Source organism: Chrysemys picta, chromosome 4, assembly GCF_011386835.1.
Source record: "Chrysemys picta bellii isolate R12L10 chromosome 4, ASM1138683v2, whole genome shotgun sequence".
Classification (NCBI taxonomy): Eukaryota; Metazoa; Chordata; order Testudines; family Emydidae; genus Chrysemys; species Chrysemys picta.
In genome coordinates, this window is record NC_088794.1 from 3,461,755 (window position 1) to 3,531,607 (window position 69,853).

The window sequence follows — 69,853 nt, forward strand, 5'->3', positions numbered from 1 at the left end:
GTAAGGGGGAAAGGATTACAAGCTGGGAAGAAATGTGTGATTTGCTTACTCAGGAACAATTCCTGAATTTGTGCAGTGATGATGTAAAACAGTATTTGTGGGACAAAAACGTGGATGCATTGCGTGGATTGGCTGAGTTCCTCTTTTGAGCAGTCACAAACTGCAATTAAACATAAACCACTGGCAGAGGGGTACAGGGTTGGTGGAAAGCAGAATCACCGTTTTACCCCTGGGAAAAAGGAGGCTGAGCATTTACTTCCCCATTCCCCTGTTACTCATCCCAAATCTCCTGCACAAGCAGGGGGAGCGCAAGAGGTGCCATCATTGTAAATCCACTGAGCAGCTGAGGAATAGATGTCCTTGGCTGAGTGGAAACAGGCAGCAAGTAACACATGAAGCTGCTATTTTTCAGAGCACGGGCGTAGCCCAGGCTGCGGTCTCTTTCCACACAGGATTTGTAAAGGTTGCTTCTTCCCCACCAAGCAGTGAGCATGTGCATGTGGTTAAACTTACTGGTAAATTACTCGTTGGATTGAGAGATACGGGTGCCGAGATTTCTGTGGTCAGGAGGGACCTGATCCAGGAGAAGGATTTGTTGCAGGGAAAATGGCAGATAGAACTGGTGGGAGGTTACAAAGCCCTTGCACCTTTAGCTAAGGTACACCTGGAAACGGGTGAGTTGCAGGCTGAGCTGACTGTTGCAACAGTGGCACACAATTTTGCACTGTTTCTACTGGGGAATGATTTTTTTGATGTGGCAGAATCTGTCCCAGGATTGGTTAGCAGCAAGAAGGAATCTTGCCCTGGAAGCTCCAGAGGGAGGGTGAAGTCACATGTTCTGCTGGGGAAATAAGAGAATGTCTCTTTAATTCCTCTGTAACAGTGGAAAATGCAGCTTTGGGGGAAGGGGCGGTTGAAAGCGGTTCCTGTAGCCCCGGGGCTCAAGGCAAGTCCCTGATGGAGGGGCTGGATAGAGTCAGCTCCTGTCCTGTTATCTTCTCCCCGGGGGAGGGGGATGTACCACCTTGTAGCAAGGAGGCCATCCCAGCTGCTTACTGCCAGGAAGTTACAGGTCAGCAGGGGACAGGTCCTGTCCTGGGGGGCACAGAGACATGTATCCCGGAGATGGAAGTTGGGGTCCTAGTGACAGCTGCACTGGGAACAGGCCCCATGGACTCTGTAGCTGGAAGCAAGCCCAACCTGAGGGAAAGGGGGCGGGATTTTGCGGGCCAGTGAGGGGTCTGTCATAGCTGGTAGCTGTGAGCCCACAGCTGGACTAGGGTCATCTTCCCTTTTGGGGGACACGGGAGTGTCTGACCCAGATGGGAGCCCAGAGAGGGAAGTCCCGATGGAAAGTGAAGTAGGACAGGGAGATCTGCCCACCTTTTGTAAGGAGGGTGAAAAATCTGTATCTAAAATGCCAGATCCCTCTCCTGTGGATCAGGTGTTAAGGGAAGACTGGAGGGGAGAGCCGACCCAGCTGATCTGTTGGGGGCAGAGAGTCGGGTAACCGAGGGAATCTTACCAATTCAAAGCACTCCATTAAAGAATGTTATTCCGCCTTCCCTGTCTTTTCAAGGCTGGGGGAAGAAAAACTTTGCATTTGGGAAGCTTCACAAGGGGGTGGGGTCCAACCCAAAGAAATTCCAGAGGGAGGGGCCGAGGGCAGGCATGGTTGCAGTGCACCCGTTCCTTAACAAAGCCTCAGCACAGGCCTGAATGGAAAGCCTTCTCCAAAGAGGCAGAAGAATCTGTATCAAAGCACCTACCATGGTACACAAAGGAATTGGGAAATGCAGTAGACACCAAACAAGCTAAATTGTGTGACCAAAGCCTGTCCGCCGTCCATTTCCTCTTAATCTTGTGTCTTTTGCTACTTCATCTATGGGTCAAGACAAAGGAGTTAATCCTAGTGGTTAACACTTTAAAAACGTGGGACATACCTGCTTTGTGAAAAAAACTTTTGTAAAGACTTGGATCTGTGTTTGCAGCAGGCTGGCGTGTCTGGCTCAAACAAGGCAGGGTACTGAAGTCCCAAGCTGGCAGGGAAAATGGGCTCAGAGGTAGTCTAGGCACTTCAGATAGTTGAAAGCAGCTATCAAATCCCCCCTCACTCTTCTCTTCTGCAGACTAAATAACCCCAGTGACCTCAGCCTCTCCTCGTAAGTCATGTGCCCCAGCCCCCTGCTCATTTTCGTTGCCCTCTGCTGGACTCTCTCCAATTTGTCCACATCCTTCTTGTAGTGGGGGAACCAAAACTGGACGCAATACTCCAGATGTGACCTCACCAGTGCCGAATAGAGGGGAATAATCACTTCCCTCGATCTGCTGGCAATGCCCCTACTTATACAGCCCAATATGCCGTCGCCCTTCTTGGCAACAAGGGCACACTGCTGACTCATATCCAGCTTCTCGTCCACTGTAATCCCCCAGTCCTTTTCTTCAGAACTGTCACTTAGCCAGTCGGTCCCCAGCCTGTAGCAGTGCATGGGATTCTTCCATCCTAAGTGCAGAACTCTGCACTTGTCCTTGTTGAACCTCATCTGATTTCTTTTGGCCCAATTTTTCAATTTGTCTAGGTCACTCTGGACCCTATCCCTACCCTCCAGCTGCAGGAGGCAGCGAGTCTGTGCACATTGCAGCTGTCTCGATAATGAAAGATGGGGCACTCGCGTGCCGCAGAGAGGGGTATGTAAGTTGCTCACTGGCAGAGGAAAGTGCAGGGGTTGGGGAGCTCAGAGCGGCGTGTCAATGCTGTCAGTATCCGGCAGTTGAGGGTGAATTTCCCCCAACTGACCACAGGCACGTCTCTCCCACACTGTGAGCAGGTGATAGTGGTTCACCCTGGACACCTTGGGTAAACCCGCAATGTCACAGGCAGATTCCACCTCGCCGAGTGATGGGCTCAGGCTCTCTGCAGACTCAGGCAGTGACGCTGTGTCAGTTACACTTGGTGCAGTTCACACCTCTCCGAGCTGCGGTTTCAGGCTCTCTGCAGACGCAGGCAGACATTGCTGCTCTGATTGCCCTAAAAGGGGAAGAAGGAGCAGGATACTGGTCAAGCAACCAGGGAACTGGAGCAGTTTCTTACCCAATGGCAGTGAAAAGCTCGAAAAAGGAGATGCTCCTGGAGCCCTCTACAGCTGTCAGCTTAGGATGACCAGAGAGCAAATGTGAAAAATCAGGCCAGGGGGTGGGGGGTAATATATAGGATTTTAAGAAAAAAAAACCCAAAATCAGGACTGTCCCTATAAAATCAGGACATCTGGTCACCCTATGTCAGCTTCAGAACAACCTCTAGTGACAGCAAGGTCCTCACTGAGAAAACTGCAGTGTGACTCTGCAGCTGTCACCCAGCCACCCCACCCCAGCATCAGCTGCAGCTCCGTGCTGGTTGTACGTCCCCTGAGAAGCATTGCAATGATGCAGGGCTTTCGAGGGGTTTGTTTGCTATCTGGTTTTGCAGCCAGTATGAATTCTGCTAACCCTCTTGTTTCTCTGAAAGAGCAGTTCCCACACTGCTTTCGCTTTCCACCTGCGAGAGACAGGAAACAAACCTAAGGAAGGGTGGAGGGTGTTATGGCCAACTACTGATATACATCAATGCAACCTGACAGCTCTCACCGATGTCTCTGCAGCTCGTAATAATGTGATCGCTGGCCTCTGGCCTCAAAGCCTGGGATCCACAGTGAAGCCATTGGGATGTGGAGAAGTGAGTCGCCCTTAGCAGGGATCAGAGTTAGCACCACATTGAGGTGTATTGGGGCCAGCTTGCACCCCTCTCACAGCCGTTGTGTCAGGCTCTCTGCAGAGGTTAAGGAGTGGTTCACCCCATCTTTAAAGAACCAGAAACTGGGAAATACCAGACAGGAGACCATCAAACAGGAGGTGTCATAACTATAAAGGGAAGGGTAACAGCCCTCCTGTGTACAATACTATAATCCCTCCTGGCCAGAGACACCAAAATCCTTTTCCCTGTAAAGGGTTAAGAAGCTCAGGTAACCTGGCTGGCATCTGACCCAAAGGACCAATAAGGGGACGAGATACTTTCAAATCTGAGGGGGGGGGGGCAGACTTTTGTTTGTGGGGTTGCTCACTCTTGGGACTGAGAGGGACCAGACATCAATCCAGGCTCTCCAAATCTTTCTGAACAAGTCTCTCATATTTCAAACTTGTAAGTAATCAGCCAGGTAAGGCGTGTTAGGTTTATCTTTGTTTTCTCAACTTGTAAATGTTCCTTCTCCTGAGAGGATTTTACCTCTGGTTGCTGTAACTTTGAACCTAAGGCTAGAGGGGGTTCCTCTGGGCTCTTTAAATTGGATTACCCTGTAAAGTTATTTTCCATCCTGATTTTACAGAGATGATTTTTACCATTCTTTCTTTAATTAAAGTCTTCTTTTTAAGAACCTGATTGATTTTTCCTTGTTTTAAGATCCAAGGGGATTGATCTGGACTCACCAGGAACTGGTGGGGGGAAAAGGAAAGGGAGGGAATGATTAAGTTTTGGAGCAGTGTTCACCAGGGAATTGGTGAAGAGTTTCTCAAGGCTACCCAGGGAAGGGAGTTAGCACATTGAGAGTGGTGGAAGCAAAAGCAGATCTAAGCTGGTAGAGAAGCTTAGAGGTTTTCATGCAGGTCCCTACATCTGTACCCTAAAGTTCAGAGTGGGGAAGGAACCTTGGCAGGAGGGTTCATACCCAATGGCAGTAAAAAGCCCGAGCAAAGAGATGCAGCCTACAGAACACTCTGAACAGAGCGGGGCTCATATGGCAGAGAGTTCCAAACATAAAAGATCCATTCATAAATATATGAAGAACCCACCCCAGAGGTGGCTGCATCTCAGCATCAGGCGAGGCAACCCTAGGCAGCATTATAAGCAATTGTTCCCCAGCTGCCCCACCCCAGAGGTGGCTGCATTGCTGTGGTAGGAGGTTTTTTTTTTTTTAAGATCTAAGAAACACCTCGTTCCTTTGAAGAGGCACCTGCCAGATTATCAAAACAAGAAATAGACCAGATTTGTTTTGTATTCATTTGCTTCCCCCCTCCCTGCCTCCCTCCCTGAAATCAATGGCCTGCTAAACCCAGGGTTTGACTTCAGTGCTTGAGGGGGCCATTCTGTGTGACAGTTGTTCGTGTTTCTCCTTGATGCAAAGCCACCCCCTTTGTTGATTTTAATTTCCTGTAAGCCATGTCATCAGTTGCCCTTCCCTCCGTCACAGCAACCAACAGCAGACAATCGTTTCGCGCCTTTTTCCAGCCCAGACGCCATAGCACCGGGATCATGGAGCCCACTCAGATCACCGCAGCAATTATGAGCACTATAAGCACCACGTGCATTATCCTGGAATATATGCAGAACGAGAACCTGCCAAAGCAAAACCAGGCGAGGAGGCAACTGCAGCGCGGTGACGAGAGTGATGAGGACATAGACATAGACATAGACTTCTCACAAAGTACGGGCCCCAGCAATGTGCACATCATGTTGTTGATGGGGCAGGTTCTACCCATGGAACGCCGATTCTGGGCCCGGGAAACAAGCACAGACTGGTGGGACCGCATAATTTTGCAGGTCTGGGATGATTCCCAGTGGCTGCGGAACTTTCGCATGCGTAAGGGCACTTTCATGGAACTTTGTGAGTTGCTTTCCCCTGCCCTGAAGCACCAGAATACCAAAATGAGAGCAGCCCTCACAGTGAAGAAGTGTGTGGCGATAGCCCTGTGGAAGCTTGCAATGCCAGACAGCTACCGGTCAGTCAGGCATCAATTTGGAGTGGGCAAATCTACTGTGGGGGCTGCTGTGATGCAAGTAGCCAACGCAATCAAAGAGCTGCTGATATCAAAGGTAGTGACTCTGGGAAATGTGCAGGTCATAGTGGATGACTTTGCTGCAATGGGATTCCCTAACTGTGGTGGGGCGATAGACGGAACCCATATCCCTATCTTGGCACCGGATCACCAGGGTACCCAGTACATAAACCGCAAGGGGTACTTTTCAATGCTGCTGCAAGCACTGGTGGATCACAAGGGATGTTTCACCAACATTAACGTGGGATGTCCGGGAAAGGTGCATGACGCTCGAGTCTTCAGGAACTCTGGTCTGTTTCAAAAGCTGCAGTAAGGGACTTTCTTCCCAGACCAGAAAATAACCGTTGGGGATGTTGAAATGCCTATAGTTATCCTTGGGGACCCAGCCTACCCCTTAATGCCATGGCTCATGAAGCCATACACAGGCAGCCTGGACAGTAGTCAGGACCTGTCAACTATAGGCTGGGCAAGTGCCGAATGGTGGTGGAATGTGCATTTGGATGTTTAAAAGCGCGCTGGCGCAGTTTACTGACTCGGTTAGACCTCAGCGAAACCAATATTCCCATTGTTATTACCACTTGCTGTGCGCTCCACAATATCTGTGAGAGTAAGGGGGAGATATTTATGGCGGGGTGGGAGGTTGAGGCACATTGCCTGGCTGCTGATTATGCACAGCCAGAGATCAGGGCAGTTAGAAGAGTACAGGAGGGCGCGCTGAGCATCGGAGAAGCTTTGAAAACCAGTTTCATGACTGGCCAGGCTACGGTGTGAAAGTTCTGTTTGTTTCTCCTTTATGACCCCCCCGCCTTGGTTCACTCTACTTCCCTGTAAGCTAACCACCCTCCCCTCCCCGCTTCGATCAACGCTTGCAGAGGCAATAAAGTCATTGTTACTTCACATTCATGCATTCTTTATTAATTCATCACACAAACAGGGGGATAACTGCCAAGGTAGCCCAGAAGGGGTGGGGGAGGAGGGAAGGTCAAGGACACAGTGCACTTTAAAATTTTTAAAACTTATTGAAGGCCAGCCTTCTGTTGCTTGGGCAATCCTCTGGGGTGGAGTGACTGGGTGGCCGGAGGCCCCCCCCCTGCGGTCTTGGGCATCTGGTGGGTGAGGCTATGGGACTTGGGGAGGAGGGCTGTTGGCTACACAGGGGCTGTAGCGGCGGTCTCTGCTCCTGCTGCCTTTCCTGCAGCTCAACCATACGCTGGAGCATATCAGTTTGATGCTCCAGCAGGCAGAGCATCGACTCTTGCCTTCTGTCAGCAAGCTGACGCCACCTATCCTCTTCAGCCTGCCACTTGCTCTGTTCAGTCTGCGATTCAGCCCGCCACCTCTTCTCTCATTCATATTGTGCTTTTCTGCACTCTGACATTGACTGCCTCCATGCATTCTGCTATGCTCTGTCAGCGTGGGAGGACAGCAGAAAGTCTGAGAACATTTCATCCCGAGTCCTCTTTTTTCACCTTCTAATCTTCGCCAGCCTCTGCGAAGGAGAAACATTTGCAGCTAGTGGGGGAAAAGGGAGATTGGTAGTTTAAAAGACACATTTTAGAGAACAATAGGATCACTCTTTCCCGTTAAACCTTGCTGTTCACAAGGTTGCATTTTTCCTCTTACATTGAAGATCTGCCGGTTTGGTGTGAGAGATCACTCACGCAGGGCCAGGCAACAGAATTCGGCTTGCAGGCAGCCATGGTAAGCCACAGTCTTTTGACTTCTTTAACCTTCATAACATGTGGGAATGGTTTCAAACAGCAGCGCCCTCATGTCCCATACCAAGCGGATGCTGGGTTGGCCATTTAAAATGGGTTGGCAATTTAAAAGGAGGGGCTGGGGTTTGCAGGGTACCATGCAGCACAAACCCAAATAACCCCCCAACACACACACACACACACACACACACACACACACACACACACACACACACACACACACACACACACACACAATTCTCTGGGATGATCACTTCACCCCTCCCCCCACCGCGTGGCTAACAGCAGGGAACATTTCTGTTCAGCCACACAGCCAAACAGCCGAGCAGGAACGGGCACCTCTGAATGTCCCATCAATAAAAGCACCCTATTTCAACCAGGTGACCATGAATGATACCACTCTCCTGAGGATAACACAGAGAGATAAGGAATGGATGTTGTTTGAATGCCAGCAAACACCAGGACCATACGCTGCCATGCTTTGTTATGCAATGATTTCAGACTACGTGCTACTGGCCTGGCGGGGTAAAGTGTCCTACCATGGTGGATGGGATAAGGCAGCCCTCCCCAGAAACCTTCTGCAAAGGCTTTGGGAGTACATCCAGGAGAGCTTTATGGCGATGTCCCTGGAGGATTTCCGCTCCATCCCCATACACGTTAACAGACTTTTCCAGTAGCTGTATTGGCAGTGAATGCCAGGGCAAATTAATCATTAAACATGCTTGCTGTTAAACCATGTGTAATATTAACAAAGGTACACTCACCAGAGGTCCCTTGTACGCCCTCAGGGTCTGGGAGCACGCCTTGGGTGGGTTTGGGGGTTACTAGCTCCAGGTCCAGGGTGAAAAACGTATCTTAGCTGTTGGGGAAATAGGTTTCTTCGCTTCCTTGCTGTGAGCTATCTTCATGCTCTTCATCATCATCTTCCTCACCCCCAAAACCTGATTCCCTGTTGCGTGATTCTCCATTGATGGAGTCAAAGCACACGGTTGGGGTAGTGGTGGGTGCACCCCCTAGCATGGCATGCAGCTCCGCGTAGAAGCAGCATGTCTGTGGCTCTGCCCCGGACCTTCCGTTTGCCTCTTTGGTTTTGTGGTAGGCTTGCCTTAACTCCTTAACTTTCACACGGCACTGCTGTGCGTCCCTGTTATGGTCTCTGTTCTTCATGGCCTTTGAGACTTTTTCAAATGTATTGGCATTTTGTTTACCAGAACGGAGTTCAGCTAGCACTGATTCATCTCCTCATAGGGCGAGTAGATCCCGTACCTCCCGTTCAGTCCATGCTGGAGCTCTTTTGCGATCCTGGGACTCCCTCATGGTTGCCTCTGCTGATCAGATCTGCACTCACCTGCACCTTGCCACGCTGGCCAAACAGGATATGAGATTCAAAAGTTCGCGGGTCTTTTCCTGTCTACCTGGCCAGTGCATCTGAGTTGAGAGCGCTGTCCAGAGCGGTCACAATGGAGCACTCTGGGATAGCTCCTGGAGGCCAATACCGTCGAATTCTGTCCACACTACCCCAAATTCGACCCGGCAAGGCCGATTTCAGCGCTAATCCCCTCATCAGAGGTGGAGTAAAGAAATCGATTTTAAGAGCCCTTTATGTCGAATTAAATGGCTTTGTTGTGTGGACGGGTGCAGGGTTAATTCGATTTAATGCTGCTAAATTTGACCTAAACTCATAGTGTAGACCAGGGCTGAGTCTGCCTTTTTCATTGGTTAGGGGCTGGGGCGGGAGTTTGGGCCCAAAAGTTTCAGCAGCTCCAATGTTAGAGGAACAATGCCAGAGTTATTAGCTTTGGTTCTGGTTCTGGTTCTGGTTCTGGTCTCCCTCCAGCCTACAAAACTGGGAATGGCCAATGCCTGTGAATTCAGGCGAAAAAAGGACCCTAGAGGAGTTAAATGTGGCCACACTTTTGGTGGAGGAGCAATGTGCCGGACCTACCTGGGCTAATATCAGTGGATGGTAGGATTCTAGGTAGACAGACATGCATATAGGCTGTTGTTTTAACAACTTTTTCTCTAATGCTACGTTCCTGCTGCTAAATAAACAGTGCTTTGATTGTTTGGTCACTGGATACCACTCATAAGGGCAGGACAGCGCGTTTTGGCCTTGTCGGTCCTGCTAGGACACAAACAATGGATCCATGAGGGGCTTGGTCTGAGAGCAGGCCAAAGGTACGACTCCACCACAGGAGAGGGAATAGGGATGATCTCTGCATGGATGCACTGAGGCACAGCTAGCCCTGTACCCCACATATCCAGGCGGGGAACCCCATGGGGGAATCCCTCTTTTGCCTTCTCCTAACGGTTGCCCACCATGTCCCCTGCCTAATCTCCAGCAGCTCCCCTCACTCCATAAAGGGCTTTGGGATCTTCCTGGAGAAAAGGTCACAGAACGACCTTTGAATAGTCAGGTTCCCAGGGATGTGATGCTGGACATGTCAGCCAGGATGCTGTGGGGCAGGGTCCTGGGGAGGTGAATGACCAGGCCTTGTGAGATCGGCTGGGATCCACCTCTGCAAAAAGCTAGTGCAAAGTGCCAGGCCCCTCTGGTGAGTGGAAACCCAGAGCTGTCCCTCCCAGCCAGTGAAAGGAAGGGCAGGCTGTGTGTCTGTCTGTGCTAATAATGGCCCATGACATGGTGCACCCAAAGGCAGTGTCAGAGGAGCAGCGAGAGCCCTGTAGCCATGAAAAATGGAAAAACAATGTATTTTCCCCTCCTAGCCTCATTCTCAGCTACCACTGACCCATTTTAGGGAAACTTTCCCCAAAACTTCAGCTGGCGGTGGAAGGCGTTAAACTGTAAATATACGTCCCCAGTTCAACCCGGCCTTTCCCTTTTCTTTCCTGCTGCCAGCAAAGTTTATTCCTTCAAACCTCGGCGCTGGCAAGTGGGTACAGACTTGCCTGGCAAAGGCGCCCAGCGTGGTTACAGGTTCCCAGACAACTGGGGGGCTAGAGCCAAAAGTTAAGAAATTGTAGAGAATCCCCTAAAATAAGGACCTGGCCCTTGTTGATGGTAAAAAGGGGAGCACGTACGCAGCAAAAGTGTAACATGCTTCCTAGAGTGCAAACGTAAGAGGGTAAAGTAGTTTACCTCCCCTAAACCAAGCTCCTTGCATCTCGGACCAATCCCCGGGCCCCCCTCTTGCCAAATTGCTGTCCTTTTGCTTCGGTGGTGAAGAATACAGGGGCTTCCTTTTACCTTCTCCTTCTATCCAGCCTCCCAAAGTCTGTTTGGCCCCAAAGTCAGGAGGATGTTCTCCCCCCCCATGGTTTATTTTCCAGTGTGGTGACCCCACATCTTCGTGTTATCTTTGTATGTAAGTGGGGCATCCATGGGGCTGGCTTACAATGATTAATTTACACGTCCCCAAAGGCAGATGGGCGAATGTACGTCCTTTGTCTGGCAGAAACTTGTCTGTTGATCCTGCCTTTATTCAGACTTGAAAACAAGTTTTTCACATGTACATATTCGTGTAACCCCTCCCTGCCTGACACTTACACATTTCACATGGATATTAATGCCCAGTGCGCTCCCAGTTTGCGTTTGATACATGACAAGACACTGTTTATGGCTAAATACCAGCGGTGTGTTAGGTGCAGCGAGTTTGTCAGGCCTATTAGGTATTGCTGACACAGGGCACTGAACCCTCTGCCAGCTGGTATTGATGAACCTGGGTCTCACACAGTTATTGGAGGTTTTCAAGAGCGGGTTGGACCAATGTCCCTACTTAGAATCTGTGAGAGACGACTGCCCCATTCTGCCATGGGGGGTGGGTGGGTGGCGTGTCTGGGCCATGCTGCAGCCCCGTCACCTTAGTCGTCACCAGGGCCGGCTCCAGGCACCAGCCCAGCAAGCAGGTGCTTGGGGTGGCCAAGGGGAAGGGGCGGCATGTCGGGCTGTTGGGCGGCAATTCGGGGGCAGGTCCCTCTCGGAGGGAAGCACCTGCCGCCGAATTCCCGCAGAAGAAGAAAGCGGCGCGGTGGAGCTGCCGCCGGAGTGCCGCCGATCGCAATTGTGATCGCAGCTTTTTTTTTTTTCCCCCCTGCCGCTTGGGGCGGCAAAAACCCTGGAGCCGGTCCTGGTCATCACCCCAGACTGGGGTGGAGGGGAGGCACCAATCAGATCAGGGGAGCCTCATCAGACTGCTCCTCAGTGTCATCCCCCTGCTCCCTTTGGCCGGTGGTGGCCTCAGCCCTCGTTGTATCCCTCTGAGCGATATTCCCACCGACTCCCCCACCCACGCCCACGCCTACACACATCCCAGCCACAGCGCCCACTCCAGCACCAATGGCTGCCGCCTTAGCCATACCAAGGGCAGCAGCGGCGATCCCAACTCCAACAGCTCCGCTCACCGGTGCCAGGACCACCACCCCCGCGCCAACGCCCGCCAAAATGGCAAATTTCTTGAAGTGCTTCCCGTAGGTCTCCAGGAAGGTCTCAGCCTCCTGTGTCAGCTCCTCCTCCAGCTCTGTCAGCCGGGCCTCTTTCTCCAGCGCCGGCTGCTGCATGTCCGTCCGGCACCGCCGCAGCAACTGCTTGCGCCGCTCCGCGAACTGCTCCACCATCTTGCTGGGCTGCACCTTCAGGCAGTCGATCATATTCTTGGAGTTGTCGTCCTGCGCCCGCCGGGAGAGGAGATGGCCAAGAGCGTTAGCTGTGGGAAGGGCTGTACAGACCTGACCTGAGATTGGGGCTCACATCACACTGGGCGCTGCACAGACCCGGCCTGAGTCTGGGATCATGTCACAGCGGGCGCTGCACAGACCCTCACCAAGTGAGATCAGGGCTCCCATCGTGCTGGGCACAGCACAGATTCCCTGACTGAAATTGGGCCCCAGTCATGCGAAGTGCTGCACAGTCCATCCCCCCGCCCCCGACTGACACGGGGGCCCCCATTATGCTGGGTGCTGCACATGCCTCCTGATCGAGATCGGGCTGCGATGGCGCTGGGTGCTGCGCAGACCCTCCGACTGAGATTGGGCTCTCCCTTGTGTGAGGGTTGGAGTCTCCCATCTCTGCAGCCACCCTGGGAGCTGGCGATATGAACTCCCATCTCCTGCTCCAAAGCCCAGAGCCCGTGGGGCTGGCCAGGAAGTTTCCCTGGGGTTCCCCTGGCTGGGGACACAGCTGCCCCCTTGGACTCACTTTCTCCTTCAGAAACACAGCGTGGTCTGAGCGGGCTCTGTCCAGGACATTCTGGTTGTGGAAGGTGATGGCCATCTGTGCAGGGAGGACAAGGCCGGGGTGAGCTGCAGTTTATGGGGACCTGTTTCCACCTAGTGGCTGCAGCTTCTACCGCAGCAGCCTCACGTAACAGAGCAACGCCGCTAGCTGGGGTGGCAGCTGCTTGGGACTTCCGGTGCCGCTGGTCTCCAGTTTGTTCCTCACGGCAACCCAGCCTCAGCTCCCTTCCCCGCCCCGACCTGCACTTTGCACTTGCAGCACAGTCCTGGAGCCGAGGACTCTGCAAACCCCTGTCCCAGCCGGGCTCAGCCTGAGGCTGACCACTGACAGCGCATCAGTGACACCGGCTCTCACGGGTCTGGTGGTATTTGGGTTTTTTTTGGATCTCCAGGAGGCAGGTGGTTTGGGTGTGAATCTCAGCCCTTTTTTTGGTGCGGGGGAGGAGTATTGCTCTGGGCTGGGTTAACTCTTGTGGAGGAGCAACTGTTGGCCTGAGACCTGATCAACCTCCCATATTAAACCAGCCTTGGGTGAAACTCAGGGATATCACCACTAAATCTAAAAAAAAAAAAAAAGAAAAAGAATGTTCTGCTGCTGCTAAAGCACCCCCCCCTCAGGAATGTCCCTAACGAGAGTTATAACCACCAAGGTGGTGAAGTAGAGACGCTCAGGCACTGGGAAATTAGGGAGGATACAGAAGGAGACTCAGTAAATAGTAAGATAAGCTCTGACCAGTGTTTTATGCTGACCCTCTGCACAAACAGAGAAGGTCACAACCAAGTTACCATTTGGGGACGAAAGAGAAAATGTAAAGAACTTGGGCAGGGAGAAGGACACCTAGGTGCCAGTGCGGAATTGGTTAAAATGTCTGTCATTTAGGGGTGTGGGATATTGTGATAGGTTCCGTACATGTGAAGGAGGGAGTTTGTTTTACCTATAGAATGTAAATGAAAAACAATGCTCTTTGGGAATCAACTCCGGACTGCAGGGGAACATCAAACTGCAAAACATCCGACCCCCTGCATGACTGTGATGTGTGTGGGTGCTGGGAACCCCCGGATGAGAGGATCCCGACTGGCCATTGGGTGAAATGTGTCTGGATGTTGGGAGCGGTGAGCATAAGGGATTTGCTTGGTATATGTATTCTGTTCGTGTTTCTAATAAACAGATGTTTAGAGCACAACTGTGTAAGTCTCTTTCGCTGGGAAAAGGTTCTGCAGACCCGTACAGCCCCGAGCCCCGAGGGGAAGGGCGGGTACTTAAATTGACCAGGTTTATTCCTGAGCCCCGTGGGTAAGGATAGGTTTACCAGAAGCTGGGAATGGGCGACAGGGGATGGATCACCTCCCTGGTCTGTTCATTCCCTCTCGGACATCTGACACTGGCAACTGTCGGCAGACAGGATACTGGGCTAGATGGACCTTTGGTCTGACCCAATCTGGCCGCTCTTATGCACTTATGTGTCTTGCCCCCCAAGCCCTCAGTCAGGAAAGGGTGAGGGTGCCTTAAATTGACTGGGTCACACCTTGAGCCCTAGGCAGGGTATAGGCTGGGGGCCCTAAATTGACCAGGTAACACAATGACTCTGGGACAGTCTCTGCTGTGGTGCTATTTTGGAGTGGTTATTGCAGAGGAGTTATTCCAGAATAGCTAGGCCGGTCTATTCCCCCCACGTACATAAGATGAGCCTCCCCACAATTCTCCCCTAGAAGAGGGCCTGGGTAGCACCTGTCCCAGCCGATCTGAGGCTGACGCCCAAGAGAACCTTACAGTCCATGCCTCTGGTTATGTCTACACTGCAATGTAAGCCCAGAGTTAGTAGGAATGGAGTTAGCAGCCCCTGGGGTTGCTAACCTAGCGCTGGAGCATCTACACACATTTGTAACCCCAGGTTAGGAAAGGTTGAACCCTGGGTTCCAGCTCAGAGCTCCAGCATCTACACTGCATTATGCAGGCCTGAGTGCAACCGCCTGTATCCCAGACTTCCTAGCGCCTGCCCCAGCTGCGGCTGCCCTTTTCCCCTTCGGTGGTGGTGCAGCCTGGGAAAACTGAACTGTCCAGAAAACTTGACTGGCCAGAGGAGAAAGAAAGTCAGCCCTGTGGGATTGTGGGATACTTTGGGCAGCCTCCAAGAGCACAAGTCCAGCAGGGCTAAGGCTATGCTGCAAAGCGACAGGACTTGAACCCTGGCTCCCAGCTTGACTCAGGCTCGGGCCCTCGATCCCTGGGCGGTCCTGGGACCCTGAATTCAGGATCACAATAGTGGCTTTAAAGCCACATCTTGCCACATGTGCCTCCCATGATGCTCTACAGCCATGATGCCTGGCTTCCCCTCACCAAAATAAGATACTGTGGTGCATTGTGGGAAATGTAGTTTGAGTGCCTCATTCTCCTCTATATGCCCAGCTCCATGGTCGGACTAGAATAGGATTACCATTCGTCCGGATTTACCCGGACATGTCCTCCTTTTTGTACTAAAAATAGCATCCGGGGGGAATTTGTAAAGCACTCACAATGTCCGGGATTTCCCCCCTCCCCCGGCAGAGCAGACCGAGCGGCTGGGAGGGCTGCAGGAAAGTCCCAGGCTGGACTCCGGAGCAGCTGTAGAGGAGCCGGATCCGCCCTGCATTCTGAGCAAGTGTCTCAGCACAAAGTGCAGCCCTCCCCTTTTGCAACTGGGAGCGGTTTCTGCCATGCAGCGTAGCAAAACGGGAGCGAGAGCACTTTGTGCTGATACAAGGGCAGCTCTCCCCTGCAGCCCGGTCCGGGCCTGGGACCGGGTTTTGTTGTGCAGGGCCAGGGACCGGGTTTTGTTGTGCTGGGGAGCGCAGCCACATGTCCGGCTCGGCTCGCACAGAGCCCAACACCCTTTTCTGAGCAGCAGGATAAGGGGGTCAGGGGGCAGGAGAAGGGGCAGGGAGGTTCTGGAGGGGGCAGTCAAGAAACGGGGGGGGGGCTTTTTGGGGGGAGTGGAGAAAGTTTTGGGCAGTCAGGGTACAGGTAGGGGGTAGGGTCCTGGGGGACAGTTGGGGGGGTCTTAGGAGGGGGCAGTTAGGGGACAAGGAACAGGGAGTCTTAGGTAGGGGGTGGGGTTCTGGAGGGCAGTTAGGAGCAGGGGTCCCAGGAGGGGGCAGTCAGGGGACAAGGAGAGGGGTGGGGGGCTGAGAGTTCTGGGGGGGAGCTGTCAGGGGGCAGGAGTGGGGAGAGCGATCGGAGCAGTCAGGGGACAGGGAGCAGAGGGGTTTAGATGGGTTGGGAGTTCTGGGGGGGGGGCTGTCAGGGGGCAGAAGTGCGGAGAGGGATCGGAGCAGTCAGGGGACAGGGAGCAGAGGGGTTTAGATGGGTTGGGAGTTCTGGGGGGGCTGTCAGGGGGTGGGGAGTGGTTGGATGGGGCGTGGGAGTCCCAGGGGTCTGTCTGGGGGTGGGGGTGTGGATAAGGGTTGGGGCAGTCAGGGGACAAGAGGCAGGGAGGCTTAGATAGGGAGTGGAGTCCTGGGGGGCAGTTAGGGGCAGGGGTCCCAGGAGGGGGCAGTCAGGGGACAAGGAACGGGGGGAGGGTTGGGGATTCTGGGGGGGCGGGAAGTGGGAGGGGCAGGGGCGGGGCTAGGGCGGGGCTCCTCCCGTCCTCGTTTTTGCTTGCTGAAATATGGTAACCCTAGACTAGAATTCCCATGGTGCACTGGGGCCATGATGCCTGGCTTCCCCTCACCAAGCAAGGAGATGCTGGTGCACCATGGGATATGAAATCTAATTGCCCCATTGTCCTCTGAGGCCAGGTTCATGGGAGGTGCCGTCCAACCAGGATGCTCAACGGTGATGGGGTGAACCAGGCCCTTTAGGGCCCCCTGCTGGAGGTCCTGCCGTCCTAGCACACCCCATCCCAGGAAAAGGAGCAATGAGGGTGGGTCCTCCAGGCCTGCCTAGAAAGGCTGCAGGGGAGCAGCCAATCAGGGTGCAGCAGGCTCAGTTAAAAGGAGCTACAGGGGCTGAGCAGGGCAGTCACTGCCTGGGACCAGAAGGGTTAAAAAGGACTAAAGGGCTGTGAGACTCCACAGGGAAAGAGACTGGGGAGAAGCTCTGCTCACACAGGGACAGGACTGGGATGCTGTCCAGGCACAGAGGTCTGAGAAAAAACCCTGAGAAATGAGGACAGAGACAGAGAAACTCTCAGGCAAGGAGGCCTGGGGGAGACCCTGCTCAGACAGGGACCAGACAGAGAACCCAAGAAGGTGGTGGGACAGAATGAGAAGAACCCCAGAAAATGCAGCAGTAGCAACTAGGAAAGAAAGCAGCAGGTGACTGCTTCTTGCAGGGTCCCTGGGTTGGGACCCAGAGTACTGAGTGAGCCCAGGTCCCCACTGGCGCAGTGGCCAAAGCCCTAAGAAGGGGGCAAGTTTAGTTTTGGAGCCTGAGAAGGGAGCTAGAGTTTAAACAGGCCCAGAGATGAGGCTCCAGAGCCCAGAGAGGCCAACCGTTTGTTGGACTGTGTTACCCGGGAAGGGGTTCCTTCGTGTGTCTTTAGACTGCGTGTGACTTAGCCGGAGGGCTGAGGTACCCCTGACAATGAGAACCGCCAACAGGGGGCACCAGGATGAGAAAAAGGGAAGAGTGCAGGATCACACCCAGCTGACAGGAGCCGCTCATGAGAGGTGAGTGTCCCCCCATCACACCAACCCATAGAGAAGTATGAGGCATGTGAGAAACATGATCTACAGTTCCTAGGAGCCACCTCGGCAGCATTGCCAAATGGGGGGGTTTGTAGGAAACTCAATGGGTTCTGCACAAAAAACCTAAACAAAAATCCCCACTTTTGGGCCAGCTCTGATAAATGTCTGCATTTACATGCCAAAACACATAGGGCAGGTATGTCCCCATGCCCGGGGACAGGCATGTTGTTGTTATGGGCCTCATGAACTGGAGACGCATCCGTACACTGGGCAAACCCTCCAGCATCAGCCACCTTCTAGTCTAGTCAAATTCTTCTACCTTGGAGTCCAAGAACCTGAGACCTTTTCCCAGTCACCTCCAGTAGCATAGCCCCAGTTCCCAGCACCTCACCAGCCCTGGTATGGATGGGAGAGGGGAGACACCCCATGATCAGGTCAGAGACAGAGACAGTACCTGACAGGGTGAGGAGAAGCCGGAGCGATGTTTCTTCATTACATGAGATAAATTCTGCAAAGGAACCAAAAGAAATCATCGTGTCACAGACTCCACAGGGCTTAGAAAGGCTGTGAACATGGGGAGGGCTCGCCTGGCGCTGAGATGCAGCCACCTCTGGGGTGGGGCAGCTGGGAAATTGGGGGTATTGGGGTCATCACTGACTGCAAGGAGAGAGCATCCCCTTCCTGCTCCCTCCAGCACAGCTGGCCGGTCCCCACCTTTATCTTGGTAGCGAGCTGTGTCCCGGTGAGCAGCTTCCCATGCCGGTCCGTCCGGATGTGTTGACCGGCCGAGCTCCCCAGGGTGGTGATGTAGTCCCTCAGGCTCTCCCGGAAATTCTCACCCATGTCTGCAAAGGGGAGAGAGATGGACAATGGTAGGGGATTATAGAGCCCATCGGATCCCCCTTCTCTCTACTGTCCACATGTAGGCATGATCAGCGCCCCAGTCACATTACTCTGCACATGGCCGGGGGCTCAGAGCCGCTGTCCCGCGTCCGTTACCTCTCAGCCTTCCCTCGCTCCCCATCGTGATCCGCTCGCCAGGGAAGGGCATCAGGTAACAGCGGCTGCTGCTTCTGCTCAGCGCTTCCAGGGCCTTGGGGTGTTTGCAAGGGGACGTCGCCGCCAGCTTCTGCCGGAGCCAGGGGGAATCGTTACATTGACACACAAACACCTGTTAACATCAGCCCGACCTGCCGGGCAGTCAGAGAGGGGCTGGAGGGGCCCAGCCTCGTTTGTGGTAGGCATTGGAAGGGATGCAGTGAATGAAGTAGGGGATGGCAGGAAGAGACAGGAGTGAGTCCCAGGTCTCAACCTCCCCCACCCTGTTCCCAGTCTATCCAGATGTCTTGTCCCAGCCTGCTCCTCTCCCTCCCCCTGGTCTGGCTTTTCTCCCCTCCACACTGCAATCAAGCAGCTTCCTTCTCCACCCCACCTGGGCTCATTGAGAGCGTGGGAGAGACAGGAAATCCCCTCTCAGGTCTGGTGCCCGGCCTGGAGCAGCAAGTGCGGGGGAAGTCCAGCTTTGCTACTGCAACCCCCGGCTGGAGCACACTGGGTCGCTCTGTGGGGACGGAGCACGCTCAGTCTGGGCACCATGTGGAGCTGTGAGGGGCTGGAGCATGGTCAGTGTGGACGGACTCTGGCATCTCTCTGACATCTCTCTGACACACTGACCACCCCACCCCCCACCAAATGTACAGTCCTTACTCCAAAGTAGGGAGGGCCGGGGCCCGGGGGGGCTAGAGTTGTTAAAAAAAGGAACATCAGAATTTTCTTTCAATATTGCTAAACAATGTGTATTTCTTTAGCCTCATTCTCAGAAACAGCTGGAGGAAGCACGAATCCAGCAGGAGGCAGAGAACAAGCATGGAAAATTTCAGCCCAAACATTTAAAGTTTGGCAAAGTTATAAGCAACTTTAAAGGGGTCTTATAATGGGGTTTGTCAGGAAACCTTCATAAAGGGTGGGGCTACCAGCCCCCTGGAGTGGAAAGGCCCCGTGTCCCATTCCCCATCCCCTGAGCCAGCCAGTCCCCAACACTGGGTCTGGATCGCAGCTGGTGCCCCCCAGAGGGGACAGACCCTAGGTCCCATTCCCCCCACCCAACCAAGCCCCACAGTCACCTGTCTGACGTATCTCAGATGCTGCTCCCCACCCTGGGCTCCAAGGACCAGGGAGCTGCTCCAATCCCGCACCAGCAGGTCTAGATGCTGCAGGGGAGACAGGCGGGGAGTGGGGGTCACTGAGGGTGGGGGAGGCTGGGACGGGGGGAAGGACAGTGTCTGCTGGGGAAACCTCAACCCCTTGGGAGTGGGGCAAGGGGTGCATGGAGCAGGTGCATGCTGTGGAGTGGGGGAGGGGTGCAATGTGGGGACACATGGGGCAGGGCAGGTGATTGGGGGGGCAGCCATCTCACCTGTATGGGCTCCAGTTCGTATTCCTTTCCAACCACTTTGGCCACCTGCACAAACATCTGTGAAGAGAGAAGAGGGACGGGGCGAGTCTGGGACCTGGGAGGTGTTTGGTCTGGGGGGAAGTGATCCTGCCTGTGGACAGAAAGGGGCCTGATCACTCCCTAATCCCCACATCTGAGCTTCTCCCTCTGCCCAGGGCCGAGAGCGAGGCCCAGCGAGTGCGAAACGAATATTGATATGGACAGAGACAATTTCAGTGGGGCAGAGAGAATAAGGCTGCACCCGGCCATGGGACGGGGAGGGAGGCCGTGGGACACAGGGGTCTGACACCCCTCTTCTGTCTGGTTTCAAGACTTTCTCCTTCTCTCCAGGGCGCTCCAGAGAGGTGTGGGTGGGTCAGTGATCCAAATTTGGGGTCCATTTACCGAGGGGTTCCACTCCACAAACACCCCATTGCCTCAGGCTGATGGATGCTGTCAACTTTCTTTGCACAGCCCCAGGGGTTATATCACGGCTCTGCTCACGCCTGGAACAGTCTCGGCCACGCGGCATTTCCCTGAGCTCTGCGTGAACCATGTTTTTGCCAGTGACATAACCCAGGGCAGCGAGGGCAGATAAAACCCGCCCAAGCTGACCCCTCCCCCGCACAGAGAATCCCCCCAGGGTGCGGTACAGGGGTAGGAGTCCAGGGCACGCCGTATGCCACAGGCGGCAGTGATATCGCTAAGGGCACGACTGCCAGAGGCTCGACTCGGCAGGGCTGGGTAAGACCCTGGAGAGAGGAGCAGAACAGCGCAGGGGGCAGAGCGACTGCCCCAGGTGCTGCCCCAGCAGCTTCCTACCAATGGTGGAGCTGGGCTGGAGGGGAGGGAGGGGTCCTAACTTTGGCCCAGTGGCCCACGCCAGACAGCCAGGCTGGGCCATGCGCAGGGGTGAAAGTAACTTACAGGACTTACTGGTATGGCCGGAGTTCTGAGGGGGGCGTGGCCTCATCTGGAAGAGGCGGGGCCTCTCAAGATTTAAAGGCCCTGGGGCACCGGCTGTGGCCTTTAAATCACCCCGGGGCTCCCAGCTGCAGAGGTGGCAGGAAGAGACAGGAGTGAGTCCCTGGTGCTCAGGGGCGAATTAAAGGGCCCGGGGCTCTGACCACCACGGGGATCCCCGAGCCCTTTAAATCCCCGCCGCGGAAGCCGGTGCAGTCTGGCACGGCGTACTGGCTTACTTTCCCCTCTGGCCGTGCGGTGACAGCGCTGACTCCAGAGGCCCACGTGACTGTGGGAGAGTCATTTTCTCTCTCTGGGCCTCAGTTTCCCTCCAGGAGCTATGGGGAGGGATAATAACCCTGTGCGGCTAACGGGAGAACCTGGCCTGGCCACGTCCTGCATCGCGCTGCCCGGCCTCACCTCCAGGTATTCGAGATCCGTGTCCTTCACTCGACAGCCAATGTTCAGTATCTGCAGATAACCAGGAGACAGACAGAGCTACAGCAACGGGCAGCAATAGCCGGCCCAGGCCACTTCCCAGCCACATCACCTGCCCCGAGCACAGCGCCCCCTAGCGCCACATGGGGCATCGGGGTCAGCCCTGACTGCCAGGGGAGAGCGCCCCCTGCTGAGCCCTGCCCCACTCCCTGCAGCACAGCGCCCCCTAGCTCCGCACTAGGGCATTGGGGCCTGCCCTGAGTGCCAGGGGAGAGTGCCCCGTGCTGAGCTCCCCGACCTGGTAGGAGCTGAGCAGCATGGACATGGCGGAGAGTTTGATGCAGGTCTCCTTGTTCCTTTCAATGTCCATGGAGCCCTCGGTGTCGACCAGCAGCACGGCCACCTGTGGGGGGGCAAGAGTGAGAGCCCCAGGTCAGCTCCCGGCTTTGTCCAGCCACCCACGGCCCCTCTGCCCCCAGAGCCTGCCCCCTGCTCCACCCCCATGGCACCTGGCATCTCATTCTCGCCTTCCCCAGAAGTTCCCCAGTGTTAGCTCCCTACTTCTGTCTCTTCTCCATTCCCCCTTATTCTCTCTCCAGCTGGTTCCCCTGGGGCCTCCTTCCCCATGTCTCTGTCCATCCCTCCCTGTTTCCCCCATTCCCTCTGGTCCCAGCCCTCTACCCTGTTCCCCTTTCCCTTCTCCCACTCCCATGGCCTCCTCCCCCTTCTCTGTGCACCCCCAATGCCTCCACTTACCTTCCCCCCCTCGGCAGGGACCCAGAAGGGCTGACTCCAGGCCCACACCCCCTCGGTGACTCGCTGCTCATCCGCACACCACTCGAAACCCTCCAGGAGTTCATCCTCCCGGCCCATCCATGACCCGTCCCTCGTGTCCTGCCGGGAGGGAACATGCCGGGTGGAGGTCAGTGAAGGGTGGGGGAGGTCAGTACTGGTACCCCCTTTTTACCCCAGGCTGCAAACCCTGAGAGGGGACAGGGGTTAATTGTACTAGTGTGGGGTGGGGAGGATACATGGTGACGGGTGTACTCGTAATCTCATAGACAAACAGACCCACTGCTGTCTAGACACACAGAGAGACACGTTGTGTTCCAGACAGTCAGACAGACATGTTCGTGCCCAGCCATGGCCCGAGCTAACTGGACCTGGTGGGGGTCGGGCTGCTCACAGACACATTTGCAGCTCTGAACCTGCCAGCAGGGAGTAGGATTGAGTCGTTCACACCCCAGCTCACTCCTGCTCCCGTTCACACTCACCGGGCTCCGGAGCCGGCGCAGCAGGTAGTTCAGCAGGAAGGATTTGCCCCAGCGCTGCTCCCCGATGATGGACACCAGGCAGACGGGGGCGTCCCCCACCCCACCCTGCTCCAGGCAGCGGCTCAGGGCCTCCTCCTCCAGGATCGGGTTCTCTTCCTCATCCAGACGCACCAGCTGCACCGGGTGCCCCGGTTCTGGCTGAGCCCCCGGCCCCTGCTGCAGGGAGAGAGCAGGGTCAGATCTTGGACCCCCAAGCCCCAAGTAAGCCTGTCCCATGGCCCCCGATCACAGCCCCTTGCCCCATTCCCAACCCCCAACGCAGCCAGTGCCTGAGATCAGAGCCCTGGGCCCCATTCCCACCCTCCTCAGGCAGCTAGTCCCCCTGCCGTGGGGCTGGATCAGAGGCAGCACTCCCTGGAGGGGAAAGCCCCTAGATTCTTGCTGGAATACATCAAGGGAGACTGCGCCAGGCTGGGGAATAGGGTGACCAGATGTCCTGATTTTATAGGGATAGTCCTGATTTTTGAGTCTTTTTCTTATATAGGCTCTTATTACCCCTTCACCCCCGTCCCGATTTTTCACACTTGCTGTCTGGTCACCCTACTGGGGAAGATCCTAAAAGAAATGGAGGCTCAGGGAATCTTCAGTGGGAGGAGGAGAGTGAAGGGGAGACAAGATGCTGATGATCACCAGGTGGCTCAGGCAGTGGGGCTAAGGAGGCTTTGGGGATGTTCGACCACCGGGAGGCGCTCACGGACAGCTGACTGGTCTCATGGGACGGAAGCCACCTGAACAGGGTGCGGGATAGACTTCCAGGATGGAGGTTGGCACAGCTGATGAAAAGGGCTTTAAACTAGGAACCCTGGGAGATGCTCTTGGAATCTCCAGGCCCGATTCTCACACTGAGCGGGAGGAAAATCAAGTAGGACAGGGCCCAGCAGTGGAGAAAGGAAGGACAGAGGGCGGGAGAATGGACGACAAGAGGAACAATAGTGCCAAGAGCACTGACACCAGTCAGGTGGCCGATACTGGCAGTAAAACGACTGAACCTACCCGGGTGAGAAATCTGAGCAAAGCCAAGCGGAAGCAGTGACTTGTCTGCTCAGCAACTCCAGGAGCCGGGTGACAAAATGGAGGAAGTAGGACTACGGGTGCAAGATGGGGAACCAGAGATTATCGGGAGAACAGAACCATGGGGCAGTAGCAGCCATGGCTGGATTACAGGAAAGAAAGGAAAAAGGCAGAGGTTGTGGAGTAGCATTGTGTGTTCATGACGAGGTGCAGTTGTAAGAAATGAGAAGGGCTGGAATGGGTAAAACAGAATCTGTTTGGGTCATAATCACTGTGGGGAAGAAAGTTACCAGAGGCTCCCCTGGGATAGTTCTTGTGGTCTGCTAGAGACCCAAGGGTCCAGTTTGGGTGTGGATAGAGACCCCCTTTCATAGTGTCAGTGAAATAAATATCACTGGGAATTGTGTGATCATGGGAGACTTTAATTTTCCAGACAGAGATTGGGGGAGAAGTGCTACTAATAATGGTAGGGCCCGGATATTCCTGGATGTGACAGCCAACAGATTTCTTCAGCAAATAGTCACTGAACCAACAAGAGGTGATGCCAGTTTAGATTTGGTATTGATAAGTAGCGAGGACCTCACTGAAGATCTGGCTGTAGAGGACAGCCTTGGTTCGAGTTACCAGGAGCTAATTCAGGTTAAATTAAATGGAAGGATAAACCAAAACAGGTCGGCAGCTGGGGGTCCTGGATTTCAAAAGGGCAAACTGTAAAAAATTAGTTAGGTAGGAACTGGATGACCTGCAAATCTCAAAGATCTGGATGTGGAGAAGGCTTGGAATTACTTTAAGTCTAAGTTGCAGAAACTCTTTGGAGTCTGCATCCAGGAAGAAGCCGGTAGGGAAGGGCTGCCGACCAAACTGGATGAACCAGGATCTCAAAGAGGTGATTAAGAGAAAGCAGAAAGCCTACGAGGAATGGAAGATGGGATGGATCAGCAAGGAAAGGTATCTATTGGAGGCCAGAAAGTGGGGGGGGGGAAGTGAGAACTGCCAAAAGCTGAGCAGAGTTGGACCTTGCAAAGGGAATGAAAACCAACACTAAAAGGTTCTTTAGCCTTAAAAATAAAAAGAAAACAAGGAAAGAAGAAGTGGGAGTGCTAAGCACTGAGGGTGGGGTGGAGATGAAAGATATAGGTGTCAGCAGAGTCTGAAGGAGCTCTCCCCCCCGACATCTGGTGGTGAGCTGTGGAAAAGGACTTCAGGAGCTGATCTCGTTTGCATGGGCACACCCACCCTGCCTAGGTGCTCAGCATGATGGGATTGGTTGCCCAAATGGTCACTTGTGCCTGGTGTTGGATCCCCAGTCTACTCGTTATTGGGGCAGGAGTAATAATGGGTTGTTATCTTTGTTGTGTGAACCAAGGGCAGCAGAACTGTACCTGGCATATCCCAATGGAACACACACACACACACACACACACACCCAAGAGACCCAAACACCACTTTCCCCTTCCTCTCTCCACTGTAGAATAACAGAGCTAATTTATACTCAACTGAGAGTCTTGTTACATGCTGCAGAGCTGAAATCATTGATATTAGACCTGTTTTGGGACAGTGTCTCTGATGCAAGAGACTGCCCAGTGTGCACCAGCAGTGAGGCTCCCCCACTAACAGCTGAAATCACTGAGAGCTGTGTGAAGTAGGGGCCCCAGAAGACACCTTGGTATGGCCAGCCAGGCGGCTGGCAGAGACTGTCAGAGCAGAGCCCTGCAGAGAGGGTTGGCGAATGAGTGCTCCAGCAGTGGACGAGTAAAGTGCCTCCGCTCCCCACCCCCATTTTCACCCAGGGTGGGAGGTGAACTCTGCAGATGCACCTCTGAACTCTGGGGCTGCACTGTCCAAGGACAGCAACAGTGAGTGGGGTGCAGAGAAGGGATGGGCACGTTAAACTGACTTTGGGGTTGCTGGACCTAAGAACCTGAGGAGAAAAGGACCCTGTCCAGCCTACCTGGGGGTGTAACTTTTGCTCATGGTTTATGTTTATGAATCCTGCTTCTGGTGTTTTCCCAAATTAACTCCGAGTTACTTACCTCCTTTTATTAAAAGGGTTTTTTCTACACTCAGACTCTGTGCTTGTGAGAGGAGAAGTATTGCCTCTGAGAGGTGCCCAAGGTGTGGTGTGTAAATGTCCCAGGTTAGTGGGTGGGGGCTCAAGCCGGTTCTGTGTTGGATCAATGGAAAAGAACCCCTAGATATTGAAGCTGGCCCCGGTTACGTAGGTACTGCCCAACAACTAAACGAATACCTTGCCTCAGTTTATAATAACCGTAATGAGAAGCTTGTGGAAAGATGGCTAATGAGAACAAGAATATGGAAGTAGAAATTGTCTCTGAATGGGCTGAAATGGAAGCCAAATTCAAACAGCGTAATGGGATCAAACTGGAGGGCCTGGACCATCTCCACTGAAGAATATTAAAGAAACTGGCACATGACATTGCAAGCCCAATAGCAAGGATTTGTTATTAATCTGTAAAAGTCAGGGCTCTTATCCCATGACTGGAGAATGGCTAATATAGGACCTATATTTAAGAAAGGGAAAAAAAATGTGATCCAGGAAACCACAGGTCCATTAGTTTGACCTCAATTGTATGCAGGGTCTTGGGAAAAGCTTTGAAAGAGACAGTAGTTAAGGACATAGAGATAAATTGTAATTGGGATAAAATACAATCTGGCTTTACAAAAGGTAGATCGTGCCAAACCAACCTGATCTCTTCCCTTGAGAAGAAGAACAGGAGTACTTGTGGCACCTTAGAGACTAACAAATTTATTAGAGCATAAGCTTTCGTGGACTACAGCCCACTTCTTCGGATGATTTTCTAGACAAAGGAAATGCAGCTGATCTAATCTGTCTGGATTTCAGTAAGGTATTCATGGGAAATTAAATTGGAGAAGATGGTAATTAATTTGAAAATTGAGAGATGGATATGGAACTGGGTAAAGGGGAGACTACAACAGGTCAAACTGAAAGGGGAACTGTCAGGCTGGAGGGAGGTTACTAGTGGAGTTCCTCGGGGATCGGTCATGGGACCAATCTTATTTAATCTTTTTTTACTGACCTTGGCACAAAAAGTGGGAGTGCGCTAATCAAATTTGCAGATGACACACAGTTGGGAGGTATTGCTAATATGGGGGAGGACTGGAATATCATACAAGAAGATCGGTACAACCTTGAAAACTGGAGTAATAAAAATGGGATGAAACTGAATAGTGAAAAGTGCAAAGTTATGCATATAGGGACTAACAACAAGAATTTGTACTACAAGGTGGGGACATATCAGTTGGAAGTGACAGAGGAGGAGAAAGACCTGGGTTTATTGGCCGATTACTGGATGACTATGAGCCGCCAGTGTGATGTGGCCGTGACAAGGCTGATGCAATTCTAGGCCGTACCCACTGCATTTCCATCAGAGACAGGAAAGTGTTATTGCCATTATACAAGGCGCTGGTGAGATCTCATCTGGAGCAGAGTGTGCAGTTCTGGTCTCCCAAGTTTAAGAAAAATGAATTCAAACTGGAACAGATACAGAGAAGGGCTACTAGGGTGATCAGAGGAATGGAAAACCTGCCTTAGGAGAGGAGACTCAAAGAGCTTGGCTTGTTTAGCCAAATCAAAAGAAAGGTGAGGGGAGCTATGATTTTACTGTAGAAACACAACAGAGGGATAAATACCAGGGAGGGTGAGGAGTTATTTAAGTTAAGCACCAACATTGACACAAGAACAAATGGCTATAAATTGTCCAGCAACAAGTTTAGCCTTGAAATTAGACAACGATTTCCAACCATCGGAGGAATGAAGTTCTGGAACAGCCTCCCACGGGGAACAAAAAACCTAACTGGATTCAAGACTGAGCGTGACAATTTCATGGAGGGGATGGTATGATAAGGGTGTCTACAGTGGCACATGGCTCATGTGCGAAGGCTCGTACCAAATATCCCCAACGGCCAGTGATGGGACACTAGCTGGGGGGGCTCTGAGTTATTACAGAGAATTCTTTCCCAGGTGTCTGGCTGGTGGGTCTCACCCACATGCTCAGGGTCTGACTGATTGTCATATATGGGATTGGGAAGGAATTTTCCCGCAGATCGGATTGGCAGAGACCTGGGGGGGGTTCACCTTCCTCTGCAGCATGGGGCACGGGTCACTAGCAGGCCTGAACTAGTGTCAATGGTGGAGTCTCTGTAACTTGAAGTCTTTAGATCATGATTTGAGGACATCAGTAACTCAGCCAGAGGTTCTGGGTCTATTACAGGAGCGGGTGAGTGAGGTTCTGTGGCCCACAATGTGGAGAAGGTCAAACTAGAAGATCATGATGGTCCCTGCTGGACTTCAAGTCTGTGAGTCTGTGTGTCCCATTCCCCACCTCTCTGAGCCAGCCAGTCCCCACTCTGGGGCCAGATCAGGGCTGGCGCCCTCTAAAGGGGACAGGCCCCATGTCCCATTCCCTGCCCCCCTGAGCCAGCCAGTCCCTGGCCAGGGGCTGGGTTGGGCCGAGTATCCCTGACAGGAGAAAGCTCGTTTCCCCCTTACCCGGCCTGTCTGGTCTCACCGGCTCTGGCTCTTCCTGCAGGTGCTCGGTGATTTTCTCCACTAGGTTTTTGACGCGTGTGTCTGGGATCATCCTGTCCCCGGAGCAGGGAGCCCGGCACTCCGGGCAGCGGCACCCTTGGGCTGAGACCTCGCTCCAGTGAATGGAGAGGCAGCCCCGGCAGAAGTTGTGGCCGCACTCGATGGAGACGGGGTCATCCAAAATGTCCAGGCAGATGGAGCAGGTGACGTCCTCCCGGAGTTGTTCCATCCCTCTGACCCTGCAGGCCTGGGGAGATCGACTGGGTCAGGAGCTGGCACATGGGAACACCAGGGCTGACATGCTAGAGCAGGGGGGCTGGGAGCCAGGACTCCTGGGCTCCATTGTTAGTTTTCACCACTTTGCTTGTAAGTTTCCGTTCACTGCTGTGAGCTGGCCACTCCCACTTTTGGGCAGGGCTGGCAAGTGTCTCTCTGCTCGTGGGGTTTTGGGTTGCCTGGGGGTCTGGGAGCACAGCGCCCTGAACTCCGATGGGGATGACACAGCCATTGCTGCCCCCTAAGCTCATCACACTGGAAACGCCCAACCCGCCAGGACATGGGCTTGGCCGTGGGGTGAGACTCTCAGAGCCCCCCGGGCGCCTGCCAGCCCAGCTGGTGAAGGGGTCTTGGGGCTGCCATCACTCCTGTTATTATTGCATGGGGGCTGCCTTGGGCATCCTGAATCCCGGCTCCAGCTCACAGGGCCCTGGGGCTCCTGGACAAAGCACAATCAGCCATAGCAAACCACCCCGCCCCCAGGTGCTAGCTACAGGCAGGGAGAGGGGATTGAAGAAAGGTCACTGGAGAGGATCTGGGCACCGAGCCCGGCAGCCCTGATGGCTGGAGCCAGCCCTGCTCTGCCTCCTGGCAGATTTCGGACTGTCCTGCTCTGAGATACCCTCAGCCATGGATCTTAGATCTGCCGGTGCCCCTCAGTCCCGATCCCAGCCCTGAGCCTCACCCCCCGAGCACTGCCAGTGCCCCTCAATTCCAATCCACAGCCCTCTGCTAGCATAGCCTGTAGCTCACCCTGGTGAACAGACTCGAGTGCAGATCTTGAGGTTAATTTTCCATTTGTCTCTGATTTTTTTCCCTCTGCCTCCTTTGCTCTCTGCGTGTCTCTCTGCACAGAGTGACGGGCTGGCCGCTCCCCACTCAGCTTGTCTTTTAGCTTCTGGGTTTGGTCACTGGATGCCGTGGGTGTGGCTGAGGGCTCTTGGCTCCTTTCCCTAGAGCCCTTTGCAGAGAGGGCGCTTGTGTAAGCGGGAGATGGTCCTGCGATTGTGGGGAACTTTCCTGGTTTCTGCATGGCCCCGGTGAATCATTTAACCAAAGGCGCCGAGTCCTCGCTCCAACTCCCTTTACCCAGAAGCCTGCACCTCGACAACTCCCCTTCCCCTCTCCGACAAGGCTGGGCTCAGGGCTCCTGTGGTGCTCGACCCCCCAGTCATGTTGTGATTGCTCAGGACAGGGACCCGGCCAGGTGTCCCCACTCCAGGGTGCTCTGTCCACACTGGACGCTTCCCTGATCCACTGATCGCTGCAATCAGTTAAAACCTAATACAATTATTAAACAGCAACTTTAAGAAAACTCAGGGAAAACTGGGAAAGGTTAAAGGAAACAATGAGCCCCATTGTGTGGGCATGGGGACACCACACACAGCCGTCTCTGGGGTGTCAGGAAAGGTCACAGTGTGTTCCTCACCCGTCCCAGGCCTCCCGCCCAGGCCCTGGCTGGGCTGCGGTGACACCGTGGGTCAGACACTTGCTTTGGCGGTGGCCACATGTCCTCAGGCACTAGGAGGCAGGACCCTTCTTCCCAGTGCCTCCTTCAAGGCCTCTTGTCTGGCAACATCTCCCTGCACTGGGTCCTCTGCCAGGACCCCCTTGCTCTCCTCGGCTGCTCTCTGCTCCCCTTAGCTCTGCCCAGCTCACATAGAGGAGGGCCACCCCGGCTCCTGACTGCCTCATTGGCCTGCCTTCCCTGTCAATCAGGCTGACTTGGAGCACTGGCCTCTCTGCATTGGCCCTGGGGCCTGTCCGTCTCAGGATCCTGCTTTTCCTTTGGTCCATCCTCTTTCTTTTGCTGTTGGGACAGGGCCAGCCAAAAACCCCAGCAGGTTTCAGTGAGGGGCCCTGTTGTGCCGGGTGCTGCACAGACCCCAATTGAGATCGGGGAGCCATTGTGCCAGGCAATAAACAACTGCCAACTGAGATCCCCATTGGGACGGGCACAGCAAAGATCCCAAATGAGCTCTTGCAATCTAAGCAGAGAAAGAACTTTTTTTGCTGAATCTGCAAGTGGCTTACATTCAACTGACCAGCACTGCCTGTTTGGACGTTTGTCTCTTCATCTGTAACATGGTAGCTTTTGAATGCTGCATCCAATCTATCCCCAGCTCTGCGGCATGACCCTGTTCAAACCCAGAGCACTCTCCCCAGCAGTGAGGAACCTGAGCTAGGGAGATGTGTGGTAAAATAAGGCCTTGAACCATAAACCCTTGCATCAGAGGCCTGGTATGAGGCCTAAGGCCTGAGCTAAAGTAATGGTCAAGTCCTTGCTAACATAAAGCAAAGTTAAGCGGTGAGCCAGAGGCAGGCCCTGCTCACAGAATCTGGCATGAAGAGGGCTGATGCTGCAAAAATACACACACCTAAAAGGTACTGGGAACAAGTTATGTAAACATGTAACAGGATGGTACCAGAGCACTCCAGTACTAGCACATTCCCCACAGAGAACAGGAACAAGCTGACCCATCCTAAAGGCAGGGTGTGACGTTCTGAGTATAATATAATATTTCATTGGAAGGTGACAGGGCCAGAAAGACTCAGACTGACCTGACCCATGGGTAAACCTAGACTGGTTAGGAAGGTATGTAAATTTGAAATGTAAGTCTGCATTGTTAGAAGTAAAAGGGGAGATTTTGCTCAGGGCTTGTGATGTAAGCAAACCATTCTTGTGTATTGCTATAGTTTTAAATTCAAAGATCAAAAAAGAAATATTAACATTTATAATGATACTTGAGTGAAATAGTATTATTGTCTCTATGTCTCTTTGAAGGTTGTGGTAACCTGTATCTGAATTGTTTAATGGATAAATTATCCTGTGCTAATTGCCAGGATATTTGGGAGAAGGAGAGTTAGGCCTATTGTTTTCTCAGGCCGAAAGGCTGCTGGAAATGTATAAGACCCTGGGACATGATCCTTCTTCAACTCAGATCTGCTTTGGGTTTCAAGGGGGGGAAACCTTAAGCCACAAGGATTGAGATCCCCAGTCACTGACTGGAGCCACCTTGAATATGGACATTGGACTATAACCTCTGGACTATTTCTAAAAGGACTTTTGGCAACGACAAGCTCATCTCTGCTGTGTCTGAACCTCAAGAATTGAATTCAAGTCTGTCTGTATATTGATCTTTTAACCAACACTCTCTCCCTTTTCTTTTTAATACATTTTAGCTTAGTTAATAAGAATTGACTATAGGGTGTATTTTGGGTAAGATCTAAGTTATAATTGAACCTGGGTGTGTGGCTGACCCTTTGGGGTTGGAAGAACCTTGTCTTTTATATGATGAGATAAGATTGTCAGTAATCATCATCATATCTGACAGGTGTGTCTGGACGGAGGCCGGACGCTGGGCACTTTAAGGGAACTGCGTTGGTTGGACTCTGAGTAACCAGTGAGGTAATACAGAAGCTGTTTTGGGCTGGTCGGTAAATCTAAGTATTGGAAGATCCACCAGCTTTTGGGGTTTGTCTGCCCCGTTCTGTTTGCAGTTCACCCTGATTGAGTGACCTCAGCCAGCTCCCACAGGCAGCACCGTCACACAGGGGCAAAAGGATAATATGATGGATAGAGTTGTTTTGCCCAAACCAACATGTGCAAGGTAATAGGCGGCACCTTGACACGTACAAGGGTCACACCTCAATACGTCAGGAGTGATGTGTAACTTGTTTGTACCTGTGTATAAAGATGTACCTCTGAGGGGCTGTCTTCGTCCAGCCTAGGGGGCAGTGGAGAGTCTCACCACTGACTGAGCCGGTCCATTGTCTGGGAGCACATATGTACTAGCAGAACTGTAGACATCTGATCTGGGGAGCTAGAGACTGTATTTCGTTTGACAATAAACCTGGCCGGGGGCCTTCATACCTTATCGGAGTCTGTGGCCATTGGGGTTCTCTCAGGGTCTGCTGTGCCAGCGATCTGCGCAGAGCTGGGGCAGCACACAGAGGGAACACACGCATGCAGTCGAACAGTTATCAACATTTGACAGAGCAGAGCACCACACCGGTGACATCTGACCACAAGATGCACTTAGGTGTGTTGGCTATTTTGTCTAGAGCTGTGTATTTCTTGTGCTAGTCAGCACAGCTGAGTGACATCTTTTGGAGGAAGAGTTTATTCGCTGAAATATGCAGTTTGGGGTTGACCAAAACAATTGACAAATTCCGACGGAATTCGGCAAATAGTTTCGGGTGAAATATAAATTAAGAAAAGTGGAACCGTTTCTTTGACATATTCCAAACAAAACATTTGGACTTTGAAACAATGCTTTATTCTGAAATGTAGCTAGATTTAATTTTTTTTTAAAATCATAATAAAAAAGGTGATTGAGAAAGAAAGAAAGAAAGAAAGAAAGAAAGAAAGAAAGAAAGAAAGAAAGAAAATGAAAACTGCAATACCAACCCCCAAGACACCATATGATAACCTCCACCCCAACCCCCATGATTCCCTTAGCCTGATCTCCATAACCTTAACCCCAGTCCCCATGGTGTCCTTAACCCCATTGTACCCATAACCACCTGATAATTACACCCCTGACCTGGATACTATCTTTGACTTTCTCTTCTTGGCACATTGAGTTGGCAATAAAACGGGGAAGTGAAAATCACCATAGGCCTGGACTCAATGACCTGGATCATGGCTTGTTTTCATTTGGTTTTCAATGAAGCCTGTACTGGGGTGACACCAGGCAGAGCAAAACGAAAGTGGTCACACCCTCTTCAGCACTTTGAATTTAGCAGCACTTATTTCCTTGATTGGGTTACCAGGAAATCAGTCCCCATTATTAGAGAATAAAAGATCCAGGGAGGGGCAGACAGGTGCCCATGAAAACCTCCCACTTTTATTGTCCAGCCGAGTTTTGATTGGAGCAATGGGGCAGCCTCATCTGGCCAAGACAGGCCTGGGGAAGGCTGAACCATGGGGTGTCTCTGCTCCCCACTGGCCCTAGCACTGCTGGCGATGACCCTGCTGCAGGGTGAGAGTGGTGGGCAGGGGGGATGTAGGGACCAGCCTGTACTTCCCAGGGGGAGGGGAATGATATACGGGTTGCGGGGGAAGGAATAGGGCTAGTGAATAACAGGGGGATCGAACCCTTTGGCCCTTCATAAATCCCCCTAGCCTTCCAGAATGAATATTTCCATTCAATCCTGAGTTGCTCCATTCAGATCAATGGGGGATGTTGATTCTTGAACCTACTGGTGGTAAATCAAATAGAAACACTGCTAAGAGTTTTCACTAGCACTGAGGATGGCAGGGCTGTTCTGGGGCAATGGGTGGAGCTTGGGAATTGTGGGTGGAGCTACTGGCACTCATTCAGATGTGTTCTCAGGTCCCAACAATGCCTGTGGATGCCTCCACCCCCGCAATATACACACATATTGATATCTTTCCCGTCTCTTCCTTCACTCCCTAAGTGCTCAGGGAAGTTGGAACCAGACAGGTAAGACAACCACTGCAAAACTCCAGCCTTACCTGCCCTGGACACCTGCCATGAGAATGAGGCTGGGAGCCAGGACGCCTGGGTTCTATCTCCAGCTCTGGAAGGAGAGTGGGGTCTAGGAGGTTAAAGGGGGTGGGGGTGGGGCTGAAAGTCAGGACTCCTGATTATATGCTCATCCCATGTCAAAGCTGTTCCCCTCCAGCATTCTTGGGGGCAGGGACATCTCTTGGGGCCGGTGGCCGTGGCAGGTCAGCATCCAGTACAATAAACACCACTGTTGTGGCGGGTCCCTCATCTCAGCCCAGTGGGTTGTGTCAGCAGCTCACTGCTTCCAATTGTGAGTAACTGGGGCGGGTAGAGACCAGTGCTGCACAGAGAGACGTCCTGCCTAGATCTAGGCCAGGCAAACCATGCCATGCGGTGTTGCTGTGTGGCTGGTCCCCAGATGCCCCACCCCAGACCCTGCTGCATTTTTGGCCAAGTTTTCAACCCAATTGATCTTCTTTTTTCCCATTTCTAGCTCTCACCTTCTCTCTTCCTATCGTATGAACCTGGGGGAGTACCAGCTCTCCTATCCCTTCCCGTGCCTGTCTGATCCCCTGTGTCAAGGCTGGATTCCCACTTTGAACTTTAGGGTACAAATGTAGGGGCCTGCATGAAAACTTTTAAGCTTAACTACCAGCTTAGCTTTGGTTTGGCTGCCACCATTTTAATGGATTTTATTTTTGGGAAACCTTGAAAAACCTTTACCAAATTTCTGGTAAATACAAACCCAAACCCCTTGGAATTTAAAACAAGGAGAAATTAACCATTCCCCTCCTTCCTCCCACCAACTTTTGGTGACTTAAGATCCAAACCCCTTGGATCTAAAACAAGGAGAAATTAACCATTCCCCTCCTTTTTTCCACCAACTTCTGGTGAATCAAGATCCAAACCCCTTGGATCTTGAACAAGGAAAAATTAATCAGGTTTTTAAAAAGAAGGCTTTTAATTAAAAAAAAGGTAAAAATTATCTTTGTAAAATCAGTATGAAAATTAACCTTACAGGGTAATTAAACTTAAAAAGCTCAGAGGACTCCCCTCTAGTCTCAGGTTTAAAGTACAGCAAACAAAAATAAACACTTTAGTAAAAGGTACATTTACAAGTTAAAAAAACAAAGAAAAACTAACACGCCTTGCCTGGCTATTTACTTACAAGTTTAAAATAAAAAAAACTTGTTTAAAAAAATGTGGAGAACCTGAATTAATGTTTGGTCCCTCTTAGTCCCGAGAACGAACACTCCCAAACAAAAAACACAAACAAAAGCCCCCCCCCCCCAAGATTTAAAAGTATCTTGTCCCCTTATTGGTCCTTTAGGTTAAATGCCAGCCAGGTTACCTGAGCTTTTTAACACTTTACAGGGAAAAGAATTTTGGAGTCTCTGGCCAGAAGGGGTTTTTATAGTACTGTACACAGGACAGCTATTACCCTTTTCTTTATAGTTAGAACACCCCGTGAGCCAGATCTTTGTCCATTCCAACTCCAACAGCATCTGGAGGTTTGCTGGCATTGCCCTAGTTTAGCTGACAGAGCCAGTGCGATACACCGATGAAATCTGCCCTGTCTGCTTGCCAGGCCCCTCCAACTCCTCCTCTGACAACCACAACTGGGTCACCGGTTGGGGGACAATAGACTCTGAGGGTAAGACCATGCCCTACGGGGAGGTGCTATCACTCCACTCCACAAACCCCATGTTCCTGGAGCCCTGAGATTCCTGCAGAATCTTGCAATAATCCCCGCCCAGCTCTCTGCTGCCCCCTGCCAGCTGGGTGCCCCCATTCGGCTGTGTCCTTCACACTCACCTATGAGACTGCTCTGCAGGGCTCAGGTGGGAAGCTTGTGTTTTAGATGCAGATGGTCCCTGATTTGATACCCGCAGAGGAAGCCCCCTCTGGGGCAGCACTGCACAGACTGGGTCTGATAGTTGGGGGTCAGGGAGGGTCTGGTACCCGGGTAGAGGTGGGGAATGGATGCAGGGAGGTGGATATGGGTGGAGGGGATGGGAAGTGGGATCTGGGGAGGGGATTGTGTTTGAGGGATGGTCGGAGGGGAGGAGAGTGGATGGAGGAAGTAGATGGGGACAGGAAATTGTCCGGTACAGCGGTGGGTTGCGGGAGGTGATGGGTCCAGTACCCTGGTTCTCTCTCTCCCACCCCAGTCTCTCTCCTGTCCCCCAAGGCGCTGCAGGAGGTTCAGGTGCAGCTGATGGACACTGCATCACCCTCTACAACCTCAACCTGGACCTGAACATCGGCAGTGTTACCGAAATATCGGGTCCACCTAGCTGAGAGCCAATAACAGCCAGACAGGGATAAGGAAGAGTTGCTTTATTCTGCAGAAGAAAGGAGAGCTTTGCACCTTAGTACAAAAACTCTGTCTCACACACATTTTACAGATCATTTATACACATTCAGACCAAGGTCTTTGCAGTGTTAACACTTGATTGGTGGTGGTCAGCCCCGTGCTTTTGCTATCTGGTCAGTGAAAACCGGCTTGGGACCAGCTCCAACTACCTTAAGGCCTTGAAGGGAAGACAGTTGAAAAGTTCAGGCTACTGTGTCCTTAAAGTGTCTGCTTCCCCCTAATGGCCGCTGGCTGACATAACGGCTACTCTGTTAACGGGGCGGGGGGGTCACTAATAACTTTCACAGTCCCCCCTTCGGGCCTGGCAAATTCAAAAATTGTCAGGCCCGTTACGCAATTTGCGATCAAGCTGGAGGGACAGATATTGGGTTTTCTTATGGACAGCAGAGCTTTTGATCATAGCATTACACAGGCATTTGGCACATTGTATCATTGTCCAAATAACACATAGAAGGAAAAGAAAAAAAAGAATCCATTTAACAATTGTTCGAAAGAGCCCTGTAAACCATGACCCAAGGTCTGGGAGGAGGTCCTCAAAACTAAAAGTGTGATCAAGAGATACAGCATGGAAAACAACAGCAGCATTCTTAATGGCTTGTAAATCCTGCTCAATTAAGCCAGAATGATTAACATAGAAACAACATTTTTCCCCGATGCGAGCACAAGCCCCTCCTAATTCAGCATTCATAGCATCTAACACACGTCTATTTTGCAAAGCTATTTCTGCCACCTCATTAATCTCCTGTTTCAACTTCTGCAAAGCGTCTATTGATGCATTGGCTATTTTTTCTAATTCTGCAGAAATATTTACTACTGCTTTTTCTAGCTCGGCTACCCCCAACCCAGGAATGAGCGCATGAACAAAGGAGTGAAACCCCGTTTGCCTGACTACTAGGGGATTGTTGGCACGTTTCGCTCGAGTCCTTATAAGGGGGGGTGTCAAAAACTTATGGGCATAGCTGCCCAGATTAAGAATCTGGCTGGCATCCAATGTGTCGTTTACTTGGACATCTGGTAACACCCGGGCTACACCGCACCGACCTTGCCAACCTGGAGGAAGAGCTTTATAGACATTGTGGCCACAGATAAAATACAAGCCAGGGGTCTCTAAATAGAGGGTAAGGGTATTACCTGCAACTCGATGGCGCCAGGTCACCCTTCTATCCCAGCTCCCGGAGTTACTCACTAGCCGGTCCTGGCACCTCCAATGGGAAACATTTAAGTTTCCTAGGGCATGGGTAGTGTTTAAAATGGCTCCACAATACGTAACCTTAAATATGTTAGCTGTAAAACTTGCAAGTGATCCCATAGGCTCCGGGCATCCAGACATCCTTTCAAGGGATGTGTGGGGCAACAGAATGCCAGAGTAAATATCTATATAATACATATGTGTCTTATTTATGGGGCCTAACGGGAGGAATGAGGGAAACCACTGCCCTTGATAACAAAAGCCTGTTGGTCTCACAGTAATGGCCATGTGTAGGAGACAATGGGGTTTTTGGGCATTCTCAGGGGTATTTAAAGGGTAAAAGGTTCCATTTCTGACCTCAAACCGAAGGATTTGATCACAGGCCTCCAGGGGAAGGTAGCCCACTTCCCTCCCCCTTCCTTCAGCATTCTCCAAACAAAGGGGCATTTTATACCCGATCCCAAGAACTTCAAAAAGAGGGACCCCCTTAGCTGCCCAATAATAATGCCAAACCTCAGACCTTCTCCCATATTTGTCATATTGATATTCCCCAATCCATGCCCATTCAGTTTTCCGTTCTACCTGTAAGGAGAGTACTTCAGAAAGATTTGCTGGTACAGCCCACAATCCTATTCCTTCCTCAGAGCGGGTTTTGTGACACAGCCAACAATCAGATAAGTGTCCCAATGTGGCTATTTGCTGAAGAGATTTAGCGGCTGGGTGTGGATTAGCTTGTACAAGGGGCAAACCCAAAAGCAATAGCCACTGCAGCACCGTCTGAGAACCCATAGTTATAAAGTCTTAGGATTTTGTTCGCCGGAACAGAAGCTTTAGTCCCTCAAGAGGTTCAGCTTTCCAGGTATCGTCTGCTTCTGGCTCTTCCGGGTCGCGGTGGGAAGAGCTGGCGGTGCTCCCTCGAGGTCCGAAGTCGTCTGCTTCTGGCCCCGTCCTAGGGGCTAGCTTGACTCGGGTGTGGTGTATCCAAGTGTCTCGCTCTCTCACTCGAACAGCAGTGTGAGAGGTAAGAAGGACTTGGAAAGGGCCCGCCCACCGGGGTTGGAGAGGCTCGTGTTTCCACTCTTTCACATAGACCCAGTCTCCTGGAGCGATCCGGTGGGCAGGAACATCAGCGGGTAGGGACTGAAATTGAGCCGCATACCTGTTTGGTCTCTTGAACTTTTTCCCTTGTATGATATACTCGGGTGGCCACGCTTACCAGTTCCTCCAGGGATTTTCCTTCAGCACCCTCAAGCTGCTGCAACCGCTTCTTGATGTCCGGGGCTGACTGGGAAATAAAAATAAGCCTGACCGTGGACTGTGTGTCCATGGCCTTGGGATCTATATTAGTATGGATACAAAATGCTTTACAAAGTCTCTCATAAAAGTCAGAAGGGTGTTCTTCTTTCCCTTGCACAGTATTATGAACTTTTGTCCAATCTAAAGTTCTTTCTCCCGCTTGTTTTATGCCTGTCAAAATATAATCTAGGAATTTCTTCAGATCTGCTTGTTGGGTCAAATCATTCGGGTTCCAATGGGGCGGATTGGCGAGCCTTATAAAATTGCGACCGTCATTGGCAGCCTCTGCAGCCTCCCGGGCCCCCCTCAGTACCCGCTCTTTCTCTTCCGTGCGCAATAAGCAATCTAAAAGTTGGCCCACGTCTTGCCAATCAGGACTATGAGACTGGAAAATGGCACGGAATCGCCTGTGAACGACGTCCGGGTCGTCCCTAAGGCGAGGTGTAGTGGTTTGCCAGTTCATAAGGTCAGCAGTGGTAAAGGGGACATGAACATAACGGTCTACAACATTCCCATCCGTTGTAGGGACTGGGATGGTCCGGAGGGGTGCTTGGACATTAATTACCTCGTCCCCATAAAGTGCCCCCTTCCTTGTATGGGACGGACTAAGGCTGGGAACAGACAGGGAGGTAGTGTACCCACTGCTGGTGGCTCCACTAGCTGATTTGCTTGCCTGCATTGTGGTGTCCTCAGTCTTTATTGGTAATATCTGTCTCGGTAGACCTGCTGTCCTGGTCTCCGTTGAGGAGGGTACCGGGTCCCCCCTAATTGGTAATGCTGCCGCCGGGGATGGGCGTGGTCTAGAGCAATATATGGGGGGGATATCCTCCAAATAATCAGCCTCATGAGGGACAGAAGCTTTCGGGAATAGAGGGGCTTGAACCTGTACCTTCTTCATGCGACGATGGGCCTCATCGTCCCACAAAAACCAATAGTCCATTTGCCCCGGCGCTTGGTTTTCCAATGTCAGGCGTAAGGGGGTTAAATGGGTAGGAATATCAAAGGAGCCATACTCGGGCCACGCAGTCCCCAAGGCTGGCCAGTCCTTGGTGCAAAGTTGTAAAAAACGCTTCCTTGACATCCCTTTTTGAACACCGGGTAAGGGCCATTTGCTTAACATATAATCCAAAGGACTATCCTTAGAGGGTTTTACCAGAGACCCACCCATCTGCCTGCTGACACTCTTAAAATAGAATTACACAGAGAACAGAGGGAATTATGGCCTAAACAGAGACCCACCTATCTGCCTGCTGACACTCTAACAGAGAATTACACAGAGAACAGAGGGAATTATGGTCTAAACAGAGACCCACCTATCTGCCTGCTGACACTCTAACAGAGAATTACACAGAGAACAGAAGGAATTATGGTCTAATAGGATCCTATTACAGGAATTTCTACCAATACACACCTAACACCCAATGTATAAGACAGAAATTCATAAACCGGTTAACCAGACCAGAACCAGATAGTGTCTCCTTATCCTATTAGGACTCACCTTATCGGAGCACGAACCCCGGGGGCCGCGGTGAAGCAGAGAAAAGGGGCGAAACACCCCGTTGGCGCCGTTCCCAGTTCGCCGCAGCCGTCCGGAGTCCAATGTCCGAGCTAGGAGGGTCCCATCTGGGGTCGCCAGAAACTGTTACCGAAATATCGGGTCCACCTAGCTGAGAGCCAATAACAGCCAGACAGGGATAAGGAAGAGTTGCTTTATTCTGCAGAAGAAAGGAGAGCTTTGCACCTTAGTACAAAAACTCTGTCTCACACACATTTTACAGATCATTTATACACATTCAGACCAAGGTCTTTGCAGTGTTAACACTTGATTGGTGGTGGTCAGCCCCGTGCTTTTGCTATCTGGTCAGTGAAAACCGGCTTGGGACCAGCTCCAACTACCTTAAGGCCTTGAAGGGAAGACAGTTGAAAAGTTCAGGCTACTGTGTCCTTAAAGTGTCTGCTTCCCCCTAATGGCCGCTGGCTGACATAACGGCTACTCTGTTAACGGGGCGGGGGGGTCACTAATAACTTTCACAGCAGGGACCCCGTCAAACCCGATATGATCTGTGCCGGCTACGCTGAAGGGCAGAGGGACTCCTGCCTGGTGAGAGAGGGCTCTGGGTCGGCGGGATGCACGTGACACCCAGCGTGGCTCCTGTCGCCATCTAGGGCCTGCAGTGAGTAGAACGGCTGCTGCAGCCACAGAGCTCTGGACCCAGCTTCCTTTGAGCAGGCAGGAGCACCTCTGACTTTTAGAGCCATGTGGTGTCACAGCCCCGTGCCTAAGCCCCAGCTCCTGGAGTCCTGTGATTAGGGCAGAGCCCCAACATCTATTTTTGAAAGTAAAAGCCGAGCCTTTACGCTTGGGTAGAAAATAGGGACAATGTGGCTAGAAGGTAACAGAGGCCTGCCTGAGTCTGCAGAGAGCCTGAGACGGGAAAATACCCAATACCTCTTAACCGAGGGTGTGAACTCCTCGACCCACTACTCTGGGGAGTCCTGCGAGCCCCATCCCAGCAATGCTATCTCTGTAGCACAACAGAGGATGAACCCAGTCACCCTCGCTGCTGTGAATGTACTAGAGAACCCCACCTCTGCCACCAATGCCTCCTCCAGAGAAAGGAGGGGGGCAAGGTGCATCATGCTCCTTTCACTTATAATTTTGTTGTGGCCACAATATGTGGGTGTGGCCATAGGGTGGTCCATGCACCTACAGCTCCAAGGGGATGGATTGTTGATGCCTGGAGTGGGGGGAAGCCCCTCAGTAATCCTAATTTCTCTGCCATTCTAGAGTGACTCTGGGGGGCCGCTGACACCCTAGGGACAGGTGACAAACTGAGCTCAAATCCCTGCTTACCTTCTGCGACCGATGTTGCGGCATCTTGAAGGACTCTTGTTTCAACTTCAGAAAGGGTTCTCCAGCCGTGGGAGCCAGCACGGAAACTCCAAAACTCCTATACTGAGGTGGGCCAGATGATATGAGCCTGTGGAATAGTCACCACCCTCTGCTTCAGTGCGAGTTCTATGCATGTGGGTGTTCCTGGCTCACCTGACCCTGGTTCGTCCTTGACCTCGCTATTCGGTTGCTGTCTGTAACCTAGCGCCCTCCCCCAATCTCCTGGTAACCTGACCCTGCCTGACTGTCAGTCTGCCCTCTGACCTGTCTCGGACACTGACCTCCCAGAAGCTGACCCAGCCTGACTCCTGCTCTGACCACTAGGTCAGACCACCCTCCTCCTGGTCATGACAGAAGGGCTGCACAGTGCGGGATGGACGTGTTAGCATGGCTAGTAGACCCGGATCCAGCAACTGCAAGCCCAGGTTTGCACTGAAGTCCAAGCACTAGCTTGGAAACGCAGAGGTGACAAGCCTGGATCCCACAGATGAGAACTTTCATGGGCAGTGTAGAAATGGAAGGGCCAGAACAGGAGGACTGGGAAACCCTCTACGTGCATGAGACCCTTTCTTTTCTTTGTTACATATTCTCTGTCCTGCTTTTGTCCTTAACTAAGTATCTGCTGGAGAGAAGGGGTTGGTCTTTTTGTCAAGTTTTTCGGGATAAATACTGTGAAAGGCAAAGGGACTGTCATTCATGAGGGACATGGTTTGTTCCTCCCTACACAGCAGCGATGGCTGGAGGCCAGAGACCAAAGAGGGCATTCCTGGAGCAGACCATATTCCGAGCAGACCTTGGAATCCGGATAATGAGAAATTGGGATTTCAAGGTGGAACTGGGATTCTGAAGTAGAACTAGGGTTGGATGGGGAATTAAAATACTGAAGGGAAATTTTCCTGAAAAGCATCTGATTCCTGGGGGAAGGTGGGGGCGGATTCAAGTTTTCGGCCCCAATATTTTTGGATTTAGTTTTTTCAACAAGAAGTCAACATTTTCCATAGGAAAAAGACTCCTACATTTTTATCGGCACCCTTGACTAGTTTTTTGTCTTTTTTGTGTTGGTCTCAACAAATTTTTTCCCACAGAAGGCATCTGTTCAGGGAGACAGATTTTATTTTATTGTATTTAGTTTTTTGGAAAACCCAAAAGCTGAAGAAGTTTTGAGTTCCTGACAAAAATGTTGCTTTTTGTTTTATGAGGAGAAATCCAAATTTTTGATGGAAAAAGACCTCTTTTCAGAAGAGTGGATAGGCTGGATTACATGGGTTTTACAGTATCTGCACACATGGATAACCATTACTGATCAAAGTAGCGGTGCGACATTCCTTATAAGCAGACATTTCATTAATCAAAGGAGCAGTGAAAGAGTAGAAGCAACTGAGATTGGGGTTGGGGGGAGACATCGTGACAGAAGCTGAATAGACCCTGAGTGCGATCGGGGCTGTCATTGTCGTGCCAGGTGCTGCACAGACCACGGCCGAGATCAGGGCTCCCGTCATGCCAGGCAATACACAGACCCCGACTTAAACCAGGTCTGTGATTGTCCAGTTTTCCTTTAGTTTCATTTCCAATTTTCTTTCTTTCTTTCTTTCTTTCTTTCTTTCTTTCTTTCTTTCTTTCTTTCTTTCTTTCTTTCTTTCTTTCTTTCTCAATCCCCTTTTTATTAAGATTTTATTTTTTAAAAATATAAATCCAGATAAATTTCAAAAGAAAGTGTTGCTTCGAAGTGAAATGTGCAAATGGTTTGTTTGGAATATGTCAAAGAAATGGTACCACTTTTCTGAAAAAAAAATTTCATCTGAAACTATTTGGCAAATTCAATCTGATTATGTGACGTTTTGGTCGACCCCAAACTGCATATTTCAGCAAATAAACTATTCCTCAAAAAGATGTCAGTCAGCTGTGATTTTTAGCACAAGAAATGCACAGCTCTAGAAAAAATAACCAGGACACCTACGCACATCTCCCTGGCTCAGGTTCCTCACTGCTGGGCAGAGTGCAGTGCTTTGGCTTTGGACTTTTGCCCCATATCCTTTCCCCAGAGCTCGTGGCTTTTCTTCCAAGTCAAGGTGGTTTTCCCACTCAGCTAGCTTTCTCTGGTCTTGCAGTTAGACAGGAATCCCCTCCTGGCTATCAAAGCATGCCCATCTCCTCTCCATCCTTTCTTTCTTTGCCTTTCTTCTGCCCAAAGTTTCCTTCTTCTGTGAGTCTTCCCTCCCGTTAATGTGTCCCCATCCCAGCACCTGGTGTCTTTGCTCCTCCATGGTTGATTTTTCGCTTCCCCCATGTCATGAATATAGGGGAAGGGTAGCAACCTTTATGTATCCTTTGCAGCTGTACTGGATTGCCTTACCTGTAAAGGGTTCAGCAGTTCAAATAACCTAGTTGGCACCTGACCAGATGGACCAATGAGGAAAGAAGATACTTTCAAATCTGGGGGGAGAAGGATTTGTTTTGTTGTTCTGTGGGTTGTTCCCTCTCCGGACGGAGGGAGAAGCCAAGCAGGTACAACATCTCCTGAAAATATACCTGGAATAATCCATCTAAATCCACAGAAACTGTGAGTAGGGCAAGAAAATGCATTAGGTTATCTTTTGTTTTGGCTTGTGAATTTTCCTATGCTACAGAGATAGTGTCATTCCTGTTTTGTAATTGTGAAGCTGAGCCCAGAGGGGAATCCTCTGTGTTTTAAATATTTTTATTTCCCTGTAAAGTTACCTTCCATCCTGATTTTGCAGGTGTGATTCTTTTACTTCCTTCTTTAAAATAAAATAGTTCTTTTAAGAACCTGATTGATTTCAGTGTCCTGAAGACAAAAAGTCTGGTTGAGGTTACATTGCTAAGGCAACTGGTTGGTAGTTCATTCTCAAGCCTCCCCAGGAAAGGGGGTGAAGGGGCTTATGGGGGATATTTTGGGGGGATAGGGATTCCAAGTGACCCTTCCCTAAATATTTTCTGTAAATCACATGGTGGTGGCAGCAATATCAGACTAAGGAATTAGTGTCTTAGAGAAATTTTAACCTAAACTGGTAGTATATAAGCTTAGGGGGTCTTTCATGCAGGTCCCCACATCTATACCCTGATATCCTGCTTCCAGGGGACTTGGAGGGGTGTATCCTGCCAATCTCAGAGAACCCAATTTCCAAGGTGTGTCTGCCTGAATGGGTGGCCATTTAAGATCTAACAAATGAACATTCTCCCTAGTCTTGCTGACCCAGCCCTCCCCGATCAAGAAATGGTGGATTCCACACGAAGGCTCCACAGCCCAACAATTTCATAATATCGACTTTACACGATCAGCTGGAATTCCCGAGCTGGATGGGGCAGATCCCCAAATCGTCACTGGAGTCATGCCAAGAGAAGAGCGACAGGGTCAAAAAAACAGGGTGGAAAATGACACTTAAACCTAAATCCCTCTATGACCTCAACCTCCACTCCCATGATACCCTTAACCTTAACACCATAATAACCTTCATCTTAACCCCATGATACTCTCAAATCCATGATAACCCTAACCCAATGATAACCTTTACCCCACGATATGCACATCCCTGACCTAGGTACTGTCTTTGTAACTCTCTGCTTGTCACACTCAGTTGTCAATAACATGGGGGAAGTGAAAAGCACTGTAGGCCTCCACGCAGTGACCTGGGCCATCACATGTTTTCATTTGGTTTTCCAGGAAGCCCGTACTGGGGTCACAGCAGGCAAAGCAGAATGAAAGAGGTCACAACCTGTTCAGCACTTTGAATTTAGCAGCTGTTATTTCCTTGCTTGGGTGACCAGGAAATCAGTCTCCATTATTCTCTATAGATCCAGGAAAAGGGGAAAAAAGGTGGCCATAAAAACCTGCCCTGGGGCTTGCATTCCCCAGTCAGGCTTTGGTCGGAGCAGTGGAGGCAGCTGCATGCAGCCAAGACAGGCCTGGGGAAGGCTGAACCATGGGGCCTCTCCGCTCCCCACTGGCCCTAGCACTCCTGGCGATAACCCTGCTGCAGGGTGAGTGTGGGGTGGGGATGTAGGGACCAGCCCCTACCTCCTAGGGGGAGGGGAGTGAAGTGCAGGTTGTGGGGGAGAGATTTGGCTAGTAACTATCAGGGTGATCCATCCCCTTCTTGGCCCTTCATAGCTCTCCCCCCCTCCCCAGCCCATCCAGCCTGCATTTGTGCATTCAGTCCTGAGTTTCCCCATTCAGATCAATGGGGATTCTTGAGTCTTGAACCTACTGGTGATAAATCAAATAGAAACACTGCTGAGAATTGTGGCTGGTGCCTAGGACAGCAGGGCTGTTCTGGGGGAATGGGCGGAGCTTGGGAATTATGGGTGGAGCTACTGGCGCTCATTCCCGTCCACAACCTTCTCAGGTCCCAGCAGTACCTGTGAATAACCCTCACCCCACATACATATTAATATCTTTCCCTCTCTTTCTTCACACTCTGGGTGCTCAGGGGAGTTGGAACCAGACAGGTAAGACACCTTCCACAAAACTCCAGGCTTTCCTGCCCTGGACACATGGCATGAGAATGAAGCTGGGAGCCAGGACTCCTGGGTTCTATCCCCAGCTCTGGGAGAGGAGTGGGGTCTAGTGGGTTGGGGGGTGGGAGTGAGGCTGAAAGTCAGGACTATGGCTTCTTTGCTCATCCCATGTCAATGCTATTCCCTTTTAGGGTGTAGCCAGACCAGGCTCTCTGGTCAAATTGTTGGGGGTGGGGATGCCCCAAAGGGCTGGTGGCTGTGGCAGGTCAGCATCCTTTACAATAGATGCCACGTTTGCAGGTCCCTCATCTCAATCCAGTGGGTTGTGTCAGCAGCTCATTACTTCCAATTGTGAGTAACTGGGGCGGGAAGGGACCGGTGCTGCACAGACAGGCATCCTGCCTGGATCTATGCCAGGCAAACCATCCCTGGATGGCATCACTGTGAGGCTGTTCTCCAGCTGGCCTACCCCAGAGGTGGCTACATCTCACTGTCAGGTGGTTCCTTCTGTGTTCCCTGGACCCAAATGCATTTTTGCCCATATTTGCAATCCAGTTTCCCCCACTGATCGTTGCTTTCCCTCTACTCCCCAGCTCTTTCCCCCAGTCTGCCTATCGTGTGAACCTCGGGGAGCACCAGCTGTCCAACCCCTCCCCGAGCTGGGTCTCATCCCCTGTGCGCCAGATCATCGTCCACCCCAATTACAACGGGGGGACCCATTCAGCCGATATTGCCCTAGTGCAGCTCCCGGAGCCAGTGCGATACACCGATGAAATCCTCCCCGTCTGCTTGCCAGGTTTCTCTGACACCTCCCCTGACAGCCACATGTGCTGGGTCACAGGCAGGGGGACAATAGCCTCTGTGGGTAAGACCATCCCCCAGGAGGAGGCGCTATCATTCTGTGACTCAAGCCCTGTGCTCCTGGAGCCCTGTGATTCCTGCAGAATCTTGCAATAATCCCCGCCCAGCGCTCTGCTGCCCCCATTCGGCTGTGTCCCTCACACTCACCTATGAGGCTGCTCTGCAGGGCTCAGGTGGGAAGCTTGTGTTTTAGATGCAGATGGTCCCTGGTTCGAATCCTGCAGAGGAAACCCCCTGTAGGGGCAGCACTGCACAGAGTCCTATGGTGTTGGGGCAGCTCTGGAATCTGGGTGGAGGTGGGGAATGGATGCAGGGGGGGAATATGGGTGTAGGTGATGGGGAGTGGGACATGGGGAGGAGGTGGAGTGGGAGGGATGGCCTGGGGGGCCAGGGAGTAGGTTGGGGAGGTAAATGGGGACAGGGAATTGTCAGGCATGGGGGTTGGTTGCAGGCAGGGCAGTATTAACTTTACTGGGGGCCCAGGGATATTAGATTTTGTGGGGCTCCCTAGGCTTTGGATGTGGCCAAAAATGTGGGTTTCAAAATGCAGGAGGGGGTCGCGGGTTGAGGCAGGGTGTTGGGTGCAGGAGGGGGAGAGACTTCCAACTGGGGGTGTGGGCTCTGGGGTGCATTTGGGGGGTCCAGGCTGGGGCAAAGGGTTTGGAATGCAGGAACCCCACAAAATCTAATATCCCTGGGCCCCAGCACTGAAACCCTTCACTGTCTGTGGACAGTGTGAGATGGAGATGGGAGAGGATCTGAGCTCTAACAGCAATGCCCACATGCCTGAGTCTGCAGAGAGCCTGACCCAATTGCAGTGAGAAGGGAGAGCTGCCCTGAGTGTGACTGAGAGCAACACTGCCTGAGTCTGCAGAGAGCCTGAGCTGATTGCTTGGAGAGGTGTGAACAGTGAATCCCTAGAATCTCACAACTTGTTGAAACACTTTGGAGTCAAAGCTTCACCCATCATCTCTGTGTAACCCACCTGGGAGTCCAGACCTGGTGAAGGATTCATTCCCGGGGACCCCGGCTACTGTCACAGACTCTGGATTTCTTAGGCGCCAGTTTGTGAAGGTGTCCATAGCGACCAGACAATGTTCTCCACTAGAGTCTCTCTGAGGCAAAGTCCAAACCACGTCAGCAGTAACCTGCCCCATTGGTGCCCCACAAGTTACCGCCGCGTCGGGGCTCTGCGTGTTTTAGGGGAGCTCTTTTTGCAAGGAGCATCACATTCCATGTGTCCGTTTTCTACATCCACCCAGCAGAAATTCACCCTCTGCTTGGCTGAGGTTTTACAGCCTGAAATGTCCAGTAATTTTAAGATGATGGCATGACCCTTTTCCGTGTATCTGGTACAACCAGTTGATCCCTGGACTCATCCATCACCACTTTACTCCCATCACTAGATGGCAGCAGAGAGCTCCCCCCCCCCCCCCCCACACACACTTCAGAACAAAAAGAAGAACAGGAGGACTTGTGGCACCTTAGAGACTAACAAATTTATTAGAGCATAAGCTTTCGTGGACTACAGCCCACTTCTTCGGATGCATATAGAATGGAACATATATTGAGGAGATATATATACACACATACAGAGAGCATAAATAGGTGGGAGTTGTCTTACCACCTCTGAGAGGCCAATTAATTAAGAGAAAAAAAACTTTTGAAGTGATAATCAAGCTAGCCGAGTACAGACAGACAGTTAGATAACAAGTGTGAGAGATTCAATGTTTGTAATGGCTCAACCATTCCCAGTCCTTATTTAAACCGGAGTTGATTGTGTCTAGTTTGCATATCAATTCTAGCTCAGCAGTTTCTCGTTGGAGTCTGTTTTTGAAGTTTTTCTGTTGTAATATAGCCACCCGCAGGTCTGTCACTGAATGACCAGACAGGTTAAAGTGTTCTCCCACTGGTTTTTGAGTATTTTGATTCCTGATGTCAGATTTGTGTCCATTAATTCTTTTGCGTAGAGACTGTCCGGTTTGGCCAATGTACATGGCAGAGGGGCATTGCTGGCACATGATGGCATATATCACATTGGTAGATGTGCAGGTGAACGAGCCCCTGATGGTATGGCTGATGTGATTAGGTCCTATGATGATGTCACTGGAATAGATATGTGGACAGAGTTGACATCGGGGTTTGTTACAAGGATAGGTTCCTGGGTTAGTGGTTTTGTTCAGTGATGTGTGGTTGCTGGTGAGTATTTGCTTTAGGTTGGGGGGTTGTCTATTTGCTACCCAAGATCCATAAACCTGGATATCCTGGACGCCCCATCATCTCAGGCATTGGCACCCTAACATCAGGCTTGTCTGGTTATGTAGACTCTCTCCTCAGACCCTACGCTACCAGCACTCCCAGCTATCTTCGAGACACCACTGACTTCCTGAGGAAACTACAATCCATCGGTGATCTTCCAGAAAACACCATCCTGGCCACTATGGACGTAGAAGCCCTCTACACCAATATTCCACACAAAGATGGACTACAAGCTATCAGGAACAGTATCCCTGATAATGTCACAGCTAACCTGGTGGCTGAACTTTGTGATTTTGTCCTCACCCACAACTATTTCACATTTGGGGACAATATATACCTTCAAGTCAGCGGCACTGCTATGGGTACCCGCATGGCCCCACAATATGCCAACATTTTTATGGCTGACTTAGAACAACGCTTCCTTAGCTCTCGTCCCCTAACGCCCCTACTCTACTTGCGCTACATTGATGACATCTTCATCATCTGGACCCATGGAAAAGAAGCCCTTGAGGAATTTCACCATGATTTCAATAATTTCCATCCCACCATCAACCTCAGCCTAGATCAATCCACACAAGCGGTCCATTTCCTGGACACTACTGTGCTAATAAGCGATGGTCACATAAATACCACCCTATACCGGAAACCTACTGACCGCTACACTTACCTACATGCCTCCAGCTTCCATCCAGGACACACCACACGATCCATTGTCTACAGCCAAGCTCTAAGATATAACCGCATTTGCTCCAATCCCTCGGATAGAGACAAGCACCTACAAGATCTCTATCAAGCATTCTTAAAACTACAATACCCACCTGCTGAAGTGAAAAAACAGATTGACAGAGCCAGACGAGTACCCAGAAGTCACCTCCTACAAGACAGGCCCAACAAAGAAAATAACAGAACACCACTAGCTGTCACCTTCAGCCCCCAACTAAAACCTCTCCAGCGCATCATCAGAGATCTACAACCTATCCTGAAAGATGATCCTTTACTCTCACAGATCTTGGGAGACAGACCTGTCCTCGCTTACAGACAACCCCCCAACCTAAAGCAAATACTCACCAGCAACCACACATCACTGAACAAAACCACTAACCCAGGAACCTATCCTTGTAACAAACCCCGATGTCAACTCTGTCCACATATCTATTCCAGTGACATCATCATAGGACCTAATCACATCAGCCATACCATCAGGGGCTCGTTCACCTGCACATCTACCAATGTGATATATGCCATCATGTGCCAGCAATGCCCCTCTGCCATGTACATTGGCCAAACCGGACAGTCTCTACGCAAAAGAATTAATGGACACAAATCTGACATCAGGAATCAAAATACTCAAAAACCAGTGGGAGAACACTTTAACCTGTCTGGTCATTCAGTGACAGACCTGCGGGTGGCTATATTACAACAGAAAAACTTCAAAAACAGACTCCAACGAGAAACTGCTGAGCTAGAATTGATATGCAAACTAGACACAATCAACTCCGGTTTAAATAAGGACTGGGAATGGTTGAGCCATTACAAACATTGAATCTCTCACACTTGTTATCTAACTGTCTGTCTGTACTCGGCTAGCTTGATTATCACTTCAAAAGTTTTTTTTCTCTTAATTAATTGGCCTCTCAGAGGTGGTAAGACAACTCCCACCTATTTATGCTCTCTGTATGTGTGTATATATATCTCCTCAATATATGTTCCATTCTATATGCATCCGAAGAAGTGGGCTGTAGTCCACGAAAGCTTATGCTCTAATAAATTTGTTAGTCTCTAAGGTGCCACAAGTCCTCCTGTTCTTCTTTTTGCGGATACAGACTAACACGGCTGCTACTCTGAAACACTTCAGAACAAGGCGGATGAAAGTTTTCCGGTGACACCTTTTTTCAGCCGAAAAATGGCAATTCTCGGAGCTGTGTCAGCCGGGGAGGGGGGCGGCGGCAGGGGGGGGGGGGGGGGAATCCCACAATTTGCAAAAGGTTTTGACGATCAATTTTACCTCCATTTTATGAAAGAAAGAGCACCAGGAACTCTACACCCCCCACCTCTCCCACTCCCCTCCCAGAGCTGGGGAGAGAACCCAGGAGTCCTGGCTCCCAGCCCCCACCCGCAGTGGCTATTAACAGCCTCCCCTCGGGCTCCGCCCCTCCCACGCCTGGGAGCCCGTCTCCTGCGGGGTCCGAGCCGGCTGCGGGCAGGAGGAAAGAGAAACCAGCCGAGGTTTTACTTTCGTTTTTCCCGGAGAAAATTCCGCTTAGACAGAGCGAGCTGGGGGCAGGTAACGGGGGGGGAACTACCATCCCCGGGAGGGGGCAGGATCTCCCCTTCCAGTCTATTCCCCCCAGGGACAGATTTGTCCCCCCCAGGCTCCCCCCCCCAGATGTCTGTGACTCTCTCTAGACGGGATGCTTTGGTCCCTCTTCGCTTGTAACATGCACCAGCCCCAGCAGCCAGGCCAGCTGGGAGCACCGCCCCCCCACCCCCCTGGGCCAGCCCCACGTGGGCCCTGGGTCCGGACAGCTCGAAGATGGGGGGTGATTTGGGCCGGACCCCGGCTGGGTGACTCGCTGGGTGAGAACAGCCGGACAATGGACCGGACCGACTCCCAGGATGCCTTGGGAGGGTCTGGACGCTCCTTCACTGGAGGGTGTCAGAACGAGGCTGCGTAACCATCTGTCCTGGGTGGTTCAGACACAACAAATCCTGCATCTCGGCAGGGGTGGGACTAGATGACCCTTGGGGTCCCCCCAACCCTGTGGCTCTCTGCTGAGAAGCCCCCTGCACTTCTGATCCGGGCCCTTGTCTCGCCTCCCCTCCACCACGAGGACCAAGATTTGCAGTCGAATCCGCAGCAGAGTGTTTACACCCGTTTCCCCATTTTGGTCCCCGGGTGGTTTATCTGACGTCCGAGCTGTTTCCCTTTGGAGGAGAACTCGGCACTATGAACCCGGCCTGCTGTTTGCTGCAATCCCCTTTCTGTGATCTCTGGGATGCCACCCGGGTCATGTCTGAAAGTTTAGACAAAAACGCATCAATTCTCAAGCCAGACGGGACCGTTGTGATCACCTCGCCTGAGCTCCTGCACTACCAGCCTTGGAAGGGTTGGAGCTGTATCGGTAAATGTCGGTTTCATCGTAGCTGTTTGCAGTGTCGAAGCCGAGGTGGTCCCAGGATATAAGAGATTGGGGGGGGAGGAGGGAATATCGTTTGTTGGACCAGCTTCTGTTGGTGAGAGAGACAAGCTTTCGAGCTACACAGAGCTTCTCTTCTTCAAATCTTCTTCTGGTCTTCTCCAGCCCAGACCTGAACAAGAGCTTTGGGTAGGTCCTGAGCTTGTCTCTTCTTCCAATGGAAGATGGTCTGATAAAAGAGATTGCCTCCCCCACCTTGATTTCACTGCACACACCCAGAGACTGCTGCCCAAATATTCCCATCAGTAAGAATCGAAATGTGCAGACGGGACAGTGAGAAAAGGACGTTTTGAGACCGTGTTAGACTTTGCTTTAAGGCTATTGACTTCGTACTGTTTTGATGGGGGATGTCGACAATTTGTATTTAAATGGTTCTAAAACTTTAGCTTTTAGCATCCATTGTCATTCTCTAATTATTGTCTGATCCCCACATTGTCTGACCCCCCCCCCTCCATAATTTCCCACAACTCTGAACATTTCAATCAATAAAAAAAATGTTTAAAAATACCCAAATCCCACAGTTTTGCACAGGGGCACCTGGGGACCCCGCCAGGGGCCGTGCCTGGACTCTGTTCAGCCACAGGAGGATTAAAGCCCATGGGGCCCGGTGCACTGAGCCCCTCACACCGTAGCCTGGTGAGTGTCCAGCAGGGCAGCTCTACCGGCGCGGTGGGTGAGTGACATTGGGCAGAGAACAAAGCCCGTCACGGTGACCAGCACTGTCTCGTTGTTCCCTGGTGTTTCCCCGTCTGTCTGTCTCCAGCTGGTATCTTTTGTCTTTGATTGTAAGGCCTGGGACTGTCTCATAACGTGTGTCTGGGCAGCATCAGGCAAGATGGGGCCCTGATCTTACTCAGGGTATGTGCAGCGCCTGGCACGATGGGGCACCGATCTCGGTCAAGGAGATCCATGCAGCGCCCGGCGTGATGGGGTTCCCAGTCAGTAGGGAGGGTCTGCACAGTATCCAGTGTGAGGGGAGCCCCATTCTCATTTGGGGGGGGGGTGTATATGCAGCGCCTGGTGTGATGAGAGCCCTGATCTCGATTGGGTGGGTGTGTGGAGCGCCCAGTATGACGGGGGCTCTGATCTCAGTCGGGGGTGTCTGTGAAACGCCCAGCGCGATGGGAGGCCCCTACGCTCTGATAACCCATGGAGCCCGTGGGAGGCTGTTGCTGTGGCAGGACTGGCCCTAGTGAGAGGTGGCACCAGGTGCTGCGGGACAGTTTGCTGCAGGGAGGAGACAGAGTTTGCAAAGCCGATTTATTGATGATTTTCAGAGCACAAGTCATGGGATAAAAGCGGCTGCAGGGCCCGTCCCCGTTGGCTTCCCAGTCACCCCCAGGGGGCGCTGCAGAGCTGTAGGACAGGCTGGATATAACCCCCCCCCCCTCTGCCCTCACCTCCCCATAGCACCCCTGTGCTTCCATCCACCAGCCTCTCCCAGCCACGTCCCACAGACCCCAGCAACGCGGGGCCCACACCCGGTGTCAAAGGGGGGGTATATAGACATCCTGAGGGGGGTCGGCCTGGCAGTCCCAGGGACAGGTCCGTGCGTGGCTCACAGGGCTGTGAGGAGGAGTGTGGCGAGTATCAGCGCGGCTGGAGAAGCGACAGCAGAAGGGCCCACACCATTCACATGCCCCTGGATCCAGCTGTCATAGGCTGTCACCCGGGTGAAGACCCCAGGGAACGTGGGATGAGAACAGACAATTCCATTCACTTCTCTGGTCATAAACCAGCTCACGACTCCAGCCAGATACCAGGTGCCGTCCTGCTGACAGGCCAGAGGCCCCCCAGAGTCGCCCTAGAGAGAGAGAAATGGGGGTCAGGGCCCCAATTCCCATCGCTGTCACCGTGAGAGCGAAGGCTGGATGGGGGTCACAGAACATACCCGGTGAGAGCAACAGGAGCAGCGACCTCTGTCAGAGGGCTTTGGGCATCACCTGGTACTATGGGGTCCTGATCTTGGCCAGGGTCTGTACAGCACCTGGCACAAGGGGGACCCTGATCTCGGCCGGGGTCTGGGCAGCACCTGGCACACTTGGACTATGGTCTCAGTGAGGAGCTGGGCAGCACCTGGCACACTGGGGCCATGGTCTCAGTTGGGGTCTGGGCAGCGGTGTTGTAATACATACAATCAGCTAGGAGGAAAGGCTCTCACATTGCAGAATCCCTTGTGACTGTCCGTGTACCCGGCGCAGATCATGCCACTTTTGATTGGCTCTAGACCCAGAGATGAGTGTGGAATCAGTGTGTTGTAGCGATCGTTGCAGTCTGGTGTACTGATGATGGGAACCTCCAGCTCCTGCAGGGTCTGAGGTCGTGGGAGAGGCTCTGGAGGGGGAGAACCGGGGGGGGGAGGAGGGGGAGGGTTATTCCACTAGCGTCCGGCGCTCCCAGCACCCAGTGCACTGGGGTCCGGACGACCCATTTGTGCTTGTGGGCATCTTCCCCTGTGCCTGTGCCATTCTGGAGACGAGTCTGGCTGTCAAGGCACATTTCTGCTTGTGTGACTATCTCCTATTATGGCCAAGTGCAGGCGTGTCCTTGTGTGTGTCACACACACACACACACACACACACACACACACAATCCCCTCCAGCAGGGAGCAGCGCTGCCCCCACCCCACACACACACATGGCCCTGATCATCCGGGACCCCAGGCCTCTAACTCAGAAGCTCAATCGATTTAACGTAACAGAGAGAAGGTTAAGGGTGAGTAGAGCCCAGTGTCTGGGTATCTACAATGCGAAGAAGGGTTTAGTAACGGGCTCTTCAGTCGAGCAGGGGAAGGTCGAACATGATCCAGTGGCTGGAAGTTGAAGCCAGACAAACTCAGACTGGAAATAAGGTGTCAGTTTTTAACAGTGAGCAATTTGCCAAGGGTTCTCCATCATGGGCAATTTGTAAATCCAATGGGACGGCCATCTAAGAGATCTCGTCTAATTCAAGCATCAGTTCCTTCAGGGACATTCTCTGGCTTGTGCTTTCCAGGATGTCGGCTGAGATGGTCACAGTATCTATGACCACCAGAGCCCTCCCGTCCATAGGAAGGTTCAGGGCAACTGCCCTGGGCCCCACACTTTGGGGGGCTCTGTGGGGCCCAGAGTGGTCCAGTGAGATTAGTGGGGGGCCTGGCACCGGCAGCAGGGGTTGGGCCTGCCTTCCCACACTCACTGGCAGTGGTGGGAAATGGAGCGACATGGCTGGAAGCCAGTGGTTCCACTCCTGCGTCTGGCACCAGGCCCCCTGCTAACTCTACAGGCTGCGTTGCTCAGGGAAGGGGTTTGGGGGGGAGGGGGGGAATGGGGCTCGGGAAGGGGCAGAGCAGGGGTGGGGGCAAGGCCTGGGGTGGAGAGGAGTTGTCCCAGGCCCCACACCCCCCTAGGGATGGCCTTGACGACCACGGCTGCTCCCTGGTGCTGTCCAGATCCTAGATTTATGGGAACTGCTGTCCCCACCCCCATAACAATTATGGCCTCCCAGTGCCTCTCTGAGACCTCTGACACTTACCGGTCACTTCAACGTTTCCCCAGCCGGTGACCCAACACTTCTTCTCCTCAGGGAACTGGCGGGAGGCCCCCGGCAGTGAGATGGGCCGGATGAACTGCGTGGATTTCACCGGCTTCGTCAGCCTCACCAAGGCGATGTCAGCAACTTTGCTCACACTATTGTAACTGGGGTGGGGGATGATCTGCTGCACCTCGGACAGGTTCTGATTCGGGGAGGGCTTGAGGAGCTGGTGCGCTCCCAGCACCAAACGGTACTTGGAATAGGGCACAGAGCTGGAGGAGAGAAAAGGAAAAGGGGAAGACAGCGTGATACTGAGATGCAGCCACCTCTGGGGCGGGCACAGCAGCAGAACAGCTGCGCGGCACCATGGGGATGGCTTGACCAAGAGCAGGGGGTCAATGAGGGGGCAGAGGCCACAAACAGATATTGCTGCAAGTCAAATAAGAGGAACCTGCTCCTCCCCCGCACTCCGGCTGGGTTACTCACGGGTCGAAGCAGTGAGCGGCTGACACCACCCACTGGGCTGAGATGAGGGATCCTCCACAGATGTGGCGGTATTCATCTTTTATATCATTATATTTTTGCACACTGACTTGCCAGGGCCATCGACCCTCCTGTGCATCCTGCCCCCCTATGATACGGCTGAACACTGCACAAAACAGGGGAGCCATGTTAACATGGGACAAAGTGCACATCTCCCACCCAGAGCCAGGGACAGAACCCAGGAGTCCTGGCTCCCACCCTCACCCATAACCCACACCTACACCCACACCCATAACCACTAGACCCCACTCCCCTCCCAGAGCAGGTGATAGAACCCAAGAATCCAGACTCTTTACCTGGCTGGTCTTGACTCTCCTCTGCACCTGCGGAGGAAATGGAAATGTTGGGGAGACATGACAGAGTCAGGGCCATTGGGGGAGGAGCAGCATTAGGGTCCGATTGGGGAGGGTGGAAGGCAGGGAAAAGAGCTGGAATAAAAGCCCCATCCACTGTCCCATAGCTCCTTCCATAATCTACATACTCTGCCTCAAATCATAGGTGGCTACTATACGTCAGTAAGTTTCAGAGTGAACGTTGACATGAGATGAAAGGGGGCTGCTCCCAGCTCTCTCAGGGCCACACGTCCTCCCTCCACCCTGCAAAGCCCAAGGGTGGGAGAGGATTCGGGTGCAGAAGCTGAGAGGGAGCTGGGGCCATGGTTCCTGTGGAGTGAGTCAGAGGGGCTGGAGGGGTCATGCCAGCCCTGGGGGTGGGGGGTGTCTCGGATGTGGGCTTAGGATCCCTTCATTCACCGCGGGGGCTGGGGACTGGCACATCATTTCTGCCCTCAGTGCACAGAACCTGTTTTGCTCATGTCCCCACCCACCCTTGAACCCAGGCCCTGGGAAAGAGACAGAGCCAGTCCACTGGGGCAGGATCTTCCCCCTCAGTCGATTCCACCCCCAGGGGGGCAGGATAGTCTCGTCCAGTCTATTCCCCCCCTCAGATCTATTCCCCACCCCAGGCTGCAGGGTCGTCCCCTCTGCTCTGTTCCCCGCGGCTGTGCATCGCTCTGGCCCCCTTGGTTCCTCTTACCCTGCATTGGGGATGGTACCAGCAGCAGCAGCGCGGCCAGCGGGGAGCAGAGCCCCCCCATCATCCTGCCCCACAGAAGCTCTGGGTCGGGACGGCCCAGCTCAGCCTCCAGCCAGCGGAGCAGACAGCCCCTGGCTTCAAGGCAGCGAGTTATATACCCAGCTGGAGCCGCCCCGTGGGTGTGGGGTGTGATTTCTGCCAGACCGCCAGCCGTGTGCATCAAGAAGCCACAGCACCTCTGAGCCCGTATCTCTGGTGCCGTGGTTCTCTGGCTCGGAGCCCAGCGTTTTCCTGTTTAAATCGCTGATGTACAGGAAAGTGAACGCAGAAGCTCACAGACCCTCGGCTCCCCCCAGCCCCTTGGGCGGCTTAGCCGAGATCTGGTCCTTGCCGGACCATACCCATTTGGAGGAGAAATCAGGGATGTGACTCTCCCTGCCCTGGCTTTCCTGGGACTGTCCCTTTGCATGAGGTAGCCGGGCCAGGCCGTCTGTCCGGTGCTCGGTGCCCACAGCTTGCCACTGCTCTGGGGTCAGGATCCTCCCAGCCGGCTCGTTCTTCCACATGTCCCCCCCCGGCTCCCCTCCACTTCCAGGGACCTGCCTGCACCGCCCTTTCCCCAGGCAGGTATCGCAGAGAGCAGCCTCCCATGCTGCTCTCGCTCATTGGCCTTCAGCAGCCGGGGGCACCAGAGAGATTTCCTGCCCCCACAGCAGTTTGGTGGCAGGGGAGTAAAACACGCCACCACTGAGCTCAGAGCAGCTTTTTTCCTTTACCCTGCCATGGCTGCTTCACTTGTGCCCCATCCCCCAAAACTTCACACCCTCTCTTCCCCCCGCACAGCCCTGGCTGACGTATCCCAGCCGCAAATGCAGTCAGTCTCTGCAGCATCCGGCACAACGGGTCCCCGACCTCAGTCAGGGGGGCCTGGATCTCAGTCGGGGGGGTCTGTGCAGGGCCTAGTGTGATGTTGCACTCCATATGTGTTATGGGAATATGCTAATGAGTGTGAATATAATGTAACTGGAATATGCTTCATGCAAAAGGTCTCTTGTAAGGTATCATTACAAAGCTTATAATCTACTGAGTGTGATTGTCCTATTTGTACAAATGTACCACTCTTGTATCTAAAGCTAGAAATATGAAGTATTACTCTGAAGTCCTATTGTAACTTTGTAAAGTGTGGGCCATTAATAATGGCTTGGAGTCTTGATGGCTCCCATTAACCAGGACAATTGGTTGTAAATGGCTCTGTTTACTTGTAAGCCTTCCTGTGTTCCTGTAAGTCAGGCCGGGAACAATGGAGGCTTGAAGTCTTGCAGGACATGTGAACATGATACTGGAATCCATCTTAAACCTGCTGCTTTTCCATTTAGAAGGAGGGATGGGGACCCAGAGAGAGACAAAGGATTCCCGCCTTGTGCCAAAGCTATAAAAGGGGGTGGAACAGAACAAAGGGGCTGCCAGTCATGAGAAATCCCCGAGTTACCACCTGAGCTGGAACTAACAAGGACTGTACCAGAGGAAAGGATTGGGCCCAGACTAGGAAGGAGTCTAGTCTGTGAAAGAAGCTTATTGGAACATCTCTAAGGTGAGATATTACCTGTAATCAGTTTCTTAATGTGTTAGGCTTAGACTTGCGTGTTTTGTTTTATTTTGCTTGGTAACTTACTTTGTTCTGTCTGTTATTACTTGGAACCACTTAAATCCTACTTTTATACTTAATAAAATCACTTTTGTTTATTAATTAACCCAGAGTAAGTGATTACTACATGGGGGAGCAAACAGCTGTGCATATCTCTCTAGCAGTGTTATAGAGGGTGGACAAATTACGAGTTTACCCTGTATAAGCTTTATACAGAGTAAAACGGATTTATTTTGTGTTTGGATCCCATTGGGAGCTAGCTGTCTGAGTTATGGAGACAGGAGCACTTGCTGAGCTATTTTCAGTTAAGTCTGGAGCTTTGGGGACGTGGTTCAGACCCTGGGTCTGTGTTGCAGCAGGCTTGCGTGTCTGGCTCAACAAGACAGGGGGCTGGAGTCCCAAGCTGGCAGGGAAAACAGACTCAGAGGTAGTTTCAGCACATCAGGTGACAGTCCCAAGGGGGTCTCTGTGACCAAACCCGTCACACATACCTTGTGAGGTATCATTTGAAAAGTCTTGATCTGTTGAACATTAATATCCTGTTGAGTTGTGTGAGCTGTCACTGTATGTGAAGTTATGAAGTTTTGCTCTGTGTGTGTCACTGAAAAATGTTGTGAGGTTGGGAGACACCCACAATGAGCCTTTCAGGTACAACAAAGGAGTCACCATAAACAGCTAGACAGCTGGTTAATGGCTCATCAAAACCCATCAAGGAAAGAATCCACTGTCCCGGGAACTATTTACAATGGAGACTTCTCAGAGGGAACACGTATAAAGTGGAGACTGCTTGATCAATGGAGACTGCCTGATCCCCACGTCACAGCAAGGATGTTTCCAGGAAGCTGGAAGAAACTATAAAAGAGGAGAAGTGGTGGGGTTTCCCAGGACGCATTTGGGGTCTGTGTCACAGAGTGTGGGGGAGTCAGGGCCCTGCACCCCTACTTCCTGCGATTCACCGGGACTCTCAGCCAGCCGGGAACACAGAAGGTTTATTAGACGACAGGAACACAGTCCAAAACAGAGCTTGTAGGTACAGACAGCAGGACCCCCTCAGTCAGGTCCATCTTGGGGACAGGGAGCCTAGACCATGGCCCTGGGTTTCCCTCCGTTTCCCCAGCCAGCTCCAAACTGAAACCTCTCCATCAGTCTCACCCAGCCACACACCCCGGCTCCTTCTCCAGACTTTGTCCAGTTTCCTGGGCAGAAGGTGTCACCTGGCCCCAGCCCCATCCTGGGCTCAGGTTACATGCTCAGCTATTGTCCCTCAAGTGAAGTCATTCCCTGTTATCCCATCACCAATGCAGACAGTCCCAGTAAAACTCCCACGCAACATTCCCAGGTCAGTCCTCCCCACGCCCTACTCCGTCACAGTCTGTGTAATTTAATCCACTTGAACCTTCAGTTCTAGCCTCCTGTCTGGCCCTTAACACCCTCTGAACTGGCTCTGTTCCCATCAGAGAGGTGCACATCTCTGGGGAATGGACTGGAGGGGACGATCCTGCCCCTGGGGAGGGGGGAATAGACAGGAGACGATCCTGTCCCTGGGTGTAGGCCTGGCTTGACATTAGTAACTTGCCTCATTTGTTAGTGGCCGGGCCTGGGAAGGGGACTGGGAGGGAGAGTTGTAACTAGGGGCTTGCCATGCAGGGTGCTGCAGTTGGGGTGGCTGTGCTCGCTAAGATAAGCAGAAACCTCATGCTGGGGACAAGGAATAGGGGACTGTAAAGATCAGGGTCACACGAACAGGACTGGACACCATGCGCTTCAGAGCAGCAGGATCTGGAAATGCACATGCTTTAAAGGGCACTGGAAGTGCCGGGCGTTGTGACTGCCCTGGGGCCGGAGAGTTTTGCCAGAGCCCTGGCAGAGACACAGCCCCCTCGGGAACTACTGGATTTTACCACTTCTTCGCCATACAGAAATAACCTGTCAGGTGCCTCTTCTCAGGAACGAGGTGTTTCTTAGATCTAAAACAAAAACCCTCCTACCAAATATTCGACTCTTTCCAGTGCTGGGTAACAGTCCCGCAGCACTGCAATGCAGCCACCTCTGGGGTGGGGCAGCTGGGGAACAGTTGCTTATAATGCTGCCTAGGGTTGCCTCGCCCAATGCTGAGATGCAGCCACCTCTGGGGTGGGTTCTTCATATATTTATGAATGGATCATTTATGTTTGGAACTCACTGCCACATGAGCCCCGCTCTGTTCAGAGTGTTCTGTAGCCTGCATCTCTTTGCTCGGGCTTTTTACTGCCATTGGGTATGAACCCTCCTGTTTGATGGTCTCCTGTCTGGTATTTCCCAGTTTCTGGTTCTTGGGGTGAACCACTCCTTAACCTCTGCAGAGAGCCTGACACAACGGCTGTGAGAGGGGTGCAAGTTGGCCCCAATACACCTCAATGTGGCGCTAACTCTGATCCCTGCTAAGGGCGACCCACTTCTCCACATCTCAATGGCTTTGCTGTGGATCCCAGGCTTCGAGACCAGACGGCAGCGATCACATTATTACGAGCTGCAGAGACATCGGTGAGAGCTGTCAGGTTGCATTGATGTATATCAGTAGTTGGCCATAACACCCTCCACCCTTCCTTAGGTTTGTTTCCTGTCTCTCGCGGGTGGAAAGCGAAAGCAGTGTGGGAACTGCTCTTTCAGAGAAACAAGGGGGTTAGCAGAATTCATACTGGCTGCAAAACAAGACAGCAAACAAAGCCTGCAAAAAGCCCTGCACCGTTGCAATGCTTCTCAGGCAGGGCCGGCTCCCACCTTTTTACTTCAGCAGCAATTCGGCGACGGGTCCTTCGCTCCGAGAGGAACTGAGGGACCTGCTGCCAAATTGCCGCTGAAGACCCGGACGTGCCGCCCCTTTCCATTGGCTGCCCCAAACACCTGATTCCTGCGCTGGTGCCTGGAGCTGGCCCTGTTCTCAGGTGATGTACAAGCACCACGGAGCTGCAGCTGATGCTGGGGTGGGGTGGCTGGGTGACAGCTGCAGTGTCACACTGCAGTTTTCTCAGTAAGGACCTTGCTGTCACCAGAGGTTGTTCTGAAGCTGACAGCTGTAGAGGGCTCCAGGAGCAGCTCCTTTTTCAGGCTTTTCACTGCTGTTGGGTATGAAACTGCTCCAGTTCACTGGTCGCTTGACCAGTATCCTGCTCCTTCTTCCCCTTTTAGGGCAATCAGAGCAGCAATGTCTGCCTGCATCTGCAGAGAGCCTGAAACCGCAGCTCGGAGAGGTGTGAACTGCACCAAGTGTAACTGACACAGCGTCACTGCCTGAGTCTGCAGAGAGCCTGAGCCCATCGCTCGGAGAGGTGGGATCTGCCTGTGACATTGCAGGTTTACCCAAGGTGTCCAGGGTGAACCACTATCACCTGCTCACAGTGTGGGAGAGACGTGCTTGTGGCCAGTTGGGGGAATTCACCCGTAACTGCCGGATACTGACTGCAGTGGCACTCCGCTCTGAGCTCCCCAAGCCCTGCACTTTCCTCTGCCAATGAGCAATTTAGACCTCCTCTCTGCTGCACTCGAGTGCCCCATCTTTCGTTATCAGGACAGCTGCAACGTGCACCGAGCCGCTGCCTCTTGCAGCACCCCCCAGCACCGACAAACATAAACTGCAATCCTGAGCCTGCCCTTATTACCCAGTTCCTTTCTTGTCTAAAGGATCTCTCCCCCAGTGGCCAGTCTGTGCAGCGGCTGGCCAGTGCAAAGGGCTGGTACCCATCTCTCATGAGAACTTTCCCATGGGCAGAGCGTCCTCTCTATGACGGATCCTATCTAGTGCCCCTTTTCCTTCTCTTATACAGCCCCCAGCTTTGTCTCTTTCCACAGTCAGGGTGTTTCAGCTCAGCTCCGAGGGGCCCGGTTCAGAGTCTTTCCGTGGGTGCTATTGTCTTTGTCCATGCGCAGGCCTGCAGCTGGTCCTGCCTGTAAACACGGGGCTGAGCTGGGTGGGAAGATGTCGATTGATCTCACTCTTGTTTGAATCATGACCTTTGGCCCCAAATCCCCCACAGCACATGACATTTGGACCCAAATCCCTGCCTGTTAGAGAGCTTATTCCTTCACTCTCCCACTTCCCTGGTCCTTCTCACATGAACAGAGAACAACAATACCCGAAGTCCGAAGGTGCAAACAATTTGATATTTATTAGGGTGAACTTCCAGCAAGCTTAAATCCAAGTTCCTTTTTCCTTATTTTTGAATCCCAACTTACTTCCTGTTCGCCCCTTGTGATGGGTTGGATCACAGAAACCCCCTGGGAGCTGCCACCTGATTTGCCAAGACTACTTCTGCCCCATGCTTTCCCTGCCAGCTCAGGACTCCAGCGCCCTGTCTTGCTGAGCCAGACACACCCGTCTGCTCCAACACAGAACCAGGGTCTGAATTACTTGCCCCAAAGCTGCAGGTTTACCTGAAAGCAGCTCACAGAAGTGTTCCTGTCTTTAACACTCAGATGCCCAACTCCCAATGGGGTCTAAACCCAAATAAATCTGTTTTACCCTTTATAAAGCTTATGCAGGGTAAACTCATAAATTGTTCGCCTTCTATAACACTGATAGAGAGATATGCACAGTTGTTTGCTCCCTCAGGTATTAATACATACTCTGAGTTAATTAATAAGTAAAAAGTGATTTTATTAAATACAGAAAGTAGGATTTAAGTGGTTCCAAGTAGTAATAGACAGAACAAAGTAAGTCACCAAGCAAAATAAAATAAAATGCGCAAATCTATGTCTAATCAAACTGAATACAGATAATCTCACCCTCAGAGATGCTTCAGTAAGTTTTTTCCTCAGACTGGACACCTTCCAGGCCTGGGTACAATTCTTTCTCCTGGTACAGCTCTTGTTCGAGCTCAGGTGGTAGCTAGGGGATTCCTCATGATGGCTCACCCCTTTGTTCTGTTCCACCCCTTTATATAGCTTTTGCATAAGGTGGGGATCCTTTGTCTCTCTGGGTTTCCACCCCACCCACCCTGGAAAAGCACCAGGTTAAAGATGGATTCCAGTTCAGGTGACATGATCACATGTCACTGCAAGACTTCATTACCCACTTGCCAGCACACACATATACAGGAAGACTTACAGGTAAAACAGCCATCTGCAGACAATGGTCCTGGTTAATGGGAGTCATCAAGATTCCAAACCACCATTAATGGCCCATACTTTGCATAATTACAATAGGCCCTCAGAGTTATATTTCATATTTCTAGTTGCAGATACAAGACTGGTACATTTATACAGATAGGATGATCACACTCAGTAGATTATAAGCTTTGTAATGATACCTTATGAAGCACATCCCAGTTACATTATATTCACTCATTATCATATTTTTATAAAACCATATAGACTGCACAACATCACACCCCTAATTTATATAGTAATATGCTTAGCTATACCGGCTTAACCAATCATTCTTCTGAAATTTACCTAACCAATCCTAACATAGTGTAACATGATTAGCTAACCAATTATATCCCACCACCTTAATTAGTTTACACCCAGCAAAATTAATTATACAGCAGACAGAAACAATCACAGAACCAGACAGACACCTTGCAAATAAACAACAGCAAAGTGGGAACTATAATGACAAAACAGTACAGAAGTGAGGATTTCACAACTACATCTATAAAGACATAAGGGTTTCCCAGCAGTGTCTATTGATAAGTGAGTTCTTACCAAACAGAAAACTATCAAACTGAATTTCCTTTTACATCTTCTAGGCTCTTCCCTTTCTCTGGAGATGATAGATCAGATCACCTTCCTAACAGCCCCAGATTGCCTTAGTTCAATATGACTAGTTTGGAATGTGAGGACGTGACCGGTCGCTTCCCAGTTTATGGCTGCCTCTGCTGCTTAGCCAAAGGCCTCAGCCTAAGAACAGGGCCTCAGTCTGTCACAGGGAGAGATGGACCTTACACTGATTCTTTCTTTTATACCTGTATAACTAGCTAAATGATAAACATGTAAGCAGAGTCAGGATGAGCTCTACCCTGACATCTGGTGGTGAATTGTGGTGAGTCGTGGAAAAGAACTTCAGGGGCTGATCTTGTTTGCATAGGCACACCCACCCTGCCTGGCATGAGCCCACAGCAACCGAAAGTGGTCACTTTGACTGGTGTGGGATTCCCAGTTTCTCTGTTTTGGGGGCAGGAGGAATAAAGTGTGGTTACCCTGATTATGTGACTCAAGGACAATAAAACTGTTTTATGACAGAAGGACTCACCATCAACTAAGTAGGATTCGCTAGACAGGGGACATGGGGACAGACAAAGTGGGGATTTTCTGTAATATTTTTAGGAAGCCTCACTTTTCCCCAGGGGAAAACAGGCTCCAGTTTGCTCTCAGGGGAGACCAAGTGGCACAGGGGGGTGTTTGTCACCGTTCTGTCTGGGAGGAATGAATAGGGTCATTAAGGGACTGGTTGAAACTGACCTAGATCAAGAAGGGGTTCAAAGAGACAAAGCAAGCGTCACACCCATCCTCCGAGCAAAACGCCTGCAATCCATCCCCAAACCAACATGGTTCCCCTGAGCTACACGCACACAGAGCCCCAGGGATCTATGTAAGCTTCCTGGTGGTTACACACGGAGCATAATTAATCCTGCTTCTCCAAACCCAGGAGGAGCTGAGAATGAAAGGAGCAGTTTTTTTAGCTTTCAGCTCCCCTCCCCAGCCCCCTTCGCCAGCACAGCCCCAAACTCTCGGTGTAGCTTTTCCTGGCATCACACTGCTCACAGGCTCCTGCCTCTGCCGCTCTCTCTGCTCTCCTCTGTTCTGTCTTTCATCTCTCCTCAGCTCCCGTGTGATCTCTCTTCCCCCGCCCCTGCCCCCACCTAAACCAATCCTCAGCCAATAGCTCCTGGCAGGTTCACACCCACCTTTTGAATGAGGTGGGGCTGTGATGAAGTAGGAATCTCCTGTCCTATTTTTAGGATGCCGATGTGTGCCTCAGTTTCCCTTTCTATGGTGCATTGCTACCTAGGAGTGAAAAAAGTTTAAAAGCCATTTTTAGGGCAGAGAAGGAAACATGGGGTGCTTGGGTGACATAACCGGGGTAGGGTGGCTGGGTTGTTACAGGACTGGCTGAAACAGACCCGTGTCAATGGAGGGTTGGCCAAGACAATGGAGCCCTAAGGACTGAACAACTGACACTGATCCCCAGGGATCTCCGGCAGGCAGAGCGTGTGAACTCAGCCGGGGTCTGCCGGAGTTGGACAATGGACCATTGCAGCCACACGGCTGACCCTGAAGGAAGAGGGGGATCCCTTGAAGGTCAGGTGCCCTGAAGCGGTTCCTCCAAAGTCTCTATCAAAGCCAGGGTGCAGCAGTGATCCTGTCTGTAACGTGACCGCGTTTGAACGCCACATCCAGGGCATTCCAAAAGTTCTGGGAATGTTCTAGGTGCCAATGGCCAGAACCCTACTGATTTTTGGGGAGGTCAGAGGCGGGGAAAAGGGGCAAATGCAGCTTCTGGTTTTCTGAGCCTTCATGTCAAGTTTTTCTCTGGCACCACAAAGATGAATAACTGACCCCTTGAGAATATCAGTGATCACCTGACTCCTGGAGCTTAGATGTGACACATCATGCGATGCCCGGTGCTCATCCAATAACCCTGGCAGAAGAGGAGAACACAGCCTGCAATTTCAGGGTGGCAAGGGGCAGCGACAGGGGTGCCAACGCCAACCTACTGTTTTATCTCTCACAATTCCTCATGCACAGACTTTTATGCCCCAGCCACTGACTTCCAGGAAATCAAAATTCACGGCTAGGTGGTCAGTCAAGGCTCAGATGCCAGCCCCTGACCTGGTGGAAGCCGGATCTGAGAGCAGGGCATGGCCATGCTGGACAATACAATGGCTTAGATAATCGACTGTATCAATTGTAACTGTAAGTTACCACCAAAAGGTGGCTACAGACCTGGTGTCTGCCCAGCCTGGGTTGGAATAGGCTCAGTAGAATTTTATTTTTTTAATAATTTCGACGGATAGCAATACTTATTTTTAAGCATTTTTTCTATTTTTACCTATTTAATTTTGTTCAGTTGCAGGAAATGTGTGTGTGTGGGTCCGGGGGGGAGTCAGGCAATTATTTTACTGATAGCAAACGCGATCCAAAGTGTCTAAGCTTTATAACGTGTGGACACAAAATGTGAACACCACACGTGAAAATATACAATATAATATAAATCTCAAATCAGACCTCTCCATTCACTAGCCCGTTTGTAACAAGCCTAATTCCGAAGTCTAAATCATTGGATTTTGACACTAAGTTTTCAAGCAGCATTTTTCTTATGTAAAAAGCGACAAAACCACAAAGAGTCCTGTGGCACCTTATAGACTAACAAACGTATTGGAGCATGAGCTTTCGTGGGTGAATACCCAATTGCATCTGACGAAGTGGGTATTCACCCACGAAAGCTTATGCTCCAATACGTCTGTTAGTCTATAAGGTGCCACAGGACTCTTTATCGCTTTTCACAGATCCAGACTAACATGGCCACCCCTCTGATACATTTTTCTTATGTTTCCTATTGGTAAATTTTGATGATTGCTGATGGAAATATTTGTTCATTGGTTTGGGTTGATGCAGTGAAATTGACATTTACTGGTAACAATCTGATCCTTCCAAGCCTAGTGATGAATTAGAGTCCAGGATCAGAATTCGAAAAGACCTTGACAAATTGGAGAGTTGGTCTGAATTCAACAAGAAGAAATTCAGGAAAGGTGAGCACAAAGTAGGATGGAAAAATCAAATGCACAATTACAAAATGGGGAATCACTGTCTGGGTGTTTGTATTGCTGGAAAGGACCTGGGGGCTATAGCAGATCTCAAATTGAATATGAGTCAACAATGGGATGCTGTTGCAAAAAAGACTAATATCTTTTGGGGCTGTATTAAAAGCAGTGTCGTCAGTAAGACATGGGAGGTCATTTGCCCACTCTATGGTGAAGTCTCAGGTGACATACTGTGCTGAATTCTGGACACCACGCTTTAGGAAAGATGTGAACAAATTCAAGAGTCCAGAGGAGAGCAAGAAAAATGATCAAAGGTTCAGAAAACCTGACCTATGAGGACAGGTTAAAAAAACTGACCTTGTTTAATCTTGAGGAGACTGAAGGGAGATCTAGATTAGATATTAAGAAGAGCTTCCTAACTCTAAGGGTAGTTAAGGTGTCTGGAATAGGCTTTCGAGGGAGGTTGTGGAATATATCTGTCATTGAAAGTGTGGAAGCAGAGAAGGTTGTGGAAGCAGAGAAAGAACTGACAGGAAGGGGATGCAATGCATGACAGTTCATTAGCAAGGGTCAGGCTAACTGTAACCTTAATAACGCGAGATTTGTAGAAGCGAGGATTGTGTGAGGCGAGTGGGAAAGAACTGTGTGAGAAGTTGTTGTGACCTTGTGTAGATAATGTGTAGAAAATATTGTATGTAGACTAGAGTCAAAACAAGTGAGGAAAATAAGATATCAAGATGGCCTATGTATAAACAAAATGCAGCTGTTTCTTATTATTGTCTGTAATGAACGGTATAAATGCTGTAATTGTTTACCTGTAGAGAGACCTGTTTAGCTCTCTCCCTCTATGCAATTGATAGAGAGAAAATAAAGTATCTGACTTGCTGTACCCAAACAAAGAGTGAGAACTCTGTTATTCTCCGACAGGTTCACTCCCTCTGGGGCACCTGGCATTGGCCACAGTTGGAAGACAGGATACTGGGCTGGATGGACCTTTGGTCTGACCCAGTACGGCCGTTCTTATGTTCTCAAGTGATCATGGAAATAAAAACTGTATCCTAATGCACTTGCACAAGGGGGCAGCGTTAAGGTTGTGTGGGCAACCTTGATACTGCCACTGTCTATTTTTGAAGTGCTGTTTATTGCAACCAGCACATACCTTTAGCATAGGAGAAAGGCAGAGCAGGAACAATGGATGGAAGTTAAAGCTAGACAAAGTCCAATTAGAAATACAACACCAGTTTTTCATAGTGCGGGAGAGTAACTATTGGGTCAAACATCCGAGGACAGACATGGATTCTCTGAGCCCTGATGGCTTCCGGACCCAGCTGGAGGCCTCCCTGGAAAGTGTTTTGGTCAAAATAACGTAGCAGGGTTCCCAGTCCAACTGTTGTACCAACGGTGATGCCCTTTGTCTGTGGGCAGCTGCAGCTCTCGCACTTTCCTGCCGCCCAGTGTTGCCACCCACCTCCTTGCCCATGTACATCCCGGCTGTAGAGCCCACCCCTGCCCCAAAGGAATGCTGCTTAGGGAAGGGTTAGCTTTGCAGCCACAGTGGCAACCGCTCTGTATCCGACAACTCCAAGCTGACTGCTCAGCGACCCCAGTACCAACCCCCCTACAGCGATGCCTGCCTTGATGGCGTGACACCGATAGCGCCTTCTGTAGGTCTTCAGGAAGGTTTTAGCCTCCCGAGTCAGCTTCACCTTTAGTGCCGTCATCAGGGTCTTCTTCTCCGGCTCCTTCATCTCCTTCCGGCACCGCCTCAGCAGCAACCTGCGCTGCTCCACAAACTGCTCCTCCATTGCGCCTGGTGTCACCATCAGACAGTCGATCATACGCTGGGACAGGCCGTCCTGTGTTGAGCGGGAGAGAAAGGGGAGAGAAGGGGGCCCAAGGCTGTTAGAAGGGGCGTGTGTGCAACCCCGTCTCACCTATGGA

At 51.6% G+C, this 69,853-nt stretch overlaps 3 protein-coding genes, 1 long non-coding RNA gene and 1 pseudogene across 4 annotated transcripts in view; 1 reads left to right on the top strand and 4 right to left on the bottom strand.

Moving 5' to 3' along the window:
• Positions 1-10,427: 10,427 nt before the first annotated feature.
• LOC101939795 (RING finger protein 112-like) lies at positions 10,428-29,279 on the bottom strand. Its single transcript, XM_065594148.1, has 13 exons — positions 29,164-29,279; positions 28,115-28,381; positions 22,494-22,709; positions 21,976-22,113; positions 21,518-21,622; positions 21,202-21,252; positions 19,801-19,857; positions 19,508-19,594; positions 18,384-18,513; positions 18,099-18,229; positions 17,839-17,892; positions 12,679-12,753; positions 10,428-12,149 (listed from the first exon to the last, which is right to left on the bottom strand). Exons 2-13 carry the CDS (start codon positions 28,361-28,363, stop codon positions 11,652-11,654), a joined length of 1,791 nt encoding a protein of 596 aa, XP_065450220.1. The 5' UTR covers positions 28,364-28,381; positions 29,164-29,279; the 3' UTR covers positions 10,428-11,651.
• Positions 29,280-33,337: 4,058 nt separating this feature from the next.
• On the top strand, positions 33,338-36,147 carry LOC135982788 (serine protease 27-like; annotated as a pseudogene).
• Positions 36,148-36,212: 65 nt separating this feature from the next.
• On the bottom strand, positions 36,213-40,783 carry LOC135982845 (uncharacterized). The gene is made up of 2 exons (XR_010600339.1): positions 40,161-40,783; positions 36,213-38,612 (listed from the first exon to the last, which is right to left on the bottom strand). It is a non-coding gene; the product is annotated as an uncharacterized LOC135982845 (long non-coding RNA).
• A 12,898-nt stretch (positions 40,784-53,681) lies between these two features.
• LOC101946663 (serine protease 27-like) lies at positions 53,682-57,727 on the bottom strand. The gene is made up of 6 exons (XM_005314087.4): positions 57,527-57,727; positions 56,788-56,814; positions 56,435-56,597; positions 55,949-56,220; positions 54,597-54,769; positions 53,682-54,239 (listed from the first exon to the last, which is right to left on the bottom strand). The coding sequence occupies exons 1-6, from the start codon at positions 57,588-57,590 to the stop codon at positions 53,994-53,996; spliced, it is 945 nt and encodes a 314-aa protein (XP_005314144.1). The 5' UTR covers positions 57,591-57,727; the 3' UTR covers positions 53,682-53,993.
• An 11,711-nt stretch (positions 57,728-69,438) lies between these two features.
• The window catches only part of LOC101946388 (RING finger protein 112-like), an 8,207-nt gene continuing 7,792 nt past the window's right edge, over positions 69,439-69,853 (bottom strand). The window contains exon 12 of the mRNA XM_005314086.3: positions 69,439-69,768. Within this exon, the coding sequence (XP_005314143.2) occupies positions 69,439-69,768 (330 nt within the window). The remainder of the gene's footprint in view (positions 69,769-69,853) is intronic.

Coding starts and splice junctions, on each gene's coding strand:
- LOC101939795 (XM_065594148.1), bottom strand. CDS start 28,363: ATGGAACAACTCCGGGAGGACGTCACCTGCTCCATCTGCCTGGACATT. Junction 19,595..19,800: donor ACGAACTGGAGCCCATACAG/GTGAGATGGCTG, acceptor TCTCCCCTGCAG/CATCTAGACCTGCTGGTGCG. Junction 12,150..12,678: donor CTGTGTTTCTGAAGGAGAAA/GTGAGTCCAAGG, acceptor CGGCGGGCGCAG/GACGACAACTCCAAGAATAT.
- LOC101946663 (XM_005314087.4), bottom strand. CDS start 57,590: ATGATGGGGGGGCTCTGCTCCCCGCTGGCCGCGCTGCTGCTGCTGGTA. Junction 56,815..57,526: donor GGTACCATCCCCAATGCAGG/GTAAGAGGAACC, acceptor TTTCCTCCGCAG/GTGCAGAGGAGAGTCAAGAC. Junction 56,221..56,434: donor GCCGCTCACTGCTTCGACCC/GTGAGTAACCCA, acceptor TCTCTCCTCCAG/CTCTGTGCCCTATTCCAAGT.